This window comes from Patagioenas fasciata, chromosome 1, assembly GCF_037038585.1.
Source record: "Patagioenas fasciata isolate bPatFas1 chromosome 1, bPatFas1.hap1, whole genome shotgun sequence".
NCBI lineage: Eukaryota > Metazoa > Chordata > Aves > Columbiformes > Columbidae > Patagioenas > Patagioenas fasciata.
Window position 1 is genome coordinate 109,900,993 of NC_092520.1, and position 72,089 is coordinate 109,973,081.

The 72,089-nt window shown below is 41.6% G+C and overlaps 1 protein-coding gene across 1 annotated transcript; it reads right to left on the reverse strand.

Annotated features, from left to right (window-relative positions):
* Positions 1-12,810: 12,810 nt before the first annotated feature.
* Positions 12,811-44,731, reverse strand: GRPR (gastrin releasing peptide receptor). Its single transcript, XM_071812752.1, has 3 exons — positions 43,671-44,731; positions 25,434-25,785; positions 12,811-22,064 (listed from the first exon to the last, which is right to left on the reverse strand). The coding sequence occupies exons 1-3, from the start codon at positions 44,087-44,089 to the stop codon at positions 21,672-21,674; spliced, it is 1,164 nt and encodes a 387-aa protein (XP_071668853.1). The 5' UTR covers positions 44,090-44,731; the 3' UTR covers positions 12,811-21,671.
* Between the last annotated feature and the right edge of the window lie 27,358 nt (positions 44,732-72,089).

Consider the following 72,089-nt stretch of genomic DNA (forward strand, 5'->3'; position numbering starts at 1 on the left):
CTGGGAGAAGAGAGAGAGCTCTAGCTTTTTGTAGGACAAAATGTTGTTCCAGGGAAACATGTACAGTGAGGCTGCCCTTGTTGTGGTGGGCTTTTTCCTTCAGGGTCCAGGTGAGAAAAGGCTGGTTCCCCATGAAGTGTCTGTTTTCAGAAAGCTCAGAGAGGGTGATCTAGGAGAGGGGGCGAATCCATTCCATTAATATGCCAAGCAGCTTTCAAATAATGATGGGACATGGAGATGTTATTTTGAGGAACACCTATATACATCTGTTCCTTGACCACCCCTCTTGTAAGTGAGAAGATTTTTAACCTGAATGAGGTAGTTGTTCTGCCGTCTCCCTTGTATGACACTTGGGTCTTGTCTTCTTCTGTTGCCCAGGGAACATACTTGGCTCTAGTTTTGTCTTTGTCCCACAGAGAGACAAACAGACCCTGAGAGGTAGCTGGCACTCGCTCTTCTCAAGATGGCCTGAGCTTTGCATCTCTACTCCTTGGGATGCTTTAGAAGGTCTGGTCTAGGCCTCCAGGATCACACAAGAGAGGGGCACCCCAGGAACACAATGGAGAAAAGTCACAGGACTTGCTGGGAGGGTCTGGCCACAGTGTATTCAGCAAGAGTTCCAGCTAATCCTGTCTCTTTTCTCTGACTTGGGCTGGTAAAAGAGGTTTAGCAAAGCGGTTTGAAAATAGTGCATGTGTGAAGGGACACTTCCTGAGTCAGAGATAATACCAAGACTGCTTAGCAGCTTTGGATGGGCTTTCTCCTCACTAACTTATCTAATAATTTTATGAATCAATCTGAACTTCAGGCAAACACATGATTGTGTGATGATTAATCCATGGATTAATCATTCACTTTACAACCCCCACCACCATCTCCTTTAATGTTTATAATCTGCTACCTGAGAATTAATCGGTTTACCTTTACATATTTTGTTGTGAGAAATACGGAATGTGAATTTCTACTCACTCTTACATGCTATTCATGACTGTGTACACACGAATGTACAGAGGCTCCTCTCTGAGCCTTTTCTTTCAAACATGAGAATATTTTGATCTCTTTAACCTTTCCTCATATAAAAGTTATTCCATATCTTTGACTGCTCCTGCCTTTCTGTGTTTTCTACTTCTGTCCTCTTGGAGGAAGAAAGAATCAGTACAGCACATAACATTCACAATAAGATCATGTTTTACATATGTACAGTGGCAGAGGATTATTATTATGTTTGTTCTCTGTTCCTTTCTTCAATATTCTTAATGTTTTATTTACCTTTTTGATGGATCTTGAGCATGACATTGAGATTTTAATGGAATTATCAACAGTAACTCAAAGATCTTTTTTTTTTTTTTTTCCTGTGTGCTGATAGCTAATTTAGAGCCCATCAGTGTCATGCATGCTTCAAAACGATTTTATCCATGTGCGGTTCTTTGTATTTATCAGCATCTCATCTGCCATTTTTTGCCCAGTCACTTGATATTGTCAGCCATCTGCAACTCTTCACAGTTGAATTCCATTTTATTGCCTTAAATAATAGAGTATCATCAGAAAATTTCATTACCTCATTTTTCCAGATGACAAATGAACACGTGGGCTAATGAGTTCCAGCACTGATCTTTTCAAAGAGCCGCATAGCACAAAGGCTGCCTGTTAACTTCGTGATTTAAGGACATGCAATGGGAAAAAAGAAGATGAGCAGGAGATGGTCTCTCTGCCTTTCCCTGTGATATTTTTTTTTACCATTAGTTGTTCTCTGAGGACTCAGATTGAAAAACATCTACAGAGGACATCACTGAATGTTTCTAAAGATTCTACCTTTTACTTCTTTGACTATTCCATTGATGCTACTTATGCATAACAATCTGCTTTGTTTCAGGGTAAGATCTTGTTTACCACTCAATAGATGCTACTGCTCCTTCACGCCATATTGTACTTACGCTTCTCATCATCTCAGAGATACATTTTTCATTTTCATCCAATACTTTCTACCTGCAATATCACAGAATAATAAGTCTCTAAGTCATGCCTTCCCATAGTATTTTCAAACAAGTGTTGCAAAATCTGTTGTATTTTCACGTTGTGTCTTTTGTTTGCTCTATTAGCTCCATAGCACAGATGAGCATTTCTCCATCCCCATCTCTGCCCTTTCTCCCAAATACAGTAAAGGGCTGCATAACCAAGAACTTTTCAGAAAGGACCTGTTGATGGCCTCTTAAACAACTAGATAACAGTCAGCAGCTTTTCCCCTTTCTTGAAGCCTGTTACATTGTATACAGCAGCTTTGTATTTAATCAGGGAGACTGGTGTACTGTTAACCATATCTCAGTTTTAGTGTCTGCTTTGAGACATACACACATATGCAGTTCCTTTCTCTTCATCAGCATTTTAGACCAGGCGTCAGTAATTACATTTTTTCCCAGGTAAGTTGCATGGTAGTATACAGTCCCAGTTGCAGTATCAAGAAGTGACAGGCTTCATTAGGCCTCTGAGACCCACCCAGCACAGTGGGAGTACCTAGCCACAAGAGCATTAATTTCTCACCGTCCTTGGGGCAGCTGGAGGAAGATTATATTAATGTTATTATTCCTCCTCTCTCTTCTTCTTGGTCTGTGGTATTTACAGATCAGGAGTGACTGTACATTTATGAAGATGCTTGCCTGCAGGAACTTCACCCACCCCATTAGATGGTTCAGGAAAAAGAGGTCACATTGGAGCCAGGAATCAGGGTACCAGAAACCGCACAGTTCTGTACCCTGTCCCCATACTGCTCTCCAGCTATTGCTGGTGCCTGGGCACACACAAGGGCAACCAGGATGCAACAGTGGGTTGCTTCCTTGTGTCAGGTGTGCTCGTTTCCCCCCGCCACCCACAGCTAAACCAGCAGCAGTTTGGTCCAGGCTCCAGAGGAGGGAAAGGCCTGAGCTGCAGCCTGGCCAAGAACTCCTTTCAGGAGACCCACAGGGAAGCAGAATGACACACTGACCACCGGTGACTTGTGGGTGAATGGAGTCTCGTGAAGACTTTTCCTACTATATGCAATTTGACTATGAGTCAACCACTTTGTTCTATAAATGCAACAGCCTGGATGAGGCCACTTTGAGCTCTCCCTGCTAAATAAGTGAGCTGTATGGCAATGATTTTACTATTCACGGGTTAGTGGATGAGCCCAGTTCAAGTTCGATATTGATCATTTAGCTTAAGTAGATGCACGCCAAATGTAATGCATTGTTTAGAGATATAAGGTTGTATGATTTTTAGTGTACTTTTTGATTCATGTTACTTGGTAGACTAGATTTGCTAAAATTTTAAACTGTAAGGTTCTACTTGTATTTACCAAAAGTAACTGCAGACTACACTAAACAGCTGGAAGAGAAAGTCTAGACTGCATTTTGCTGGGAAAAATGGGACTGACTGGGAAAACAACAGTCCAAGGCTAACACAGAGACATCACAGACATCTGGAAAGTGGGTCCTATTTTTTCACTCCACACTGAGAAGAAAGGATTTATGCAGACAAAATAGCACCTTCAAGGATATGGACCAAAACCAGTGTCTACAACTGAGCAGAACAGGGGCCTACATGAAGTCAGGGAAAAGGGTTCCAATGGGGAGCAAGGGACATGGTGGCAAAATTTTGCTATTGGACATAAGCTTGGTGTGAATGGTCTGTAAAGATATAAAAGTTTGTAGTTTTCTATGCTCGGGCGGATCTCTGTGCAGGTACCCACCTTGAGCCAACCCTTCTGCTATTCTACTCCATAATTTTTTTTATTTTCTGAGAATCTTGTCTCCTGAAAGTCTGCTCTGCATGTAGTCATAAGGCCTTGCCTGAAAGTTTGCCTTTGGAGATCTAAGTATAGAGTCCAGAGCGAACAGTTATCAGAGAAAGAGGAATCCTGACAGTTTGCACTGCGATGGATATGGCCTCACCTGAAAGTTTGTCTGCAGAGCTCCAAGACACAGCCCCCTGGAGTGAATGGTTATCAGGGAGGGAAGAAGCCTGAAAGTTTGCTTTGTGAATAGGAACAGGCACCTGGAAAGAAGGAAAGCAGCCTTCGGCTTGGCATATTTCCCCCATGCAGTAAATAATAGAGTGAACCTGCCATCGAACTCTTTTAAGTAGCGCTTCTCTTTAAGAAATCTAAACATTGTTCTGCAGCAAGCAGAACCCTAAATTACTCCCCTGCGACATCCCTCCTGGGGATAAAAAGGGAATGGCAGCCACTAGAGACAATGAGGATCACTGGGTGATCTCCAAGGTCTGCCTGCTACTGATGGAGCGCTGCCACGGACACCGCTCTGTGTTGAGCCTGTGCTTCTTCTAACTCTCTCTGTGAAACTTTGAGAATTCACTTTATCTGTCAATTGCCCTTATTTAGTCACCAAAATCTTCATATTAATCATGCGCATCGCTCAGGGAAGATGGAATAGGCATCTCTTTCCACAGAGCAGATGTACTTGGGCTCTTGTCAGGAAGCAAGGTATTAAACTGAGTGTTAGCTTGGATGGAAAAGAAAGAGGGCAGCTAAGTTAATGTTTGGTATTTCCTCAGGATAAAAAAAATCTGCTGAAGACACTCATAGTGGATGGATCTCTCTTCCTTGACAAACCAGAGCCAACATGAGGCTGCCAAAGGGATTTAGGGAGCGGACTAGTGTTCCTCATGTTTGGTGCGATGAGATAAGCCCTGTTTCTCAGCACACAGACATCTGCCTCTTTTCCAGTAGAGGAGTGGAATGGTGTTGTAAAGTGGAGTGGGATGAAGTGTGGACCAAACACAAACCCTTCACTGGGTGAAGCTATCCAAGGAGTAAATCACAATGAGAGATTTACTGCTGGATACAGAAAGGAACAGTTCAGAAAGGGGTCTGGCAAAATTGCTGCATTTAGCCACCCAAGGCAGCACTGACATTCACTTTATATCTGTCATAATTTAATTGGTTCAGACATCATCTATAAACAGCTCGGGTAATCAGACAACCAAAGTGCTACATAGCAGCTTTATATGTCTTTTAAATGTACACAAGACAATTGAGTAATACGCATATTTACAGTAAACTATGTACAACTGTTGTATAAGTTGGATACAGATCACCAGATACCTAATACACACACAAAATAGTATTTCCTTGAAACCCTGACTGAAGAAGAAGAGAAAAAGAACAAATTACCAGGGCAGCAAGAAGGAACAGCAGATACATGCTGATGGTGCCTGTGGTCATGGTAGTCTGACACATTCTGCTCCATTCGAGGATTCGGCTCTGGGAGCTCTGCCCATGTTTCCCAGATGCAGCATTCATGCCCCTCCCCGGTAATGGAGATGTCAGAACAATTCAAGTCCCTTCTCAGCCAGCTCAGTGCAGTGGGAACTGTTACAGGGAAGAAGCCCTTTTCATTTACTGCCCATTCACCCCTCCTTCTGTCACAGCTCTCTAAGCATCTCGTTTCCTAAGTCTTTTGACCTGGTGAACCAGAGTAATGGAATTTTCGTGAAAGGTTCACTTAGCTCTGAGAACATTGCTTGCTGCACATCACTGTGTGAGGTAGCAAAATTTATTACTACACTTTCTAACAATCAGGGCATGAACTACAGGTCACCAACACACAGGAGTGTTTTTTCATTAGCTGCAAAAGCCTTTGGATTCAATTGTCACAACCAGTTCCCTTTGAAGGGGGGGGCAGCATGAATGCGGTGTATACAGCTACAGAAGCTGATGTCACACATTGCAACCTGGCTGTTTTTTGCTGGGAAACTTTTCCAAGAGAGAGGTAATGTTAGATGTTTGATAGGCTGTCCAAAAGGATATAATCCAAAATATATTATAAAAAGTAAACTAAAGAACATTTTTTATTCTTGCTTCTGGCTTCTACTGGAGGGGGGGGAAATTATACCTCTGGAGTTAAGAGAGCACTAGAGACCATTTTACATTATCTGTTCTATCTGACCCAGCTAAAAAAAATGATTTATTAAGCTCCACTTCAGCCCCTCTGATTCCACAAACACAAGCATCCACTAGGGGGACAAATGCGATATATATATTTTTGTCTTGGTAACAAGTCACAAGAGCGGGAAGTTGAATCTACTCTTCCATCTGTTGCAGGTCACTTTGACTGACAGGAAGATCTGGCAGACAAAACTATAGCACAACAGATTTTTCTCTCACTTCTTCCTAGCACCTCCAGAGATATCAATATGGCAAGTAATCAAGATAACAAGCAATAAACAACCCAAATATTTATCTTACAGTTCCACAAAGGATTCTAGCTCACTGCTGTTTTTCATGTCCTAGTTTCCTGCATATTATACTGGATAATACCCTAATTTCCTGGTGATAATAATAATTCACCATTGAAGTGCAGACTAAAAATTATATTAAAGAAGATTTCTACTATCTACAACACTAAAATAATCCCTCAGGAATGCAGAGAAGGTTGCATAATTACTGAAAAATCCAAAAGATTAGCAAGTTCCAAAAGGCAATTTAGAAGTAGTAATAGAATTTGTGCCTAGAGAGATTCAGGAAAAGAATCTACAAAGACAGGAAGGATAGGTGTAGAATATCTAATAAGCATTTTACTCAGGGCACATGAGTCATAAGATACCCTGAAAGACTGGGGCATTTTGGAAGATGGAACCAGAGCAGATGTCATGATGAAATTTATTTCTCATTTTGGACTCTCACAAAGTGTCTTAGAAGCATGCCTTCAAAGCATTAATTAATTAATCTAACGGGAATTTCAGGCTTGGTGATCTACTTCAAGAGGTATAATAAGGCATCTCCTAACAAGGTTTAAAGAAGATTACTTTATCATGGGAATCGAAATTTCCATGGCATAAGCAATAAATAATGATTTTATGCACGGTGCTATAAATCTTAAATACAAGCATGTCCCCACTGGAAAATGTCCTTGAATCCCTCAGCATGACTGGTGTTTAGTGTTTTCTGTACAAAAACTGCCATACAAGGAGGTTAGTAGAAGGAAACGTGGAGTGTGAGCTTGGAATGCTCTCATACAGTAGAGCATTCACCTACTGTGTCTCCACGGTTAAGTGTGATGTTGCTGATCCCAGGGTGAGCAGAACAGGTATTTTGGACAAAGGGCTTGCACAAGGGCTGGTGTCATGATGTCCACACTTGACTGCTGCTACTTTTGCAGCTCCCAATGCATCAGCTGTAGGAAGACTAGAGGTGTTGTAAGACAAAACAAATTAACACAGCTAAATGAAAGTGTTCTAAAAATCCCAGCTTTCTGCGAAATACAATATTGGCATGAGATACCAGAAAAGGCTAGGAACACAGAGCTGTAAGAAGTTGGTGACAACTGATAGACCTGTATCCGATCAAGTGTGAATGTTGTTCACCTTTCCTTTAATCACTATCAGAGAGATGTATTTGTTGAAAAGAACTTTGGATCTACGATCCAAGTCTTCAACCTTGATGACATCAACACCAAAGATTAAACTGGACTTCAGTGATACAAATGGGAGCTGCCAACATGATGCCTCAAGATGGTCTGTTACCAATATTTGTGTCTAGAATATATGCTTTAAGTTGAGAACTTACTGTTAACAAACACTCATCACAGGAATGACTCATAATATATGTACATGGCTCAAATAACAGTTAAAATTGCAGTCTGAGAACCGTTTGTTTGTTAGTTTGTTTTCACTTTTCTACATCCACACCACCATGACTAGCTTCCACTTCGGCCTTTTACCTTTTGTGGAAAAGTGTTCTGATAAGACCCTGTACAACCAACTTAAAAAGTAAAAGGATTTGAGAGTGTCAAACACCAACAGACCTGCTGATGTGGAGTACTGGATCTCTGCCCTCCAAACACTGCCAGAGAAACACAAGAGCAACGATCGGTAGACAAGGACCATTCAGGGACATCAAGGGAAGTCCCCCACTCACATGCCTCTGTTCAGTATTTAAGATAGATTCATGTTTCTTCACTTTGAAAGGTGTTGAGGGCTATATTCAATTCAAAACAACATCCAAGTCCCTGTGTCTGTGTGTAAGAAGAGTCTAATGGGTTCTTACAGTCCTTGAAGCTGACAGACCATCCATCCCCAAAACGAGTTAGGGATGGTGCTGTGCTCTGCCATGCATCCAGCTCATAATCATTGCAGCACCCAGGGAAAAGATGAACTGTGTTTGTCATTGGGACTATGGTTTAAATTGATTGACAAGACTAGTAAGTGCTTAATCAAAAGGAATACTTTACAAAGGGGTTGTCAAGGTTTTCTACAACTTATCATTTAGAAGAATGAAAATTAACATTAGCTTTTTAATTTTTTCCTTCATGTTGGTATAAAGCCAAACCCTTCCCTGATGTTTGTGGAGATGTAGCTCTTGTAATAATGGCAGTTTTGAAAGCACAGAGCCAGTATTTTTCTGGTATTTTAATTTTATTTATACTGCACCGGTTTTAATCACAAAATTCACTTCAGTGAGAAGCAAAACCTAAAAACAAAGAATAATATTTTTTGTTTAGCCATGTGCCTTTGCTTTTTTTCTGAAATTTTGCTTAGAACCACCTTAACGACCTCCATATGCTGCCAACAGCTATGTCCAGATGAGAAACTGATCCTGCACACACAGAAGAAGTCAGCATAACAATTATGCACATTCAAATAATGTAATGAAAAAGGTTCATTAAATGTTTAGCAGGAGTGGTTTGACTCCCTCTTTTCACTGAACAGGGCTCAGCCAAGGCTAGGTAAGGCACATCTCTAGCTTACTGCAGTGCCCATGATGGAGGTCATGGCAGGGGTTAGGATGTTCTCAGAAGTGTCTTGATATTTTGACTCTGAAAAGGAGACTAGGGTAACCCTGTTTTTCACACTAGAGGAAATGCTGGCCTGTGTGACCTGCCACTTCTGCAAACTTCAGCCTTTGTCTTGGATTTCTCCATCCATTTTTTTTTTTTTTTTTTTTTTCTTTTCCAGCTGTCTCCCTGCCCATTTCCCCAGGCAGAGCAACTTGATCTGCTTTTCCTTGGGAACTACAGACTTGTCAGTCTAACCTCAGTGCTGGGCAAGGTCATGGAGCAGATGATTTTGAGTGACATCACATGGCACTTACAAGAGAATCATATGATCAGGCCTAGTCAACATGGGTTTATGAAGTGCAGGTCCTCTTTGACCAACCTGATCTCCTTTTATGACAAGGTGACCTACCTAGTGGATGAGGGAAAGGCTGTGGACATTGTGTACTTGGACTTCAGTAAGGCCTTTGACACCATGTTCCCCAGCATTCTGTTAGAGAAACTGGCTGCTCATGGCGTGGATGGGTGTATTCTGCGATGGATAAAGAACTGGCTGGAGGGCTGGGACCAGATAGTTGTGATGAATGGAGTCAAATCTAGTTGGCAGCTGGTCATGAGTGGTGTTCCCCAGGGCTCAGTATTGGGGCCAGTTCTGTTTAATCTCTTTATCAATGATCTGGATGAGGGGATTGAGTGCACCCTTAGTAACTTAGGTGGGAGTGTTTATCTGCTGAACGATAGGAAGGCCATACAGAGGGATCTGGGCCAGCTGTATCGTTGGGCTAAGACCACTTATATGAGGTTTAACAAGGCCAAGTGCTGGTTGCTGCACTTGGGTCACAACAACCCCAGGCAGCGCTACAGGCTTGGGTAAGAGTGGCTGGAAAGCTGCCTGGCAGAGAGGGATCTGGGGCTGTTGATTGACAGCTGGCTGCCCAGGTGGCTAAAAAGGCCAACAGGATCCTGGCTTGTCATACCAGTAATACCATGGCCAGCAGGACTAGAGAAGTGATTGTGCCACTGTACTCAGCACTGGTGAGGCCCTACCTTGAATCCTGTGTTCAGTTTTGGGCCCCTCACTGCAGGAAATACATTGAGGTGCTGGAGAGAGTTCAGAGAAGGGCAACAAAGCTGGTGAGGGGTCTGGAGCACAAGTCTGATGAGGAACAGCTGAGGGAACTGGGGCTGTTCAGCCTGGAGAAAAGGAGGCTGAGGGAAGACCTTATTGCTCTCTACAACTACCTGAAAGGAGGTTGTAGCATGGAGGGGGTTGGTCTCTTCTCCCAAGTAGCAAGTGATAGGACAAGAGGAAATCGCCTAAAGTTGTTCCAGGGGAGGTTTAGATTGGATATTAGGAAAAATTTCTTCATGGAAAGGGTTGTCAGGCATTGGAACAGGCTGCCCAGGGAAGTGGTGGAGTCACCATCCCTGGAGGTGTTTAAAAGGCCTTTAGACAAGCTTCTTAGGGACATGGTTTAGTGCTAGGGTTATGTTAGGTTATAGTTGGACTCGATGATCTTGAGGGTCTCTTCCAACCAAAATGATTCTATTCTATTCTATTCTATTCTATTCTATTCTATTCTATTCTATTCTATTCTATTCTATTCTATTCTATGCTATGCTATGCTATGCTATGATATGATATGCTATGCTATTCCTAAAAACTACCTTGCATTGCTTGAGAAGACTCTACTCATCCTTCTCCACAGTTTTTTTTAAGCCTTGTTTCCACATGGCATCTAGAAGACATCTGCTTACATGTCAATGCTGCCAGAAAGAGATGACTGGGAGTGTTTTACAGGGACTTTCTGTCACCTTTGTGCTTGCACACCCCATGTGCTCTGGTCCTCTGATCTTTCTTCCCAGTCATCAATCGGTGGATGACCAGCTTTTATGCTCATGATCCATACCTGCTTGTACGCACAGACATACAAGCAGCAAGGTCCTGCTACAGAAAGCAAAGAGAAGATAACACAATTAATAAAGGCAGAGTATAGGGTCTACAATAGTAGTGAGAGTTGCTTCATGTCCTGTTGTTTGCAGTAAAGAAATCTTGCTGTGTGAGCAGCAGTGGCACAGGTTTATGCAGGTGGACACATGATTTTATAGACCTGCTCTTGTGCTCTCTAACGCGGAGCTGAAAAAGACTTAGGTGCATTGGAAGGATTTGGGATACTCCTTAAGACTGATCTACCTCTACAGCCTTGGACTCAGAGGCTTGTTAACCAGCTACTTTAAATGAGATTTTATTGAATGAATGGAAGGCTTTTCCTTTCCATAGGGAACATTTTATCTCCAGCATTGGAAATGTTTCAGCTCAAACTTCTCAATTGCTGACACAGCACAACTGTTTGTAGCAATGTTTCAGTTGGTCCTTCCTGCATAAATTAGTGTTCCTGGAAAAGTTTTGTGTGTCAGGCAGACTTTGGAGAACATCATTGTAGAAAGTTATCCAGGGCTGACAAGACAGCAGGATGAGCATATTTTTCTGTCAGCAAACATTTGCCTGTTACCACCAACACCATATGCTATATTTCCTTTTTAAGTGCAAGATAATTTGTTGCTTTAATTTGAATTTTATAGTACTTTCTAAGATCTGTTTGCATTTGTATGACTGCATAGTGACCTCTTATCAGATCTGTTCCCTTTTTACGTGAAAGCTGCAGTCCCAAGTTTACCGGAGTGTCTCATGTAGTTAAAAAAAATCAGAAACAGTTACTACTAACAAATTCAAACTGATAATAATGAAAATAATAATTTATCTATCTATCTCAAATGCCAATATTCTCTGCTCCAGCAGGGCTAACAGGCAATTGAGTTTATACAATACTTTGCAGGACTGTGCCTTTCATTACAAGGGGGTGGGGAAAGCATAAGAATCAGTTCTAAAACATTTAATTAAATGGAATTGATTAAGTGGCCTGAAGGACTCTAGAGTAACTCCCAGTGAAAATATACTTAGCCACATTCGACCAGATCTGAATGAGAGTGCAGCTAATCCTCCTAATACCGATATAATACGGGAAAAGAAGCTTCATTAGCTCGATTGCCTGATAAGGGTCTCCTTTAAACCTGTGTCAGAAAACTTAATAAAGCCCAATAATCTGAGGAGTTTCTAGGCAAAGATTTGAAGTATTTTCTTACTGAATATCTTAATAAACCCTTATTTCTGTGATAGGAAATGTTGCAGAAGTATATTTTCCCCGTAGAGACTCTGCAAGATCTCCCATGCAAATGGGAGAACCACTTCCATTTATTAGCACTTGTGAAGTGGTAATAAATGTTAACATCCAACACTGTGCAGCAGAAATTAAGATAAGCACAGAAAAGTGGGCAGAGACAGAAGTTCTACTCTGTAACATTTCTACTAGCTGCAAGTAATTTAAGGCAGTAGACGCAATTTCTGTGATGTATTTCATGACGAAGCTGTTCAAGAATTGCTAATGCATACTACCATACAAAGGTACAAAACCTTCCTAGATTTATTAATAGCTGCCTTAGTGTCTTTTTAGAGTATACAATCTAGCATTAATATCAAATTCCCATTTAAATTTTAAAGCTATTCAGATAATTTCTCATACTCCAGATTTTTTTTTTTTATTTCAGTAGGCATTCAGATTTAATTAAAAATTCCAGTTTTAAAAGCTATATAAACATACTCAATTATTTCTTTATTCTTTCATGTGCATAATTCATGAGATTGCTGATGTGCCAGCACAATTCGTACTAGCCTTGTTTGCCTGAGCACAAAGAAACAAGAATGCAGACGTAGAATTCTCAGTCTCCCGGCACTTCAACACATGCAGTGCTATAGGAAATCTTGCAATACTTTTCTCCATGCTTCAGGTTTTCCAAGGAGTAACAGAGACTTTCCAATTTGTGCACAATGTGCTACACTGAAAGCAACAAAAAAATTGAATGGGAGAGTATTGGACTCTATACCTTTTCACGTCAAATTCACAGTGAAAGGTCTGAGTTTTGATACCCCTACTGCCTGAAAATACCACTCAAATGCAGTATTCTGCTTATTTCATGGTGTTTATTATTGTAATACACTGATCACTTGCACAAAAAAGCAACATCAGAAACGGTGTTATGTAATAATTTATAGCAGAACTGTAACCAACAGGATGAAAAAAGAAATTCAAGCTTTAAATGATGGATAGAGCAAATGTGTTGAGAGAATTCCTTCAATAAACAGTCTTTTGTCAGTTACCTATACTGTTTATGCTTTAAATAACATTATTAATAGTAAGTCAAACATGAAGCAAACTGTGAGCAGCAATATAAATCTGAATTAAACAATACCAAGCAGAAGAAACCGAGGTATGAAAGACCCAAAAAACCCCCATTTGTTAGTTTGACTTTCTGTCCATGCAGCACTCTTACCCATGGTGTTGTTTGTAATGGGGATGTTTAAAAGCTTGGTGGAATGGAGTGATGACCTCAAGTGCAATAACGCTCAACAACAGCACTGTCCCCTTCAAGCTGCAATTGGTTCTTGGAGAGACAGAACTGTTATGTCACAGATGTTCGAAGTAATGTGGATGTTAAAGCAAAGGCCACTCACAGTTTCTTTCTGGTGAGCCAGATGCAAACCTCACTGATGCCAATGTAGCACAGGAGAGCTTCCATAACATGCCATTGTATTTTTCCTTTAATTAATGAAACTAATGCAGCTGAGTTTCACAGCCAATAATTGTTAGGCACATTCAATTATTCTAACACAATTGCTCTGAGACTTTTGTTTTTATAGGAGACACCGACTGCAGCTTTTCATGGCTGTTTATTGCTGTGGCCTCCTCTGTCCCCTGCTACATCTACAGCCCCCTCATGCTGCATCTGCATCTCTGTTGCTGCTGGTGGCAGAAATGGGAGTAACAAAAATTTATAAAAACCTCTGTCAAGTCCTTAGGGTCTGTACATCTGTTGTCAGTCCAGTGTTGATCACGGGAGCAAAATGAATCTGGGATGAGGATACTCACCAGGAAAAGATAAATCCTGTTTATTTGTGTGTTTTGTTTTATTTTGTGTGGTTTTTTGTTGTTGTTGGTTTTGGTTTTGGTCTAATGCTTGAAAATTGACAAAAAAAGCAAGTGAATAAAAATGCTTATGAAATGAGATTTTTTTTTTCTGACTGGAAAGCAACAAAAGCCTTCTTATTTTGTCTATCATGCTTTATTAGCTGTCAGCTTTGTGTATTTCAGTATTTAACTTTTGACAGAGTGCTCAGTTTGACTCCATATTTCTCTAGAGGCCATTTATGAGCATTTTTTAAATCATGGTATATAAAATCAGAAAATATATCCAAAGGCAAAGAAAAAACATCAAATTAAAATGCATTCTTTCACTTTTTGACTTTTTTTTTTCTTCTATATTTCATTCTAAATGTTATTTCAAGGAAGTGGAAACATTTAACATTTATGCAGATTTTCATTTGATGAGGGAATTAGTTTTCAGTGCTTTTCACACCAGACTACACAGCCTCTGGAAAAGAAAAAGAAATGCGTGTTTCAAGTAAAATAAACTGCCTTGCCTTTGTATACAACATTTGAAGGCATTTGCATTCTATACAGATGGCTGAATGCATACATACATTACTTTACAAAACAACAAATAATATTCATAGACGATACTAAATTTACACACACTATATGAAATATGTACAGCCTTGTAGTTCATAACAAAGCTTTTGCACACATGCACTTGGAAACTGATATGAAGCAGATTGTGTCTTCAGCTGTCTTCAGAGTGCACTGCTGGTAAAGCCAGTCTATGACATGTAACTAACTGCTTTTCTCTGTCATAATTTTTATAAAAAACAAACACTGTGTGGTCTTGTTAAGATATTTTTTAAGTGCATGTCAGAGTAATGGATTGCCAAGCTTCCTGAATCAAGTCCTGGCTTGTTCTAGACTGATATTTCTTCCAGGAGCAACCAATAGAACTGGAAATGCCCATCTGGACTTCAGTGTTCACCTGCCATTCATAGGGCTCTGCTTCTTGGAAACAGATCAGTTCCTCTTGAAGACTCCTAATCACTGAGTAAGGGAAGTGTTTTTAAAGTTTTTTTCAACCTAAACTCAATCCCTCAGATTGCAGAGCACAGTTTACCTATTCCCTGAAATGCAACACAACACTTACAGTAAGAAATGCACCTATCTTGCCCAAAGAGCACCACTTCTGGACATCAATCAGAGTAATCTCAAGGGATGACTGTGGTCATCAGGAGTGTATTCACAGCAAGTTCCCTCTATCATGCCAGTAGGGAGATATACAGCTCAGGGAGTCAGCCAAGGCCTGAACCACCATCTGAAGAGGTCTCCTATGTGCCTCATTAAGATGACTTGGGAATAAAAGCCCCTTTCTCCTTGTTAAACCACCTTAACACCCTGCCCAATGTGGCATCAGATGGTGGTGACAGGGCTGTAGGCAGCAGTTAGTAAGAAAAGGAGAATGGGGTATCGTGTTTGACCTTCTGCTGGCCAGCATGGAAGCATGGCAGGACAGCGAGGGGCCCTGGGATGAGACTTGTGAGAGGTGTGGTGGGACTTAGATGGACAGACATCAGCTATTTAAAAGTTAGGCATCTCACCTGCGCTTGTCATCTAGAATTGGTCTGAGTGCTGAGAGAAGGGATACTGTGTTTTGTGCGAAGGGAGGTGTCTGAAATAGGAGGTATGATGTGCACTGGATGTGCTTGTCCATCTCCAGTGGAGAAAAGATGGCAACTCGCTGAGGCTGGGTGCCTGATTTTTCAGGGCAACAGGTAGGAGAGAGGTACCTCACCTCTGGGGACTATGGTCAACTTTGTTGCTGACTTCTGGGGACAGTAGGCCATCCATTTCTATGTGCTTTGGCTTGGTACTAGGTGAGTCATAAAACATGGATGGAAACATCACTATTGTTTTGCAAAATTCGTTGAACTTTTTGGATGAGAAGACTTGTTTGAGAGGCAGGTGTTACAATCATTCTCTACCTCATGGTGCAGAGATTAGTGTCAAGACCAGCTCCCACTAAAAAATAACTGCAGGGGTATAGGGAGATGGTGGTGTGAACAGCTGTAATACACTGACTCCAGAGCTGGAAATGCTGACACAAACGCAAGGTCCGTCTACTTCAAGGCAACATACTGAATGGACCTGAGGGACTGACTTGCCTTGAAAACACACTTACAAAGAGATGTTCAGCATAAGTCAGGCTTTTTAACCATTCAGTATAATTAATTTTCATTAAGATAGATTAGATCCTTTATTTCAAAAGAATTCTATGTTTAATTCTCTTTAATCCATATCCACTTATGGTAAAATAATCAAACTAATCACAGAAATAATTTCAAGTAGCTATTTCGATAAACAGGCAATGAGGTACTTTAAAATGAGTTTTGGATGTGATTTTAGTATAAAATTAGATATACCCTTCTTTGATAATCTTAGCGTTAAGCAGAGTGCTATTCAGTCTCTGTTCTTAAAAGATTTTCCAATTGCAGTGATCAATTATTATGAAGTGCAAGGTAGTCACATAAATACTCATCCATTCACCTAGCAATGACAGATTTTCACATGGGGGATTCTTTCCAAAGGGGACTCTTTCATCCCTTTTGTGGCATGACCTGCATGGACACCTTATCTGGGTGAGGACTCATGGGTTAAGTGTGAATCCACATCCAACTCCATCAATTTCAAGGTATTGAGCCCTGCAAGGTGGCCTTTGCAGTTAAACTTTGAGCTCCCGAGGGAAACTGTTACAGACGACAAATAAGTTACAGGAGATCTGTAACATGGACCCAAGTTAACTGCACATGGGGTACTTGGAGTGTGATTTGGAGATGACTAGCACCTCTTCATCCAGCTGAAGTCAGGATGAGTAGGGACAAAACCCTGCCGGGTCTTTTGGGAAGAGAGAGGGGCTGGGGACAAGGTGGTCTTTTCAGAAGAGGTGTGTGGGCAGGCAGCTGGCGCAGGGCTGCTGGCTTTGGGGGAGCAGCCTGGCTGTGGCATGTGCGTGTTGGATAGGCCATGGGCAAAAGATATCATGTGCTAGGGAGGGCTGCAGCAAGAAAAGCTCATCCACCTCACCATCCACCACAGAGACCCAGTTGCAGGCTGGCTGGACTCTCTTGTGAGGGGTGTCTGTAGCTACCCAAGATGGAATTCATTTTATAGCCCAATGACAACTTTTCTGTTCCTAAAATTTCAGCTTACAGAATATCCAAATCAACTATCTCTTTACATGCACCTTTTTTTCAGGTTTAAAATATAGTATATCGTGTGTAAAGATGGTGTCATAAAAATAAAACAATAAAAAAGGAGTAAGAATAGCACAAATATTTCAGTAAAGGCAGAGAAAACTTTCTGTTTTAAATAATTCCATCTAAATATTTCCTCACCTCCTTGAACTGCTGCTCTATTCCTCTTGGAAAGGGCAATATAATAAATCTCTAATGATTTATTGTGAATGATACAGGTCTATCACCTGCCGTGATTTCCCAGGACGGAGAGGATGAACTTCTCTGTTATCATCATGGTGCCTAGCACTTAGGATGAGCCATGCAGCTAACATTCAGGGGATTGCTTACTGCTCAGATAAGCAGCACCAAGCTTCCCTTTAAAGAAGGTTGAAAGACAGGTTTTTCCCAACTGAATACACACAGATGGTTTTCTACTGTAAAAAAATTGTATTTTGTCAGAATAATGAGGAAGCAGGTATATTATTTCTGCCAAACCATGCATAAAACTCTGATCTTTCAGTTTTTTAACATTCATTCCATATAAATCAAGCTAATTGGGGGAATCAGGATTACGTGTATCAATAGCAAATATCCTGGTATTTTTTGTTAGGTAAACAGAAGCTCTTCAACTTTTTTTTTTTTTTTTTTGTTAAAACAAAAATTCATTACCTTATATATATTTTTTTTCCCAATAAAATAAATATTTGTGTTCAACAAATATTTCCATAAATAAATATTTGTGTTCAACAATACAACCCTTCCTGTCCACCAGGAGGCTTTTTTTTCTTGGCTACAACTATTGTTGCCATGCAGCAGAATCATGCATCTTTGATTTTTCATACTTAAACACTTCCTACAAGGCAATATTTGGAAACACTGCAACACAAATGTTCCTTGTAGGCAGTGCTGAGGAACTTCTAATCCTTTACCTGGTGTCAGTATTAGGAAATTTCTATACTTTTTGATGCTTTGTAGTAATTTTCCAAACTTATAAGAAATCATTTTAGACCCAAAATGTGCTGAATAATTCTAAACTAAAGCAAGAACAGCTGAAAGCTGTGGTTTACTCAGCATCGTCTCCCACTACATTCAGTGGGAGCAAAGGGAAATCAGGACTCTCAGGAAATTCAAATACATAATGAAGAACACTGTTTCATCTTATTCAGATTCTCCTGAGAAATCATGGACATAATTCAACATGTCCCTGTCAAATATCAGTTTCATATTTCACACCGATTCATATAATGACAGCTACATATTTTTAATAACCCTCTGACCTGTAGTACTTCTGACCAGGGGTGAGAGCATGACTGCGCTGCGGTAAATAGCAATACTCCCCTGGTGTGAAACGTACAGCATCCTGACCCAGAGACCATTTTTCCCCCACCCACACCCTGCAGCTGGTTGAACATGACACAACTGCCACGTGTCAGATGGAAGGACAGCGAAACCAAACCCAAAAGGCTATTTGGTTCCAGGAGAATTTCACATGTTTCCAGTTTTGGGGGTGTCTGGATCAGAACCAGAGAATTCCTCAGCCTCCCAGGAGCGAAGGATGTAGCGTGCAGCTCTGTAGCTGCCTGCCCAAGCAGAGGTTTTATCTTGGGCACTTTGAAAATATGTCAAACACATGAAATGCTTCAGACTATGCTCCAGGTTGAAAAAATCAGTGCGGCAGGTGTGCCAGCAAACACTGAGACAGATCTAGATAAGGGATTAGGCTGTTGCAGCAGTGTGAAGTACATCATGTTTTTGAAACCAAGGTAATGAGACAAGGAGTGGGAACAAAAAACAAAACAAAACAAAACAAAACCCCACAAATCGAAACCAACAAAACCAATTACAGCTACAAATATTTCAATTATGTGCTGGGAAATTTCAGAAAACTTTCTTGAATTGTCTTTTCATGACCTCGACTGCTGTATTGACATTTTTCATTGTTTTAATACAAGGATGAAACAGAAATCATTCCAACCTCAGATTTGCAATGTCTATGGTATTAAAAAAATACTGTAATTTTGTGAAATACATGCCAAAGTACTTTTTTTGCAAGGAACCCTTTTCAATTTTTTTTTTTTTTTTCACAGAACCACCTAATTTTCTTAGAGATATTAGAAGGGAGAACAGGAGTCTAAATAAAATTAAGAATGTTACTGAAAATTTACATCTCATCTGAAAAGACTTGGTTTAAATTGCTAAAAATTGAAATAAGTTGTAAGTATCTTAGATTCTGATGAAAGGATTACATTTTGCATGGAACTTTCCTGAATTTTTGCCTGTCACCTCTGAAGAGAAAACAATACTAAGAAAATTAAGCAATGGTGAAGCTGTGACACATGTGGACACCTGCAGCTGCAGCTCTGGAAAGCACTTTCCAGATCAGAGCCAAAACCATCTTTTCTTTCCTCCAAGGAGTCACTAACTCCGTTAGGAAGAAAACGATAAAATCAATAGCAGTTATTTAATCCCATGGTGCTGAATTTTCATAACTTTCCTGTGTTCAAAATAACATGTTTATCAGCGAGGTGGGGTGCGTATTCAGCTTAACCCTGAGGAAGCTATAGCAATGCTCTTTTCCTCATAGTTGTGATCTTCCCACATCACAGCTGTGCTCTCTCCTTCAGAAACAAAAATTCAGAAACTACCGGAGTCTCTTGTTCGTTATCAAACAGGAGGACACATCATGTAGCACAGATGGTGTGGCTGCTGCTGAAGTATGTAATTCCTGCTTGCCTTTGATTAAATTCTTTCAAGGCTGAAGAAAATATTCAACAAAAATTACTCAGGCCAGATAAAATTTTTTCATTTTGCAATTAGAAAGTAGCTCAAAACTTGACAAAACTTTATGAAATAGCTGCAGACTGGGCTTCTGGTACTGTATGTAGCTTCATGTTAAAGCTCAGGGGAAGGGCCATCCTGCTGAAACTTTCAGGAAATGAGGACCTCACATAGCCCAGTAAATTTAAATTTACATCATAGCTACCCAGTCGGCTAAGCAAGGGAATTGCCTCAGCTGTAAAATAACCCCATCACAACAGCGTTCAGGCTGATTGGGGCATGGGGGCACTCATGCCTGCAGGAGGGGGTGACACGGGTGGTGGTGCCCACAGATGGGGGGGAATAGGGCAAGACAGCCCTTATCAGCCCATCAGCATGGTGGTGTGGTCACAAGCTGAGCTCGTGTACCTGTGTGTTGAACCTCATACAGAGATGCCTCTTCCAAAGGCAAAATCAGTTAGAGTTTTCAGAGCTCTGCCTTTGGCATCACAGCCCTTTTGTGGTCCCTGGAGACAATAGCTCCCACCAGCATCCCTGGACAGCTGCAGATGCAGGGCTGAGTGTTTTTACACTGCACATAAGACTTCATCTACGTTCACAGAGCAAGTGCAACACAGAGTCTTACTAGTTTTCATTTTTCTTTTGCTGTGGTAAGGAAAAGGATTATCATCAGAGAGGATGAGGGCCATTAAAAACTCAATATTCTGCTACATTGATTGCTTTATGGCCTCATTTTGCAGCAGCTTCCTTTATCAGGTGTGCAGCTGCATTGCCTGTCCTATAGCCCACGCACTTCAAGAGTTTTTATCTGTGGGACACTGTGCTCCTGTTTCTGAAGAGCTGATACCTGGCACAGGAACTGCTCTGGAGTGAACATTACAGAAGACCTGCTTCTCCAGTCTGTTGTCCCATTTTAGCACTCTGTCTCCACAGATTTCTGTGAAGACAGAAGGGAAAAACCTGTGGCTTGTAAATCTAGGGTGTTTTACAAAGCACTACTGCATAAAGACAGATGTGCTTAATTTTCTGTTAATTACCTGCTCTTAACCAAAACTATCTAAAGTTTTGTGCTGCACTGTAGGTGTTAAACTTTTGCTATATCACACCTTGAAGACAGGAAGGGCAAATCAGTGAGGAAAATGCTTTGCTGTTTCCTCTACAACATGGCAAAAGCTCACACATTTGAAAACTGTAAACATATTCCAACTCACATTTATTCAGGTTACTGCTTTCACATTGATGTGGTGCAAGATACTGCTCATTTCAGATGAGTCTACTGATTTAGCCCAGTAAACTCTTGATATCTTTTATACCATGAATTAATACTGTACTCAGAACAATAATAAATACTTTTGAAGTCCATAAATGACCTACACTGAACTCATTTGTAAAAGTATTTACCTTATTTAAATGTATTTATTTTGGTGTCAAAATATATTACACCACAAACTACTGGATGCAACTGTTCTGACAAATTTTGTGCACCCAGTATGGAATTTGTCACTGCTGTAAGTCTGCCCAAGTTCAGAATTGAGCAGAAAGTAACAAAAAATCTGCAGAGCCAAACTAGATTTGATCTTAAGATGCTCACTTTGCTCTCAATAAAAGCAGCAGGTTTTGAAGCAACACAGCGCTTCCTGAGGAGTTCCTGTGGGCTGGTGCTTAATGATCTGCTGCTTTGGCAATGTCTCGGTCCAGGATGAGATGATGGATGCTTCAGCTTCAGCCCAGGATGAAATGTTGGATCCTTTAAGCTCCTCTGAGTTCTCTGAGCACATCAGACTTCCTTGCACACACGTGTGCATGTGTCTGTGTGTGTGCTACTCACCATCCCCATGGACCAAAACCAAGCAGCCACACCAGGTACGTGATGTGGTTGCCCCTGACTGTGCCCTTTAGACGTAGCCTTCGTGGCATACATGGTTGCCATTGATAAGGCTGAAGGTGGCCAGGGAATGGTTGGTGCTCTTGAGGGAGGTCATTCGTGTGGTGCTCCTGGCCATGCTCTGGGACCGGATGAGGAGTCGAGCTCTGCAGCAGAACAGCTGGTTGTTGAACTGTTTCCGAAAGCTCTTGCTGAGCAAGTAGAGAGCAAATGGGTTGACACACGAGTTAGTGAATGCCAGGATCCGAGCGCAGATGCTGGCAATGAAATGCAGCACTGAGGTGTCCACCTCTGAATAGTGGTAGGATCGGTATAAATAGATGATGTGAGTGGGGAGCCAGCAGAAGGCAAAGAGGCACACAAAGACCAGTACTGTCCTGGCCAGACGCTTACGTGATTCGATCTGTAAGAAGAAAGAGAAATGCAGATTAGCAGCTATTCCTAGTTCACATCAGTAGCTGTTTTTCCCAGTGCTGCAGCTTTGGGGCAAGTGCGTGTCAGGTGTAAAGACAGAGCAGGGCAACCTGGACCACAGGTTAACATAAACAGGGTCAAGAACCCTCCTTGTTTCTCCTCAGTCCCCTTCCCCTAAAAACAAGTAATTCTGAAAATTTATTACACAAGGAAGTAGTCGTTCCTTTCCTGTTTAGGTATAAAGCTCCAATGGTTTGTCATTTTGTAAAATCCAAGCTTAGGCAAAAAAAGTGCAGACACCTACATTAGTTATCCCCATATAATACACACGTTCTTACGTAATTTATATATATCAACTTATTACTATTGCTGTTGTTATTATTATTAATTATGGGGTAGGGGTCTGGCATATTTCACAGAACCTAGAGGCAGGACTTTCTGCCTTGGGGCCATATGGTATATGTACACAAAAGTGTTGCAAACAGCTCACGGTCCTTAGAGACCAGCTTCACTCAGAGGCCAAAAGAGCTGAAGAAACCAAGAGAGGAAAATCTGTACTTGGAGAAAGACGAAGGCAGAGGCAAGCTGGACCCTTCAGCTGAAAGAAGTGGGGACACAAGGAGAAGGCAGATGTAGGTGCTGAACAGGTGGATGACCACCCCTCAGCATAATTTGAGTTTTGTCAGGGAAAGGTGTTTTTACAGTGTCAGCTAGCACACAGCATAACCCTTATGCAAACTAGCCACACTTTTGTTTTACTTAAGTATACAGGCTTGGAGTCAACCCAAAAGTATTGCTCAACTGAGGGGAGCTGAGGTAAACTGTACCTTGTCTTTTGTCCACCAGCGCTGCACGCTAAGATATCCATGACACTGAAAAACACATCTTTCTTCCTAATGAAGACAAGATCCTGACAAAGGTCACCCGAAAGGAGAGGACAGACAGAGTTGCCCAGAAAGATGTGCTGAAATACACTGTTCCCTGGAAGAGGTTTTGCAGATAGATGTTTGTAGGCACAGAAAGTGTAACCACTAAATTTTCAGGGTTTCATAAATATTCTCTTCTCTGGTAATCCCTGCACATTTTTGCAGTCACTCCTAGGGAATTTGTTGCAGTTTGCTCCCTGTATTTGAGGAAAACCTGAATGGCCTGAAACTGCCCTTAGCCCCAGCCCTCTGCCCTTGTTCCTGCCCTGGTGCAGCTGTGGTGCCCCTCCTGGGACACTTCCCCATCCTCACTCCCCTTCCAAGCTGCACAGGCACATCAGAAACTCAACAGCTCACACAGGCTGATCTTTCCTCAGGGCAGCTGCAAGCAGGAAGAAGGCAGGAGAGACCTCACAAGACCGTTTTGACTTTATTTTGTGCCCCGTTAATGGTATCGACCAAAAATCAGCCATTGAGCTTGGGAAGGATTGACATGTACCAGATGATAATGTCTCCAGAGAGCAGGCTAAAAATTAAATCCTTAGAGGAAGGGTTCTCCTTGGCTAAACCATATATTCTTTTTAAATGTATCTTTAATTCGATATAGGGCTGTTGAGGCCACATCTGCACTATGAAGAAAGGAAGCAACGCAATAAAGAAATCGATATCAGTTATCTCAGATGGAGACCTATAGCTCCTGAATGCACTGCAGGATGGGAATGATGGACCAACGGTGCTAGACTGCAGCCTGGCCTATTGCTTTCTTTAGAGTTCTCTCCCCAAAACCAAAGGGGGGAAATGGCTTCTTTTACTACTTGTTTTATTGTTACTAATCTGAACAGTCACCAAATCAGCAGAAAAACAGCCTGCAGGGAAGAAAGATTTACACACATTCAGAAGTGGAAAAGGATAAGGATTTCATGGATCACACATCATTTAATGGGCAGAAAACACAGCTTTCCAGGCCTGCTGTTTCACTTTAGCAGCTGAAGGCCACATGAGATGATTGCATTAGGTCAGCCCAAGGTGGAGATGTCAGTTGGGTGCAATTATGTGGACCTTTGTTCAGCTGTAGAGTGGCTTGTGTCAGTTCAGTTTAGGTTGAAGCACAGCTCAGTTGAAAGGAAGAGGTAAGGTAAATAAGGTAAATAAGTCAAGGTAAATAAGTTTTCTTTTTAGAAATCAGTTACTTTGCTGTTACTTTCTTACTTGGACAACCTAAGTCTCAGTTGTACTCAAATTTGAGCACTCACCTGAAACACCCAGTTGCTCATGCAGGATTTGGATTTCCCCCCTGAAGAGGACTCTTTCTTTCTTTTCTGCAAAGATCACACCAACCACAAGGCACACAGCTTCAGTGCATCTGTGAGGACCCCACACTGTCTTGCTCCTTCCTCCCTCTTGGGCACTCTGCACCTGCTACTGTTCTCTTCTGGTCTTCAGTCCTCAGGTCTCCCTCTAGACTGTACTGGTTTCTGAACATGGCACAGCACCAGCAGATGAAAGCTGGAGTCGTGGCGAGCACAGGAGGCATTGCCACTCTCCAGGGGTAGCTGTGTACCTCCCTGACTGACTAGTTCTCCTGGCCCTGCGGTTCCCTTGCAGAAGGAACTTTCTCCACCTCCACTCTTCCGCTGCTGGGTCCCATTTAGAATCATTTTGGTTGGAATCAGGATCATTGAGTCCAACCATCAACCCATCACTGTCACTAAAACATATCTCTAAGAACATCATCTACGTGCCTTTTAAACACCTCCAGGGATGGTGACTCAATCTCTTTTCCGGGCAGCCTGTTCCAGTGCCTGACAACCCTTTATGTGAAGAAATGTTTCCTAATATCCAATCTGAGACCCCTTGGCACAACATGAGACCATTTCCTCTTGTCCAATCACTTGTTATTTGAGAGAAGAGACTAACCCTCTCCTAGAGAGTGATAAGGTCTCCCCTTGACCTCCTTTTCTTTGTTTTTCAGTCCAGAGGACTGAATTACAGAGCCAGAATTTCCCACTCTGTGAAGAGGGGCTGCTTCATGGAGCAAGACTTCATCCAAGGTCCTCTCTCTGACAAAGTAACTTTGATGAATTTTGCTTTCCTACTGTGTCAGCCCTCAGCTCCAGTCTCCAGACACCATTCCCAGCTCTGCCTCTTTCCCTGCATACCAGTCAATACCTTCCCAGGCTTTGGCATGGGTCTCCTGCTGTGTTTGCCATGGTAAACACCCTGCCAAACCCTTTGAACTTAGAAACTGGATAAGATGCTTTGCCCGTTAAGAGCTGTGACATGGCTTGTGCCAACCATTCTTTTAGCCCACCTAATCTGTTAACATTAGCACAACAGATGCAGTCTATCCCAGTGCAAATTTCCCTGTATGCACATTCTTTACTCCCAGATTCATGGGGAATGTAGATTTTTGAAGAAAGTTAAATCTCTACCTGTTTCCTCACATGCACGTTTCCTTCCACAGGGATGTTGTATGCACTCCGGATCAAATTCTTAGCAATGAAATAATAATATACTGAAATGACAGATAGAGGAATGATATAAAAGATCAAAAATGATGCCATTGAGTGAATTTTAGGATGCAGCCCATCAGAATGTGGGTAAGGAGCACAGCTGACAAAGGTTCTGTTAGTCCCTTTTTCATGGAAAGGGTGCAGATCTGAAAACACTGCTTCAGGTATAGCAAGCAACATGGATACAATCCATATTATAGCAGCTCTCACACAAATCTTCATCAGTGCATGGGATGCTTGGATCTCCATTGGCCTTACTATAGCTTTATACCTAAAAAAAAAAAAAAAAAAACAAAAAAAAAGAAAAAATTATTTATTGACCTCAAATCTCAGGCATTACATTCTTACATTCTTCCTTGTCCCTTCCATTTATAAAACAAAGAAACAAACAAACAAAATCCTTCTTTATTCAAGAACCTGATTTTTTTTCTGGTATTTAAAGTTTCAATGTTTTCAACAGATTTCTCATTTTAAGCCAGAGACACCTGTCATGGGTCAATTCAGTTTCATGTGTATCAATTCTGAGTTCGTTAAATTTGTAATCAACCCAACAAGGCACGGTGTTGCTTGACATTAATATGTATGTGTACAAATAACATTAAAAGGAAGTGCAATCATAAACTTCTCTTCAAAAACATACAGCAGTTCACACCCATTCCAAGAACAGTGTTGAAAGAAACTGGAAAGAGGTTTTGCCACGCATTTTCTTTTGAACTGCGAGTACGCTGGCATCCTGCAAACTGACTGTTATATTTTCTTAAGCTGCAAAGAGTATGTTGCCCATTTTAGTTGCTGTTTGGTGGTGTAGCTGGCAATTAAGAGTTGTTCATACCTCAATGGACCCAGGCTAAGTAGCCAGAGCTGCTAAGTGACCTTCCTGAAGAAAATAATATTCTTACTTACTATGCTAGATATGTAGATGATGGTTTTGTTTTTTTATTTGAAATTTCGTTTTTCACTATTTCAGCCTTTCAGAAAATCAAACTTTAGAATCCAAGAATATGAAAGAAGCAAACTTATTTGAACCTGATGTGTGTCATGAAAGGACCAGAAAACAGAAGAGCTTCTTGTTTGCTGGAGCCCTGCTCTGGCAGGAATATACACTCCAACTAAATCATGATTAGCCTACATATTAAAGGAACATGGCAGAAGAAAAAAAAAATACAATTAGAAAGAAATATCTACAGGTTTCACAAGTTATTATTTAGGGTCATTATTATAACAATTTTGATCTGTTGGTTGTTTTTTCCAGGATCTACCTCACACTGCCCACAGTCCATTTGGTACCTGTCAGCTCTCTGGGAATTGATGGGTGCCTCAATCCCAGGCTGTCCCAGCCCACTTTTCGCATGGCAGGGTACATCCCCCATTCCCATGGGACTGCTCCAGAGTCCCTTTCTAATCTCCTATCAGGATCCTGGCGCCTTCAGCCAGACAAATTGGGCACTGGGGTGGGAGCAGAGGTAACAAGAATACCAAACTGCCAGAAACCAAGGGGTGTGAAGCGGGGTCTATCTGCCTGGCAGCCCAAACCAGAGACACTTCATGTACCTGATTGATTCCCTACATACTGTAGACCACAGCATTCTAAAGCTCGGCATTTCAGAGAATACTCTGTCAGTCCTGCACTGTTTTAACCCGGTAATTGCCTTATTTGCAGGATAAGCACATATTAGAATTCTAGTTGTAAGCAATACCCTGTTCACCATACTACCCCTTCTTTCCATGTGCATACATATCTATATACACAACTGTATACACATGTGTATATGTGTACACATATACACATGTGTATGTGTGTATATCTGTGTGTGTCTTTTATATACATACACATTTATGTCCATATGTTTTATACAGATGCATGTATATACAGGTATAAATAAATACATACATACTTACATTTGCATTTATTTATATTTATCTGGACACCTCATTCATGTATTTATGTATCTGGACATCTCATAATTTGCAGGTGTTTCTTTTTACAATCCCACAGGTGTTTTGTCTGGGTGATCTTTCCTTTAATGAACTGCAAACCCTAACCAGTTATTCTCCAAGCTCTCCAACTCCCTTTTATTCCAGCTATACAGCTGCAGCAGCCAGGCACAGGATTTTTCTGGCTTGCCTAACACCTCCTTAACTTGCACTCTGAAGCTGGGGATTAAGTGGTGTCACACTGCAATGCACAGTCTTCCAGTGCAAGATCATCATCTCAGGTGAAGAAAATAGTAGTATGTAAACAAAGATCATGTTATGACTATTGCAGTAATAAAAGTGAAGAGCTAAGCAGATTACTAAAACAATGTAGCTGAAATAGCTCAATGCATAGTCTGATTAACCAGTTATAGATTATTGACAGAGATACTAGCTAACTGAGCATCTTCAGTAAACCCTAATGAAGATAAATGCAAAAGAAAAATAATTGCATATCACTTAGTTAATTCAAATGTATTTCTGCAGGGGTTTATTGTATGCTTATCAACATGATATGTTAGCATAATATTTTCTGATATAATATAGCCATCTGAGAGAATATTTTCCAATATTAATTTCCAGTAATATGAATGATTTGAAGAATACAGAGAGAGATTCTGTTTTGTTTTTATTAACAGAGTAGGGAGAGTCAGAAAATGAATCCATTTCAAATTATTAGTACATTTTAATTAGAGAGGGCATTTCCAAACAATATAATTTTGATACAACATAATTAGAAATTGCTAGGAATGCTGGCATTGATTAATAGGCATTTAGTTTATTTTTAAAGCCTCCTACAGCAGACATAAAAGAAGATCTGAGACTTGTTTTGCTTGTAAGAGGCTCAGTGTAGACTCAAAACATCAGGCTGAAAGCACAAAAAGAGAAAACAGAAAAAAACCCCCAAAGCGAGAAAATAGGTTTTGAAAATATAAATTCTCATGCTCTGCATGCCAGATCAGTTGCAATCAGCTTCACAGCAGCTTCACAGTCTTGAACACTTCCAGTTTTCTAAGGTAGACCACCCCTTTGGGATATGAGTGACATTCAGTCCATGTCATTTGCTTCTCCAGTAAACATCTTTAAACTCTTTCAACGTCTGCTTATGTTATAGCACCTCATTTTGTATCCTGTGAAAAGCACAGTCTGAGGGTAAATAGCTGAGGTGGGAAAAGCCACCTGAAAGCCAGCTGAAGCTGGATGAATTGAATCCAATTCTCTGTGTCTGCATTAGGCCATGGAGGTGCCACGCACCTCATCTACTACAGCCTCCCAAGCACAGGACACCTGCCTAGGTAGCTGCTGACAGGCAACACTGGGGATGATTTCTCCGGGCCAGAAATAGGTGCCTGAGAGGAGTGAGGAGGTAAGTCCTCTGGAGCTGCTCCTCTGTCTGTTTTCTGTAGACAGACCCTGGGCAATGAGGCGACTTGTTTCATAGCTAATTTTAGATGGCTAAACTTAGGCATGAGCCCGAGGTACATAACTTTCCCATACTTAATATCTAGAACTTGAAAAATCTGTTCCACTTTGAAGAGGACATTGATGGATATGTCTATATAGCTCAGTGAAGGCATGGACCTAGGGGGCCAGCCAAGTGAGCCCTCATGTAAAAGTCTTACAACACTGTTATTTCCCACTCATGCAGTACCATGGGCTCTGAGAGTATATGTCACATCGCACCCACAGCATGTCTGCAGTAGATCCAGACATGGCCCTAGACCTCTGCTTGCTCTCACATTCAGTCTTTCTAATTATTGTTTTCTGTTGCATTTTTTTCTTTTTTCCAGTTAAATTCCTTTCCAAACCTGTTTTTAGAGAGTTTTGAAAAAGATTAAAACCCAAAGGTATGAATCATGCCCTACAACAAAAGCCAAATCTTAGAAAGAAAACTCTGTCTTTTGAAGATTCTGTTGAATGAAAAATGATACAGTTGAGAACTACCTTCAGCTCTAGTCTCTCTCATGTTGTCAAACAGCAGAGATGAAAATGACTGGGTTGCTGATCTGATAGGAAACATGAAAGAGACGCTGACCTTTACTACTGCTCAGTCTTTGAACTTCTCTGTTCCCACTGTGCTTGTAAAGCACCAACCTGCCTTGTGCATAGCAGTTGCCAATGACCTTCTGGCCAGGATGGATGCCACTGATCTGTGTCCCACAGTCTTGTTCAAAGAAGCACACACAAAGAAATTACACATGGGCCTGTATCTTAAGTGCAATTAATATAATCATAGTTCATGAGTCACTGTGAAGATTCACCCCATAGGACAATTCTGCTCTCCACCGGCAACAGTGACTCCAGTGTTGTCCTTCTTCTCCAGCCCAGTCTCCAGGCCTCCAAGAGGGCTCTGGTGAGGGGGTGGCTTCAACTCAGAATGCCAGAATTCAATAACATAGAATGCATGATCACTTCTTAACCTAATCCCCAAAATTAGTTTGGGATGGGTAGGAGCCCACAGAATGCACGTCTCCATTTAATCCTGTAATATGTCTAACGAATGTCTCTTAAGGTCTCCATTGTGCTCATGCAATAGTTGTTTTTCACAACTGAAACTACTGAAATGATCATAAACTGCTAAAATGTGACATGCACATGGTAAATGCTGTGGTAAATGCTTTTCCCACTGAGTTTAATATGCCAGGGAAACTGGAAAATTGTGTCATTATCCTTCTGTTAAGAACAAAGTAACTAACGACAACAGCACCTAATGTACTCTAAAACTTTGACTATACAAACACTAGTTAATACTGTACACATAGCCCCAAAGCCACAACTTCGACTATAAACACAGAAGTAGCTTTATCATGAAAAAGACAGTTACAGATCTACTCTCCAAAGACACAGATCAAAATAAAGCCCCACATAGATGCCAAAGTTTCCTAGATGCAGTTTCTCTCCTGGTGCAAAGTATTTTAGCTATCTTTGTGCTCCCCAGCTGAGCCAAGAACATACACACCAGCTGAAGTATAAACAGGCTTTGCCTTCAAAGCCATATTGCCTATACGTTCCTAAGCATAGAGATATGAAGGATTGCAATTTTGCTCTCATATTGGGGGAGAAAGGACCTTATCCCTAAGACAGCAACCTCAGTGCATCTCTCATGTGTTTTTCCTGTCACCTTCATCTACTTACTTGTGTCTGCTACAACAGTCACAAAAATTAAATTTAAACAAACAGAGCATGGGAGGAAAACAAAATGTTTCGCTTGGATTTTAAATTAATTTATGTCCATATATCTCACTGTTTGGTTTTTTTGTTTTGGTTTGGTTGGTTGGTTGTGGTGGTGGTGGTTGTTGTTTTAGGAAGGTAACTTTACGCAGTGTGGGGAAGTTGATGTTGTAAACAGTCTGAGCTTGCTTTCCTTTTTAATGTTTCCTTTGTAAAACGCCTTTCCCCCATCCCTCATATCAGCAATTAAAGCTAGCACAGATTGCCAATACAGCAGCCATCATTGTATATATTGTAGGTTTGGGCTGCAGAAAAAGAGACAGGCTTTTTTCAGCTTGGAGATACCACCTTCTGCAGTATCTTTACAAGAGGTACGACAATAGATCTTAATTTCAGCCAAAATTATTAGTGTCCTCTGTAAGAGTAGCAACTTGTGGCCAGGAGCTGAGGGTCTTATAGTACAATGTACCAGTGTGTGGTTGCAGGTGCTGCCAGTTGCAATGGGACAGAAACATCCCTCCCCCACAGCAGTGAAGGTGACAGATCACAGAGGTAGGTGGCTGTCCGAGATGATCCTGGTGACTGAATATGACATCTAGGATTGTACAGCAGCTGTGTTCCAGCCACTACATCCCTCTCATCTATCGAATCTGACTTAAAAAGAGGCACTAAGTTGCTTTCATAGCGCTTACTTCCTTACTTTTTCAGCAGTAGGTGTGTAGCAAGAGAAAATGGCTGAAGGAGGCTCTGCCACAGAGTGCCGCCCTGTTTTATCACAGTCCTTCCAAGCATGCCTATCTTTCTGCAGCTGAATCTCATGCTTGCAAGAAATATAAGAAGAGAAAATAATCCTCCCCATCCCTCCTACAGGGAAATGGGACACTGCCCCTCCAAAATGAATTTACAGAAGTACTTAAGTTTCAAGGAAAGTTTCCTCCAAATAGTATCACCCATTAACATGTTGCACACTGTTTACATAAAAAGACCCCAGGTCTCAATCCTGAATTTCTATAATAGTTTAAAAAAACATGTACTAAAACCTGTTCAAACAAAATTTCAGAAGGCTTGTCTGCCTGTTCTTCATTACCAGCTCCACTGTTTAGATTGCATCAGGCTGGTGGAAAGATTTATCATATTACCTCTTTCTGCTTTTTTATCTGAAGTTAGAAATCCATTTACAAACTTTCAAAACTGTTTAAACTGAGCTCTATTTTGAGATGTTGAACTAATGTGAACCTGAAATTTCAATAAAAATCAGGGATTAGTTGTAATGGACTGATGTTTTACAAAAACAGTAATGTAAATTGCTGTGAAGTGAAGAAGCTGACTTCTTTCCAGCTCTAGAAAATGAACTCCTGAAATTGCCACCCCTTCCTATTGTCATGGTGAAAGAACTGCTTCTCAGTCAGCACGTCCCCATATTTCTTCTGTTCCCACCTGCAACCGAAAGATGGAGAAAAGATGTGCAATTCACAGCTCCTCTGATCCCCATTTGTCTGTTCCAGTTTGTAAGCTTGATGCACGCACATTGATCTGGACTTGGCCCATGAACAGACTGAACAAAAAAATCTTCTCATTAAGATTTTGTAATTATGTTCTACTGGTATCACATTTTTGTTTTGCTCACATAACATGAAGGATGTGCTCAATTACCATGCAAAAAAGCCTCAAGCAAGAGAGAAAAAGTTGATGTGACACAAAGACTGCATAAACGAAGTATGTGGAGACTTGTTGAGTGTGCAGCTCTGCTTGGAAAGCAAAGAAAAATTCTTACTAAATATCTGAGGAAATATAATGCCTCAAACTTTCTTTGTTGTTTCCACTACACACGTTATGAATATTTATAGCTCTCAAGACAAAAAATTCAATAAATCCCCAAAATTGCTAGACTGTCTAACACATCAACACACTCCAACAATCTATTCTGGGTCTATCTGCTTTCTGTATACTTAGTTAAGATTATCATTATTATGCATGATTCTTGGATGAACATCTGTTATTAAAATCTTTAATAAATTGCATATAGGCACAAAGACTTCTCTAATGGGCTAGTTTTAAACATATTGGCAGGTATTGCCTATTTTCTTTTTTTAATTAATTAACATTTAAATGGAAAGAAAAAGCATGCATTGATGGAAGTGACACAGTTCTCATTTTTTGAAGTGTGTGTTCAAATTTCAGTCTGTATGTCTGCATACTACTACATCATCCTGTAATCTGGATAAACAGGAATTTCAGCCCAGGAGTGACTAAGGTCAAAAGTGAGACAAAATATTTTAGAGACTGTTGAACTGCACTGCACATTGGGGAAGGAGAGCTTAAAGAGTAACCATTTGATAGTGACTATGCTGCTCCCAATCATGACGAGCCAGAGTATAAACTATTTCAGAAATTAACTATGCATATGGAAAACTCTACTGCAGGAAATAGTGTGCTTCCCATGGACAATGCTTTCCTTATTAGAAAGACCCACTTTGCACCCAGGGTATTTACTTCCTGTAGAGGAACTTCAGCCAAGTCTCTGAATGAAATAAGAAAGATGGGGACAGACTCTTTAGTAGGGTCTGTTGTGATAGGACAAGGGGCAATGGTCTGAAACTAAAAAAGGGGAGATTCAGGCCAGGCATGAGGAAGAAATTTTTTACAATGAGTGTGGTGAAACACTGACACAGGTTGCCCAGAGAGGTGGTAGATGCCCCATCCCTGGAGACATTCCAGGCCAGGCTGGACAGGATTCTATGATTTCAATGGGGCCAGCCTCACAGCTTGCCACAGTCCTTGCAATTGGATGTGACACCTGCTGTCTGCAGGAGGGGTGGGACCCATTCATTTAAAAATATCCTTCGACTTCAAAGCCAACGAGTTCCCCCCCAGCCAATGTCCCAGTTCCTCAGCACCAACTAACCTCTGTGCATGTTTCTACATCCTTAGTGCCCAGAACAGGCAGAGGCAGATGTCCCTGCTCACACTCAGATCTTGGCGGAGTAGCTTGCTGCTGCCAGGTTTGCAACGCAGTGTACATCCAGAGCTGAGTTGGGAGGGATGGTGTTGGCACCTGCACTGCCAGGCATGGGAAGGAGCAAGCCCTGGTGATGCTTTCCATCCAAGGCTTTGCTGTCTCGGCTCAGATCCCCAGGACTGTCAACTGGCATGGGACTGTGGGCTCGGTGTGCCTGCAGATTGAATTCTTACTACGCCAACTAAAGCTGGGGCCTCAGACATGGACCCTTCATCTCACTAGAGAATCAGCCTTATTTCTCCTGAAAGCACCACCTTCAGTGCATAAAACCAGCATCGGTGGGTAACCTAAATCCATGGTGTGATTGTTCGATATCTCACAGAACCTGCTATGGAAATTTATTGGAGTTTCTGAAAATGGTTGTTTCTCAATCCAAAAAGTCCTGCCTGTGATATGCAAGAAATCAACATTGTACCACGTTCTGACGGGGAAAAAAAAAGTTCATCACTGACCTAAAAATTAGCAGTTCCTTAAGCAATAGCAGCTGTGGTGTGTTTATCTTAATTTTGTGGAAAGCGAATTAAAAGATATATATATATAGATATATACACACATATGTGTATCTATATATATATGTATCTATGGAACTTTAGAGAAACGTTTTATAAACACAGCTATCAGATAACTGACCGGGAACAGAAATCTAAAGGGGACAATGCTAACAAAACATTAGGAGCTGACCCCTGGCCTCCTCCCTTGTGTCCCTCACATTGACCTGAAACAACTATGCAGGGCAAAAAGCTGCCCTGAATAAAAAAAACCAAGGAGTCATGCTAAAATCTCAAAGAAGTAATTACAAAAAAAAAATCAATGTACGACAGATGGGAAAAAAAGCAAAAGTAAATGGCAGCAAATATCGGAGTCTAAAAATGTCGGTGACTGATAAGGAAAGGTGGAGGAGCCAACAAAATATCAAAGGTCACTGTGTAACAGACAAACATGAATTTTTAAACACAGCAGGAACAAAAAAAATCAGTACGCCAGGCATACACGTAAATGGTGGAGACATGAACAATGATGAGACAAGGCAAAAAGCAATGATTAGATATTTGCCTTTAAGACCAAATATGGAGGAAGCATCCATACCATGTGTGCAGTGCTCTAGCTGTAGGAGAAAACTCGTCAGCCGTATTAGAGAAGCTGTGAGCTAATGTCTGCTAACACAAAACACTTTCACAGCAGCAGACCTGAGTAATTTACACCTAAGAATGTTAAAGGAACCAGCTGGGGAACGATGGTGTTTTTTTACAAATCTCAAAAAACTGGAGAAGCCCCTAAGTGGCTCCAAAGTTGTGAAGTTCAGAAAGGTGGAAGCTGTGACTGAGAAAACTGCAATTACTTGGGTTGCCCAGGGTCAGCTGTAGATAGAACAACTGAGAGGTTTATCCTACTCACAAATGATAATTAGTATAAGTCTGTCCTGTTTAATGCACGGCAGATTTAGGGGGTTTTTTTGTGTGTTTTTTTGTTTGTTTGCTTGGGTTTGTTTGGGTTTTTTTGTTTGTTTGGGGTTGTGTTTTGTTGTTTTGGGTTTTTTTGTCACAACAGTGTAGGTGAAGTAAAAACGGTGTGGGCCATGCTGGTGTGCAAGGGAGGTGCAACCTGCATGGGCACATTGGCATGGGTGACCATGCATGTAGATGTGCGTGTGACAGGGCACACATGGTGCTTCCTCTCCTATCCATGCTCATGCAATCCCAGCTTCTCTCCGATGGGACAAGTGTTAAAATCAGCAGTCCTGACTGGGCAGGTGGAGTTGTGCCAGATGGGGACCTCAAGCCCCATAGCCTCCCCAGCAGGTTCTCAAACATGCTGGTAAAAAGGTAGCAGTGTGTGAAGCCATTTCCAGCCTAGGTTCTGGGAACACGTTCTAACTGCAAAGTTATTTATTGTGTATATCAGCTGCCTTGAGCAGGCTATAAAACCTTTGCTGGGAAAGTTTGCAGGTGACACAGGGGCTGACCAGACTGTAAAAATGTTGTAGAGTCATTGAGATAAATGACCACAGTCTAACAGAAGCCATTTTAACTCAGTCAGGTGTAAAATAGTTTATTTAGCACTCAAGTGAGCAGATTATGCCAAAAAATTGTGGATCTTTCAAGGAAAGAGGAGACGAAGAAAAGGCATTGGAGCATCTCTTCGGCATCTGACAACATGAAATATCCTGTGCCATTCTCAACATGCCATGGTCTTAGTGTAATCAGTACCTGAGCTAGATTGTATAAAACTAAATCAGTTATACGATGCTTAAGTCCCTTTTGTGGTTTCAAAAAACATAGGAGACCATCACCTCCATTTGAACTTGCATCTGCACGTTGAGGCTGAACGATCTAATGTTATCCCTGACTGCTCTATCATAGAATCACAGAGTGGCTTGGTATGGACAGAATCTTTAAAGATCAACTAGTCCAACCTCCCTGCTGTGGACAGGGACATCTTTCACTAGATCAGGCTGCTCAGAGCCCTGTCCAGCCTTGCCATGAACATTCCAAGAATGGAGCATCCACAGCATCTCTGGGTAACCTCTTCCAGTGTCTCACTACCCTCATCATAAAAGGTTTAGGTCCAGCCTAAAGCTACCTTCTTTCAGCTTAAAACTGTTGCGCTTTGTCGTGTCGTTACAGGCCTTCATAAAAAGTCTCTTTCTTAAAAGCACACTTTATATACTGAAAGGCTGCAATAAGGTCTCCCTGCAGCCTTCTCTTCTCCAGGCTGAAAAACTTCAATTCTCTCAGACTTTCAGTTGTGCTATTAGTTAGATAATTATGCAGTGGTTAGAGGTCATAAAATTTTCAGTTTGAAATATGACATAATTTCTAAGCAGTGAGGATAACAGGATGCCAGAGACACATCAGGGGAACAGAGTAATATGTGCACCCTTGGTCTGAATACTCAGAAAATTGCCTAGTGTCACTGAAAAGATCTGTTTTAATCCAAATTATGAGATATTCATCCATCTTTGTAGACAAATGTGGGCAAGAAATGCTGCTGGAATAGATGGCTAGTGCAGTTTGTGCTAGTCCAGTATCTGCATCTTTGTTTCTCCCAGGTAATTCAACCATCCATGTCTAAATCTCATGTTTCAGGGCTGTCTGCAGGTGTGAAGAATCATTTTTTCCTCTCAGGCTCTTGTGGTAGTTTTCTCTCCCACCTTCCCATGGAGCTGCAGAGACCAGCCGTCTCTGCTGGAAGGTAGACAAGGGCAGGATGGCCAGAGCTCTGACAACATCTCTCTCCTTCATGTTTCACAGTCTTCTGCACTCTGGTTAAACTAATCACTAGCCTGGCATCAGGAGGGGAGTTTCCTGCAAGGAACTCCAGCTTTCTGCCTTTCCCTACAGTTTAGCAATTGGCTTGCTACCTTTTGGTGCCTCAGCAACATGAGGTGCCCAGGCATCCTCCTGAGTTTCTGCCCGAGGGTACAGGGTGGTCTTCTGGATGCTGAAATCCTCTGCTCCACCTGAGGTCATATGCAGTAAGTGTGTGTGTGTGTGGGGGACACAAATCAAAGAGCCCCCCGCAAGCAGGATCTCAGACAGGGTTTCACAGCCCCTGGTGTCTTACCTGGTATGGGGTGAGGTGGGCACATGGGTGCAGAACTGGTGAGAAACAAGGCAAGGGGACTTGGCAGGGCTAGCACTGAAGTATTTTTTCAAAATAAAAGGAAAACAGATTATTGCAAGGGCTATCCGTGAGCAAAGCAACTACTGGATGTTTCACTGTGTATACAAGGCAGACTAGGTCTGCTTCTGCTTTTTCAGCTCAAGCCCCATCTACTCTTTTTGGCTAGGCTGTTGTCTGTATCTGGGCATCAAGTACTAACACCTGAGGCAATGTGACCACTGTAGGCTTGCTGCAGCGATGCTGATGTCCCAACCCACCGCATTCAGCCTGACACACAGCTGGCAAATTCTTCGTGGCCAGTTGTTCTCCTTATTAACGGTGCATACACCTCCTTGTACCATGAGACCATGACAACTGATTGGGGTTTTTAGGTTTTACTGAAATGTAAACAATAGGTAATCCGACTTCTCTTCCTTTTGATTGCTTAAATATTGACAGTTTCCAGCACATTAGCACTAACTCTAACCTTGGATTTGCGCAGCACTCCCACTGATATAGATGGGAGCTCTAATGTTCCTGGTTATAGAAATGCATCTATTGTGTTTTGGCCATCTGCTCTGGCTAATCAAGATACTCAGAAAGTTTGCGCTGTTTGATCTGTTTCTCTTGGTGCAGACGGATGCAGAGCTGAGGAAATGGGAGCAAAAACCAAGGGTGTTAAGAGTGTTGACATTGTATTGACACGGTGGCCAGCAACACAGGATCCGAGACTGTACATCAACTGAGATACATGTATCTCTCGCTGTACCTATCCCATGCCGTCAGCACAGGAACAGCAGGAGCACAAACACCCTGCCAGCATCAAGGGTCAAGGAGAGGCTGCCTGGTGCTTCAGCAGGAAGGATGGCTTTGAGCTGGGATCAGAAGCCCCTCTGTTTTTCCTCCCTGGACTGATGTTCTGGCTGAGATGGCATTTGCGGATCCAAAATGTACTTGTGGGAGTCATCATTCTGTTGACTTGCATCATTCAGATCAGGGAATGTTATGCTCGTTCAGAGTGGCTTTCTCTGCCATGCTCTCAAAATCCTCCCTGGGGCTGCACAATGAACTACAGGACAAGTAAATTACCCCAAAATAGTGCATTAGTGGCCTAAAAGGATTTAATGAATGAAGACATTATACTACCCTGAATAAATTCATAACTGTGGACCTGCCACTTTACAACTGATGGTATTAAAAAAAAAAAAGGTATCACTCTGTAAATCACCTCAGTGGAAACCTAGTTTGACTCTCCATAGCTTTATTTTAGGGGAGTACACTTACTTTAATCCTCTAGTGAAGACATAATCCAGTGACTGTAAAATAAATGAACTGATACGCAAATATTACTCCTCCTTTGGTATTTTGCATAATGATATCAGAGGCCAGAGATATCCAAATCACAGAAAAGATGAGTCTACCAAAATAAGATTTTTGCATCGCCCCTTGTCCTATCACAACAGACCCTGCTAAAAAGTCTGTCCCCATCTTTCTTGTAGGCCCCTTTTAAGTATTGAAAGCTCCCTGCCACCAGTGGAGTAGTCCTACAGAAAATCCATTTCTAATAGTGTTAATGCTTTTTAGCCCTTTCTCACACACTCTCTCAAATAATTTAACTTTACCCTGATGCTATCTCAAGATTGTACACAGAGGGACCCTTTGGTGATACCTTGCCTAACCAAACCTGTACAGCCATGCTTGTCTGCGTCTCTATGCATGCAAAGCACTTTGCATATTTAAAAACTTCTTTCTAAAAATTCTAGATTTGTTTCTTTCCACTACTGTTCCTTTGAGAGAGAGAGTTGTCTGCAGTTTTTTATTGCTTAGATAAATAAACTGTCATATGAGTTCAGAGGAACATCAAAAGTTGGGGCTGTGAGCTGCTCCAAGGGACCAAATGCAGCTGGAAGCACTGCAGCATCCCTGCATCCAGTCACTGAGGTCAATGTTTCCAATGCTCTCATTTCAGGTCTCAGATCTGCCACACAACTGCAGCTCCTGCTGTATGCAGCTGGTCTTACCAAGGTAAGCCACCTAACCTCACCTGTAATGTCACCCCATGTGTCTCACTATGCCATCACTCCCACCACAGGCAGGCAGGCAGCTCTGGCTGGCAGCAATTGCTACAGTTTTCCAGCACTAAAATCCAGATAATCCAAGGTGTTTAAAGTAAAGATGCTGCCTGCAAACTCGAACCACACTTTACACTTGTTCTGCTGTGTGCTTGTAAAAACAGCATTGTTTCAGGAAGGTTTCACTTAATGAGCACCAGGACATTTCAATTTTTTCCTCTCTCAGCAAAATAGTGGGGAAGTATGATCAGTGCTTGACAGTTTGGGTAATTAGGATGCAAATGTATAAACCTTGTCACTCATGGCAGAAACAGCCAATTAAATAAAGACATCTCCCATGACAAGGGCAATTAAATGGGTTGCTTTTTGTCTTACTGTGCAAAGATTTTGCTTAATTTCCTGGAACTTGCTGAGCCAGCCTTGGCTTTTCTGCCTGGGCTGGCGGCCCAGGTGTGACCGCTCTCACAGACGCCTCTATACCCTGTCCCCTTGCACTGAGGAGGAGGGCAAGCAGACAAACTCTGGTTTTGTGGGGACAAAAGGGGTAGTTGAAGATATCTGCTGCCTCAGCAGAGCAGCAGGGCAGACAGATGTCCTTCCCCTGCCAACCTCATTTACAGCCCTTCTAAAACACACAAACATGCATGCACACGCATCGGCTGCATGTTTTCTTGCTCGTGTATACTCAGCCCTGGCACCTTATCGCTCATGGAGGGTGGCGAGGGTGGCTGTAAGCACACCATAGGCCTTAACCCTCTCCTGGTTGCTCTGCAAATTTGCCAGGCTCACGGGAAAAAAGGTCTCGCTGACAGCTCCCACTGCTCCTGCGAATGCAGCAAGATAGATCATAGAATCATAGAACAGTTTGGGTTGGAAAGGACCTTCAAAGGCCATCTAGTCCAGCCCCCTGCAATGAGCAGGGACATCTTCAACTAGATCAGGTTGCTTAGAGCCCCATCCAGCCTGGCCTGGAATGTCTCCAGGGATGGGGCATCTACCACCTCTCTGGGCAACCTGGGCCAGTGATTCACCACCCTCCTTGTAAAAATTTTAATCCTTCTGTCTAGCCTAAATCTCCCCTGCTTTAGTTTAAAACTATTGCCCCTTGTCCTATCACAACAGGCCCTGCTAAAAAGTCTGTCCCCATCTTTCTTGTAGGCCCCTTTTAAGTATTGAAAGCTCCCTGCCACCAGTGGAGTAGTCCTACAGAAAATCCATTTCTAATAGTGTTAATGCTTTTTAGCCCTTTCTCACACACTCTCTCAAATAATTTAACTTTACCCTGATGCTATCTCAAGATTGTACACAGAGGGACCCTTTGGCGATACCTTGCCTAACCAAACCTGTACAGTCATGGCTTGTCTGGGTCTCTATGCATGCAAAGCACTTTGCAGGCTGGGAGGCTCCCACTGCAGGAAAAGCTTAAATCAGCAGTTTGTCCCAAAGTTTCTACTTGAGAAAAGTTTACACGTGAGCAGTCAGTCCTCTGGATGCCCACCATTTTCTTGGTGGGTCAAATCACCAAGCAGCTTTGGGTTTTCTGTGGTGGAGTTTTGTGCCTAGTTGAGCATTCCATTCACCAGCAGATGATAGATCCAGTATTATCAACCCTGCCGAACACATGGGAAAGTGGAAATGAAAGGTATAAAAATGTACCCTAGTAAGGTACACTCTTAAGCTCATGATGTGGGCTGTGCAAAAATCCATTAAAACTATGCCCCTCATTTTCAGAAACTGATCCAAAGCAACTGAGACTATTTGTACAATTATTGTAACATGTAGCATATGTATCTCACTGCTCTCTCACTTACTATATCTACCTATCACACCTACCCACTGCATTTCACCTTGTGTTTTGATGGTCACCTCTTTGGAAATGAGCCTGTAGCATCACACTTCAATGCTTTTCTTTACACAGCAGATTTCTGATCCCAGAGATGCCAGGTACCTCTAAGCATCACCACAATATCTTCAGTAATCCTGTCAGTCATTCACACTTGCTTTTGTTAATGCAAGAAAACTGGAACTGAGGTTTTTGTACTATTGTTTTTTGTAGAAGATGAAGTGTAGACAAAAGATCTGTGGTACCCTGACAAGTTTCCCTTTCCTTGGAGACAGCGGCATACGATGTAATTCACAGCACATGGTTTATAGTTTTCCTCTCCCATGGTCCATGGCTTTGATTCATGAGAACAGGGACATTTACATTCCTCATGTGAGCATCTCAGGTAAGGTTCATGCTGCTGAACATTAGCTATCTCAAATACAGGTGTCTAATCCATGCTAAACAGCAAATCTTCCTCTATAGCCCAGGAGGGAGATAGGTATCCTGACAAGATTTATGCTGTCTCCTCCAGAGGCATCTCTTTCCATGGACTAGGTGACCCCTTGCTGACTGTCCTGGAATGGCTCCTCACCTCAGAGAGCAAAAGCCAAGTGAGATGAGCCATGCCTGAGCAGTCTTACCTGCTAGATTCATGAGTCCTTGTGTTACCCTGCTCCCACCACCGTGCCCCTGTCTTCTGCAGGTGTTTCCCTGTAGGGTTGAGCTGCTGCTCATCCTTCATGAAATACTACATTTGACCTCAGAAATGCTTGTCTGTGAAACCACTCCTGTTTCCAGGCTCAGTGTCTTCTGTCTTGTCCACTCACTTCAGGCAAAATCACTATTGATGCACTGCTCAGAAAAAGCATTTGTAATATTTGCTTTATGTGGCACATGATTAGACAGCATCAAATCTCTCTAACAGGATCTTCTTTATGATGCATTTTTCTTTTCCTGATACTCCTTAAAACAACTTACATTATAGCTTTGGAAAGATGGGGTTCCTGGACAAATAGTTATTATTTTCCCAACGTTTTCCTCAGATCATGCAGGAATGGCCCAGTCATCACATGAAACTCAGCAGTGAAAGTATAGGTGGTCCTCTACTAGAGGATTTGTGCGCTTTTCCTATTTTCCCAAGTCCTTTAGAGCAAATTGCTTGAAGAATTTTGTCTGCATGTAGGCCTATTTGTCATCTGCTATTGGGGCAGACAGGGCTATTTCTATACATACACCAACATGGAGGAGTTAATAAACATTAACCATTCTGTCTCCGAAACACTGCTGGAGTTACCTGCTTTCATTGTGTATGTATATGTATATGAACTACCTTGAAAACTGAATAAAAATAGTCTGATGTTTTAAAATAGCAGGTTAGGAGAGATACAGTGGTATGCAAGGGACTACATAGAGCAAACCTGGTTTCACTTCTTTGAGATCAAGATATAAAATCCCCATGTCTTTTCTGAGCAAAGCAAAACTGAAATTATTTTTCTCATTGGAGATCTTGGTATTTATGAGATTTTACAGCTATACGGTGGTGACAACGTATTCCTTAATCTCTTTCTGAAGCATCCAAATTAGAAACAAAATGTCCTGGCTTCCCTGATGTACATAGGAATTTCTATAAAAGCCAATCTAATAAACACTTAAAACTTTTCTGGAAAGGTAGGCTTCACCCTTCCAAATGACATTAAAATTAAAATGCCTTTTGAATTTAGATCTGAATGCTCTGAGACAGGTTTCCAAAGCCTCCCAGGAATCCAAAATAGAGCTGGCTTATTAGAAGCATATAATTTGTTAAAGTCAAACTTGTTTTCATGTATTCTAAAATATCATAGCTTTTACTTCTTTTTTTTTTTTTTTTTTTTTTTAACCTAACGTTATTGGAAGACAAAGTTTCTGAACCAACAGCAGAGATTAGTTTTGACTGGATAAAGGGCAAATGGTTTAATCAAGGGAAATATACTGGCTATACCAAACTGAGATGCCTGGCTTCAAACATCCTCATTTGAATATTTGGAACATATTTAATGAATTATTGCCTCACACGTAATTAGCCTTTAGGAAGCAAGCCACTAGAAAGAATCTACTCTAACTGCACTTTAAAGTGCTACTCTGGTGCCTTCAAACTTCATGAAATATGGATCAATTGTCTTTTGGCAAATATGAGCATGCTATCTTTTAACAGTCTCATTAATAGTATTTTCTATCTCTGGTCTTTAGCACGATCTGCTCTTGTTTTTCTATTAATTAAACTAGACTGTTAGCTAAACTGCACAAACATTTAGTTTAGCCTAGAAAAAGTATCCTGTCTTCAGTCTGCATCCTCCTCGTGTGCTCATAACCACTAGAAATCAGCTGAAGTTGTTCTTTTTCCCTCATTAGGTTAAAAACATACTTGTTACCTAAAAATATGCATTCATGATCATGCATTTTTATGGAGTTGTAATTATGCAGACTTCTTTTCAAGGCTACAGCAGTCAGCTTACCTGTCAGCTGAGAGAGCAGTGAGAGTAAAGACTGATACCCCTACAGAAGTGAGCTGTATGAAGGGGATAAGTTTGCATCCAGTTCTGCCGAACAGCCACTCGTCAGCAAGGTACCTACTGGCATCCACGGGCACACAAGTCACTAGAAGCAGCAGGTCTCCCAGAGCCAAACTGGAGATGAACAAATTAGGGACATTTCTCATGGATTTCACAGTACAGAAGATCTTAATCAAAGTGATGTTGCCAATAAGGCCGATCAAAATGATGATCCCGTAGATGGTGGGGATGGCGTAGAGGAACGCTGGGTAGAACCACTCGTCACCAAGGAGGGAGAAGTTTGCACTTCGGTTGACAGAGAAGTTGTAGAGAATGAAGTTATCTGTTTCTAGGTCTAGCAGAAAGCACTCTCCAGATGCCATTGTCCTATTTTGCTCTTCTCAGAAGACAACTTTCTGCTTTGAAAATCCTCAAATAAGATTTCTCGCTTTAATTTTGCTGCTACTTTCTGGCTTTAAACAGTCAGAAGAGTTTAAAAGTCATATCACTTTATGACACATCTTGACAATAAACAAACCAAAAAGCAACTGCAGCTTGTTTAACAGTACTGTTTCCATAAGGTGAAAGATGAACATATTTTAGCATAGTTTGAATACTAAAACTCGCCTTTTCCTCATTGACTTGTCTTGCTGTTAGGCATTCCTGAGGTCTGGAAGGCCATTTATCAATTTCAATGATGAGTAAGTGGGAAGCATTTTCAAAATCGAGGCTTGTTAAATTCCCAGCTTCAGGTTTGCTGAGCAGAACCAAGTCCGAAACAAAGGTATTACAAAAAGCAAGAACTTTTGGTAGTTGCTGTCAGGCTGCATTGCCAATCTCTCCCGGCTTTCAGCACCTGCACTCGTCAGCTGGATTTAAAGTGAGGAAAAACCAGGACTCCGCTGACGGCTTAGATCCTATAGGCAGGCTCTCCTGGACGTCAATTCTTCCCCTGCTTCCCATGATGAGAGCAGCCTCGCTGAAATGACGGCGGTAATTCCGGCGGAGCCGCCAGCGAACGCCGGCGAACGCCAGCCACCTGCTGGCCGCTCTCATCACTGCCGGGGTGAAAGCGGGAAAACCTAGCAAAATCAACGTTAACTCTTTAGATTTTAAATAAATAAAAAATAATTTTGAAAATCTGCTTATTTATAGCTCGTGAGATCAGGTTCACCACCTCGGAAAAAAAAAAAAAAAAGAAAAAATAAAAAAAGAAAAAAGTAGTTTATTTCACACTGCAAATAATGTGAGTAGAAAAGCAATCACACCTTCTTAAATAAGGGCACGCATGCTTTGTTTGCACTCCAGTATTCAGTTGTCCCAATGAAAGAGAATAATGATGTGAAGCTAAATCCATCTCCCAGGGCAAATGAACTGGATAAAGCCAATTAAGATAAAATCAACATTATAGTTAGGGTAGGCAAATGAGTATTAACACTATGCACCTGCAGTTAATCAGGGAAGCCTGAACTCTGTTAATTTTTTTGTAATGCTTTAATTTGGAGATAACAATAACAGGGGACAAAGTTTACCATTCAATTTCTGTTTATGCGTTACACATCATACTGGCATCTACAAGTAATGCATGTCTAGATACAACAGAGAGAATCTTGTTTGGCTTATAACAGTCTGAAAATGGTCTTTCTTAGACCGTAATTATGATATAACTAGTACTGATGCCTTGCTTTTTATAACAGATTTGCTATATATGATTATATATAAGGACTTTCTGGATTGTGGATAAATATAGTTAATTTGGAAACCAGCCTGCAGAATTAAATGCAGCTGTAATTTTTATTTCCCCTTGCAACTGCTCATTTTTGCAGGAAAAACAATGTTTTACTGACTGTTAGAATTACTTAGAAGTGAGGAGGGTGGCAATTCAAACCAGACATTGAAGCGTGATCACTTGTCTCTAGATAGAGGAAACATTTCAGGACATGATCTGGAAAATCCCCAGGCACTTAGGTATTGTGTACCAGGGTGGGAGTCTGAGCGGCAGACTTCAGTAACTTTTTCTGCCTCATCCTTGCGACCTGGGTCAGTGTTTTCAGCTGCTTTGCTGCTGTTCACTCTAAGTCAACAAAGGACTTATGTGTATCCTTAAGTAGGGCTCTTTATTTTTTTTTTTCCTTTTTTTTCAAGTCAAACACACGAGAGAGTGTTGTGCTGAGAGCTCGAGGGAACAGAGGAAAAGCAAAATTTTCTGGTATGCTTTTCAGACAAAAGCCTACTTTTGAGAATAGACCTGTGGTTGACACTGTTAAAAGCAGAGGAAGCAGAGAGCTCCTGCACACACCCTGGTCGGGACTCACAGGCAAAAGCACTTTGGTGGGTCAGGGCCAACTCTGGGCAAGGCTGCCAGGTTGGGTAGGGGCCAGCTGGAGGCAGTGCTGTGTTCAGCACAGGAGGACATGCCAAAGGCATGGAGAGGCACCGTGGAGCTACTGCAGCAACCCAGCTGCACTTCGTGGTGGGAGACCTCTCCCAGAACTTCCCCTAGGATGTTTGCAGGTCCGGTCATAGGGGCTGCATGACAAAGGGACACACACTTCCCCCTCTTTGCTTTCCAAGCTTTGCGGTAAAGCAGAAAGGACATTGCTGGAAGTGAAAGGAAGAATTGGGAGCAGCCACTTAGTATAACCCTGATGGACCCCTGTGCCCAGCAGCCTGGTCCGCAAGCTAGAGTGAACCACTCTGAGCAGGTGGGACCTGAAACCTCCCATAGTTCCTTCCCATTCAAATTACTTAGTGACTCTGTAATATGTAAACCCACCAGTCAGAGACAGAACAGCTCTAGCTCTCATCATCTCATCATTCTTCTAGATGGACAACAAAATGGTCTTTTTGCCAAAACCCTTCTATTAGAACCACTAAATCATTATTTGTCGTGGTATAAACTGTTCTACACTGAAATCTCTCATACTGTTACATAGTAAACTATGTGAGATGAGCAAAGAGAAGCAAGGGAAATAATGATGGAACCACTTACGTTCCAGCTGACAGTGGTATTGATCACTCTTCTCATCTTTTGAAGGGAATGTAAGCAGATCACCATGTCCCAGGTGTCTCCATCAGTGACAGAAGGGGCTTTCATGAGCTCTGGGATGATTCACTTCACCTTCACCTTTGCAATACTCATATTTTGTTCCAGGAAGCACTTCAAGTCTACAGCTATAGCTTTCTAATTGTTGGTTTTGACAAACCCAGGCTTCAGGTTTTTTGGACAACCTCTTTTGACCACAGGAAAGGAGAAACTGAAAAGGCAAATGAAAGAAAGGGAAACCAAACCAAACCAAAAACAAAGAAAAAACCACAACCAACCAAATAAAAAACCCACAAAACCAAACAGAACCTGTGAAGCTTGAAATTTCGTTTAAATTTTAAAAACAGCAATTTTTTTGATGTCAGATGTAGTAGACTGTTTCAGGGCACATGACTACTACCAACATGAAGGACACATGTTTTGTTCACAATTGCCAAGTCTGCAGATGTTCCCCTGAAATAACTTAGAAATGTTGAGGATGTTTCCCAGAGATGTTTTTGTCTCATCATAAATTACATATAAGAAGTTTTGTTTGTTAGATATGGTGCACCTTTTTCATCATGTCACTTATCTTCCTGGATCAGGCAAAAAGTCTGGGCATTTGTATGAGCATAGACACCTCTGCTGTAATGTTCATTTCAAGCTCTCAAACCTCTCTCCAAAGGAAGGTAAGCATCAATACCCATATTTTACCAGTGGAGTAACTTTCATGCACACACACACACACAAAAAAAAGAAGTGATTGGCACAGTTACTCAACAGGCTGTTGGCAGAGTCGTGAATAGAATAATGCAGGTCTCTTGAGCCTGGTCTTGCATTATAATGATTTTGTGTTGGACAGCGAGAGATTCCACAAATACTTTCAATAGATGCTTTTTTTTCAGCCTTCAACCTTTATCCAGCCTCTAAATGACAGCTGCAAAGGGACAATCTTCTTACTCCCTCATTGTGCTCAATGAAGGAGATTTGTAAAAGAGCTTGATGGGTAAAATTTTCAAAAGCAGTTAAACCTATTTGAAAGGTAATGAAATTTAGGCTTCTACATTGCTCATGAGCTCACCACCCAGAAATGGAGCCAGACTACTGAACAAATGCAATCTGCATTGAGGAAAGTACATGAAGACCTGTTTTTCAAAGGCACTTGGAGAGCTGCAGCTGCCAGGGTGACAGCTACGGGCAGATTTTCAAAGAGCCCAGACACCCAGTGTACTGAGAGCTTTTGAAAGACACTGATCATTTATTCTTCATGCCTAAATGGACTTCTTTTAAAAAATCTAGTGTAACGGGGTTTTTCTGAGACCCTGTGAGGTGCCACAAGAGATGATCTGGTGATGGTAGCCAGAGGATGCTGCTGTGGCCACCTGAAGACCCTGAGGCTGGCCAAGGCTGGCACAGCTATTGCCTCAGAGGGTAGGAGCATGCTGGATGCCCCAAGGTGGGCAGCCCATGCACTGCCCTCCACAGCGAGCACCTCTGGCACCCAGGGGACAGAGGGGCAATGGAGATCATACCCTGGAGAACATGGCTCTTTGCCAAAGGTATCACATTTGTTATCTTGCCACAATATGACTTTTCTTTTTAGTGGCCTCTCACACATCTCCTCGGAGAGGAGATGGATGAACTCCCATCCTCAGTCACGTGTCAGGAAAGAAGTCCCTGTGCTCAGGGCTCTGCTGTTTCCTAATAACTGGTATAACAGGGCTAGGAGCCAGTGAACCAGGGATTACTCGCTGCCGAGCCTGTGGAGTGCAACATCCACTGATTTACCAAATATTCTCCTTCTGCAAACTGTTCATACCCCAGAGGGAACAAAATAGTGGAAAGCATCCTGCCTATGACCTCTTCAAGCAAATTTTTCAATTTTATTGCTGTCACCCCTACATAATTACATCATTCTCTTTGTCTCAGTTCACTACTCTGTTTCAGTCACCAAAATTAACAATAACTATTCACAAAAGAGTAATTCTCTAACTCAGTCCATTCCAGGGACCTGATTTACAGCAGAACTTTACAGACAGTTAATTACATTAATTTTTTTTTTTTTTTTTTGAACAGTGATCTGGGCACATACCTGCATGACTGGAGGTCAGAGAGGCTGTGGAGGGAACTGAATATAATTCATAGTCTGAAAGTCCCCTGAGTGGATGCTATGTCTTGGTTTCTTTGATGTGTAAAACTGGAAATGAAGCATTGTCAAGTTTTGCCCTTCATCGCGCAGCCTTGCTGATGCACAGCCTGTACTGCAAATGAAGATGCAGGCCACACAATGTGAAGCACTCCCACTGTGCCTTTGAAAATAGCTTATTCATCCAAAATTGGACAACTCCTTCGGTTTGTTATTGAACTTCACAAATCCTCTACTCACTCCCAGCATCTCATCATGACATACAGTCATCAAAAACTGACACAGCTGGAAGGGATGTCTGAACTACATAACACCTAGGATGTGTGCTCACAGAGAAGGAATTATTTGAAGGAGAGACCATGCAGATATTTTTTACAGGAATTTCCTGCCAGGCTTGAGGACTAACACAGCCAAAAGCAAAACGGCATCTGAAAGCACAGCAAGAGACTGAAGTTGCATGATGGGTCAGTAGGAGTAGGGAACCAGCCTGTGCCTGGTAAACGAGGGATGAGAAGGAACTTGAGAATGAAAAAAGCTTCCTGTATGAGATGCTCTTAAGAAGGGGGCAGCTGGAAAAAGTGCATAGAGTGCTGGTGTGAGCCAATTGCAAGGAAAAGGACCTTGGCAGCAGCCCTCTGCACAGATTGGAGGAATAACACTGCGTTGTTTTGAGAGCAGAGAATGCTATAGCAGGCAAGACATGAGATAATGGGCATTTGGGCAAGAAATCTTAGCTATAAAAGGGATGGGAAAGGCTACATCCCACATACTTTATACAGAACTCCTTCCCTTTCAAGACAGACAGACCTGAGGATGTGGAAAGAACAAGTAGAAAGTGGGCTTGAGTGATAAGCAAACAAGAAAAGTGCTGCCACCTTGGTGCAGGGAAAACATTAACATCTCTTTTAACCATGCTGAGCTCCTGCTGGTAACTGATAATTCCCAAGGAAACATTGCAGGACAAGATTCCCATCCTGATAGATGGAGGCAGAGTCACAGAGATTTGAAAGTCATCTGCATGAACAGAAGACACAAGTTAATGGATGGAGACAGCTCAGAGGGGCAAAGAACAATACAAAGGAAAGAGCATTCCGATATCCCACAGACAGCTGAGAGGAGATGAAAAGAAGCCACCAAAAATCTCCAGAAGGCAAAAAAGTGGGCAGAGGAACAGAGGTCAGATGAGGAAAGCAGGTGAAGCCAAGATTTTTTGGGTTGAATTTCTAATCAAATACATCATCCTAATTAACTACATTGCCAAGGAAGGTGAGGCTAATGGCACAGTTTAGGCTAGGTTAGGCTAAAAAGAAAGAATTATAGACCTTTGTGCAAGAAATTTCAGTGCAGTGGAAGGGGAGAAAAACAGATTAAATGTCTGAGCTGGAGCTGAAAACAAAGATACTCTTCTTCCGTGCAAGTCTGTTTTCCAGGGTGAGAGAAAAACAACAACAACAATAAACCAACAAAAAACAACAATCCAAACAAAAAAACAACAAAACCAATCCACCAAAAAAAAAACAAAAAAAAAAAAACAACTCAACCAAACAAACACTCCCCCCCCAAAAAAAAAAAAAAAAAAAAAGAAACCAAAACATCTTGGTGCAAGGAGGTTGGGGACAGCAGCATTAGAAAGGGTGATGAAAGTGCACATATCCCATACTTATCCTCAGTACCACAGTTCTTCACAGAGGATGCTTCACAGCCAGGTACTTTGGTCCAAAGTTCCTGAAAAGAATACCTCTGGTCTTGGCTCTCAGCAGAGCTGGCACTTCTCTGCAGCTGCTACTCCCTAGCAGGGATGTGGAAGTATTTCCCTGGAGAGACAGCTGAAGAGAACACAGCGTGGGACAGCATATGTGCTGCAAAATACCATGCCGTCTGTAACAGCAACGTCGACACTACAGACTCATCCTACTAACACATTTTTTTCAGGACCTACTGCCAGAAAGCTGTGAACTCTGCTGGGACCATTAGGGATTTCCTCAGTATAAATTTAAAAGACTTGGTAGGTGAAATCCTGGCAGAATCAGCTTGAGTGTTTAATCAGATATTAACTCTGGCAGGGCTGGACAGGAATGCTAAAGGCAATAACATCATGTTAAGACCTCAAATTGTGAGCCCCAGCCCCTAGCTGTATGACTTCACAGGCATCTGTAGGTGCTGATATCAGAAGACTAAATTTTCCTTCCTGGAGCCTGGCATGCAGAAGCAGCACTCAGGACCTGCCAGCCCTTGTAGCTCGTTCTCTGGACTGAGCCATACTGATGGTTTCACCACTGGTTTTGCTCCCTTCCCTGCTACACCCCAGTGCCCTCCTGTGGGCTCCTGGGGTTGGAACATTGTCTTTTTTCTTCCAGTGCTGTCACTGGCAAGCAGCTGGCGCAATAAATTATTGCTGAATATATGCTATTCTTTCCCTTTTATAAGGAAAGATGTACTGAAGATGAAATTCTTTTTTCTTCATCTTAGTTGTCATGGGAGAAGACAATTCCTCATCTAACAGGAAAATAGACAAAACAGCAATATTGTTATTATTAATAATAATAGAAACTGTACTCTGGGAGACAGGAACAAATGAAACAACACAGCATTGAAGGCATATTTAAAAAAAAAAAAAAAAACAAACAGTAAAACTTGTTATCAACAAGGTTGTTTAAACTTTTATTCTAAACAAGTAATTTCAAAGATACCTGGCAAAATGACCAAGAAATTTACTGGAAAAACATACCAATATAATATTATCATTTGCTACCTTTGTATTGTACTTGAGGGATATTTCAGAAAGAAAATCAGGTACTATAGAGGCATTCAATAATGATAACTGTGAACAAATTGTTCTTCTCTACATCTAGTATTTGATTTGCTTTCTGTCATCTTCTGGCACATAAGAAATAGAGCAGTTCTCAGATAAAAGCAATTATTTGCCTTCTTAGTTAAAACTGAGGACAGCTGCAGTTGTGACAATAGGGAGCAGACACGGCTGAGCCCCTGATGATGCTCTGGATTAAGCCCCTGGTGAATCCCATCACCAGCCTTGCACCTCTCAGCCTAGATCTGCATCCTTTCAGTGTGTCACAGCAGTTTTCCACGGGGGAAAATACCCCGCCCAAACCTTTACAGAAACATTGAGAGCAGGGATTTTGTTTGAGAAAGTCCTTTGTGATTTATTCAGGTTGATGAGATGAGAGCCCATGCAGAAGCTACTCAGTGGGGCTGGACGAAGTTCATCTCTCCCTGGGACTGGCAGGTGGGAGGTTGCCTTTCCTTGGGGGAGGCTGAAATACCCTGGCCATCCTTCCTTCCTCTCCCTGGATGATGCTGAGTGTGGTTGCTAGAGAACAAGGCTGAGGTAGGCTCCTGGTTGAGTCCAGCTCCATGGAGCAGGGCCAGGGCCAGCTGAGACTGCTGGGGTCCCTCTCAGTACATCTGTGTGTAGGCTAGCGTATACCCTTGCTAGAAGTGCAGGATGTGGAGGTGGCTCCCCCTGCTCCCTGACTTGGCTCCTTGCAGGGTATGAATTTTCTCATCAAGGAAAAGGCCCTAGAGAACAGGGCCAGGTTTTAATCATGGGGAGTTCTCCCAGTCACGAGAGCAACCCTAATATCATCTGATCACAGGTAGCAAGAGCTGGGGGAGACTGCAAGAGTGGGTAACTAGACACTGCCCCTGTTTTGCAGCAGTGTGTCATCAGGAGAGATAAGACAGCAAGGTACAGGTAGCAAACCATAAAAAACAAAACCAAAGCAAAACCAAAACAAAAACCAACCACAAAACAAAAGTAAAACCTTTAGTAATGTCACAAAGCCAGGTAAAGAGGATGGAGAGCTAGCTGTGAAGGTGATTGGAAAGCACCCTGTATGAGCACTTAAAAACAAGTCCATCCTCTACCAATGGGACAAAGAATGGCTAAGAGGATGTCACTATGCCCTTGGGAGGATGAAATGGAAAAATGAGTTGCAAACACAACAAACCACTCCACCACACTTAGTTGTGTTGATGCGTGATGGATGTGGAGGATCCTCCTACAACAGTTAGTAGAAGAGATAGAAGTTTGACAGAGCTTCCTCTTTTGTCTCAGTTTAATTTAATGTCAGTTTAATTTACTGGGCTGTGGTCCCTTATCCCCACCATACATTTGCAGGATTCATTTTAGTGGCTTTGTGTGTCAATGGAATGTATCTGTTTGACTGGCTCCATCCTTATTCCTTATCTCCAGCTGAATTTAAGATATGAGCACGTCTGAGGAGCAAGAGAAGAATGGAGTTTTCTGGAAAGCAAAACCACCTACCAGTGTAGTCTATATGAATTTGGCAGTGCTGGGTTTTGTGCCAAGAAATGGGTTTGCTCTGTCGAAGCACAGCAGAAGGAAAGATGTTGCAAATGTCACATAGACATCCAAAAAGTGCGGAGAGAGATCTAGGGTGCTGCAGGACAAACATCTTGCTTCTGGTGTCTGAATAAGAAAATATATATTAAAAATAAAATCAGTAGCTATGTGGAAAAATATACTTTGTTGGGGGAAAATGAACGCAGAATTCATAGAAGGAAGTCACAGTTCATAAACGTAACACTGTTTAAGTTAGGTGTGAGTGAGGTTGTAAATAAGGGTAATCAGACAATACATGAGTGCTTGGGCTCTCTGAAAACTTTCAGAAACTTATGATTTAATAACAGCTAATAAATAAGAAACAAAGAGTGGGAATGAGTCACTCTTTGCCAAGGAGAAAGGCAACCAGGGGCACTCTGTGCAGCCCAAAGTATTTGGAAGTGATCTGAAAAAGGAAGTGAGCTATGAGGCGCCAAAGTCTGTTGGTGGTCCTGAGTTTCTCAAGGCAGTAATGAGGGAAGCTGTTTGTTAAGACTGGCAGAAAATTTTTTGTTTAAGTTGAGGAGATGGACAATAAATGACAAGAAACATAACACGATACCCATGGAAATAAATGACTAACAAATCATGCCCATATTTGATAAGATCTAAACACCCTGTTTCCATTTTCTCTGAAAATGTCAGCTCAGTGCACATAGACCTAAAGGTAAACAAAGAGGAAGGATCAATGAAGGAATAAGGAGGGAATGAGTAATTCATTTTAATGCCTGGGCTTCCTCTCCCTTACAAGCTGTACTAATAATTGCATGAAAGAATGGGAACTGCTCTCTGTGGCATGAAATGCCTTAATCTGCATTTGCCAGCAGCTATCACATAGTAGCGTCTGAGGCTCCTGGGACATACTTATTCGTGAAACAGCAGAAAACTGGGCAATGTTGAAGCATTGGCTGGCGATCTTCAGTTTTTAGTGTTTTCAAGTGTAAGTACTTAGATTGTTTTATGATGAGAAACTAGTTATGATGTGCTACCAAAAACATGGACATTACCGTCCATACCTTCAGAAGTCATTCGCAGGCTGAGCAGAAAGGTGTATAACCACCATTGGCCCAGATCCACAGAAACATTTGGGAGTTTAAGTCAAAATGTGATCATTGGGAGTTAAATACCTAAGTGCTTTGTGAATCCAGTAATCTGCAGCTGACTTCTTATTCGTTGTCTATAGATCGACAGAACTGATACAACACGGATTAAATTTTAAATAATGATCTTTGGATGTTCTTGACTTTCTTGTACTAGTTAACATATTGACATATCCAGGGTTTACGTGCTCTGATGGACACTCATGTTTCACCTATAAAGACAAGATACGAGCCCTGGGCTTTGCCAATCTGCTAACCAATACATCACTGTCAAGAATATCCCAATATCATCAGAATCCAAGCTGAGATGAAGTTGATGACCTACCAGTACTCATTCTTGGGCTCAGAGCAGAGAGTTGATGTTTGATGTAATCACCATCTCAGTGACATCTGAAAGCACTCCACAGTTCTACTCATCAGTGAAGTTCACGTCTAGTGCTAAAGATGCCATAAACTTTAGTCAGAATATTAGAAAAAAAAATTACAAGTCAGTTTCTGCCATCACCATTATTAGATTATCTAATTAGCTAGACAGAAAGGCAATGAAAGGGAACTACAGTTTCAGACACATATGGATTTCTGTGATAGCAACCATGCTTTTAGTTTCATATTCAGTTTCCCTGAAGGAAATCCCAGATTCCCATCATAAACTGGGATAGCTCAGTCTTTTTTCCAACCCAAATGAACACAATTGACAAAGCACTCAAAACATTTTGTTTCAGTGTTCTCCAGTAAATTTAAATTAATTGGTTTCAATGCAGCTGAATAAGCCATTGCATTTCCCATTTTGTGTCATTACTGTGTGACAGTTTTATTTAGGGAGCCAACTTTCATAACCCTCTCTTTTAAGCCAAATCTTACTGCACTCCCTGGAATATGCCACATCACTGATTTCACAAGAAAAAACACATTTGCACCCTGGAAAATACAGCTGGATCCATAAAAGGGAATAGGGCCAGAAATTACAGCCTTATGCAGGAGTGTACTGATATGGTATGTAATTTAATGTTTTTTTAAAAAATTGATTCTGAATGAGACCTTTCTAATCTGTTCAGGAAAATGGAGGATTCCAATTTGAGCCAACCTGAATCTAAAGACATAATTTGGAGTTTCCTGATGAGAAAATTGATTTTTTATTTTCAGTCAGAAAATCATTTTTAGAAATGTAGTGTGCCATGTATATCATGCTGTCCTTGGCTCTATTGTAGACTGCAGAGTCATTGTTCTGATCTCGAAGGGGAAGAAGATTCAGACTCAAATAAATAAAGCTAAGACATTATCCCTAAAAAAAAAAAAAAAAACCAAACAAAAAAGCTAAACTGACTAAAGCAAAAGGAATTAATAGACTGCTGGATTGCTTTGTTCTTATTTAAATGTAGTTTGCAGCAAACTACTGTTTTATCAGTTTATGAAGAATTGAAGGAAATGTATGATGACTGTCACAAATCAAAATTATATAGGTGAGTGTATCTGACAGAAAAGCTGTCAAAGAATTTTGCAGCTAAAGATCTGCTGGTTTCAGGGGGCTCCATTAATGAATGAAGATCTCAAGGTCACAGGAAATTCCAGAGACTTGGGACTTTCTTCAATTTAAAACTCTGAGAAGTGGAGGGGTTGAAAAATGCAACAAAGCAAAAACTTGGGGGTTACAACCACATCAACAATAATTCGAAGACTTAGATACCTCTACTGAACCAGGCTCTCAATCTAAGAGAGTGTTCAGCAGTCACAACATGACCATGAGCTGCTGGCAGGCTGGTGGATGAAATGATCTTATCTCAGCCATCTGTGCATGCTCTCTCTGATGTAAAACCCAATTCAGTAGCTCCCTGAGAGAGGGTTTTGAGGACAGCAGAGGCTCAAATAACTCCCCTCTCCTCTCCATCAGCAAGAACGTTTCCTCCATGGAAAGGGTTGTCAGGCATTGGAACAGGCTGCCCACAGAAGTGGTTGAATCACCATCCCTGGACATGTTTAACCGGTACGTAGATGAGATTCTTAGGAACATGGTTTAGTGCTAGAGTTAAATTATGGTTGGATTCAATGATCTGGAGGTTCTGTTCCAATCAAAATGATTCTATGATTCCATCATCACACTGAGAAGGAAGAGAAAGGACAAGGAAAAACACAGCAGGGCCATGAGGCATCACACACTGGTGTGGGGCTGGGAGCAAGCACTTGAGGACTGGGACTGAGTGGGACCTCCTCACACCACGACCCCTGCTAGAGCCGTCCCCATGTGAAACTGCATCCTTGCTTTGGCTCAGTGGTTTTAACTGAAAGACAGATTGTTGGAGGGCAAGGTGAACCAAGCAAGGAGATGTATTCAGAGGAGCGCTTCATATAAACAACTTCTGAAAATATGCAAGCTGGCAGATATTCAGAATGGTCTTGTGATATCTCTGAGCACATAGTGTATGATGAGCTAATGAAAGAAAAAAGGGGAAAATCAATCATTTGCAACAAGCAGTTAGAGTAGCTACAATGAAGACAGAAGTAAAGTGAAGGCTTTGAAATAGAATTACAGGTCTGAAATAACTGAGCTTTTATTCTCAGAATAGATATTGCGTCAGGAGCAAACCTGAAAGTGTGAAATTGGCCATGTTTTGTCTTATTTGGAGCACAGCTTTGCTTGCAATGAGACACAGAGACAATTCTGATATCACACTGGTTTTCTAATGGCATAAATTCCCAGAACTCAGTGGTTTACTGTACTGATTTAACACAAAAATGCCCATAGCAATGTTTAGCAAATCAATTTTGCATTTTTAGCAACTACAGACAGAGGCGAGATTGAGATGCAGAACTATCCACACGCTTGGAAAAGTCAGCCCCGAATCAGGACAAGAAAGCTCACCACCTTTATGAAGAAGAAAGGCACAGTGTTCAACTCTCACTCTGTTTACAGAGAATTCAGTCACAAACATGTTCCTATACTTCACTGGGAAATCAGACTGCAAAAGATTTGTACAGAATGTGCCAATGGATATGATTTACTAAGACCTCCATTCAGTTATGTCATTCCACTAAAATATAGCTCTTCTTCGGCCACAGCTTCCTGTACTGAATCTTATCCATATGAAATAAGTGAGATGGGAGATGCCTGGAGTTTACAGCCCTAACAGTGGCTGTAATGCCTCACTGTGAGTGATATTGGAAAAAAATATTCCTGAAAGATGTATATATCCCCAGCCAAAATGAAACCAAAGTCAGTGTAAGACACTATCTGTATTCATGTACGTATTGAGAGGTCTCAAGACTCCTTTCTGAGTTTTGTTGAAGCAGTGTCGCATCTTATTTAACTGAATAAACAAATTATTAGTTTTCTGGGCAGACAGACAAATGAGTGAGAAATAAATGACTTTGAATCATTTCCTCAGCTTAGCACTGTGCTTCAGCTAACATCCTATTCATAGAAATCACAAATGAGTGGCTTCTAATAAAATACAAGAAGTGTAAGCATTGTTTTTCTGCATTTTATGGAAGTAAACCTATTATGTGTCAGACTGCAATACTAGAAGATACAGGAATTAAAGTACAAAGTGAGTATATCACCCTGGAAGTTCAGTGAAATTTTGAATAAAGGAAAAGACAAAAGCATCTAATGAATGCTTTGAGGATCCATTACCAAAAAGTTATTTTATGCAATCGTTCAACTGGAGTTGTAGTTGTGACACCTTTATCCCTTTGCTTTGATCCTTTTTCTTGGGACACATGCACATAGGGTATTTTTTAATTTTGGAGTGATTTTTGTCCACCATGCAATCTACTTATTAGCCGACTTCTAGTTTGCCAGGGTTTTTAGTTTGGATATGATATGCTGTGCTAGAAAATGCAAAAGAACTGTTAATAGCTGTCAGTAAATTTAGTCTCACAGAGATTACTTCCAGCTGAATTAAACAGAATTGATCAGTATATGCTCCTTTATGCTCAGTAGGTGTGTGTCACCTCTAGAAGAGCTTCACCTTTCAGCAGCCATAGGGTAGGAGCTACAACATTAATAATCACACAACACAGGGCTCCCAGGTGGTACGGAATACACACATTTTCACTTAAATTTCAAATATAAGGTAAACCTCTTAAGTAATTTATGATCATTGGTAGTTTCCCTGGTAGCTGAATTCCCTCTCAAACTATCCCTGGTTGAAAGCTGGGGTGGAAGAAAGGGCAAGAAAGTTCCCCATCATGAGCAGGTGTTGTACCATCACGTACACGGTATTGTCCAAAAAGTCACAGGTGAGTAGATTGAACAATAAAGATATCAAGTATGTTTATACAACCAAAAGGCAGCTTTCCAGTTCATTCCTATATCCTGGGGTCACTGATTGTCCATACTGCATGAAACATAACCCCAAGGCTGAACCAATTATTTTCCTCCCAAACCACACCAAGAGTTAAAAAACCCTCAGAAGTCACTGAGTGAGTAGGCTTCAACCAGTTTGCCTCCTTTAACCCAACACAGTCCTCCAACACTATTTTTGTGGACCTGATACCCTTATGTATTCTATAAATGTTCTTATGCCACCACACCATTCTGGTGGACTGCAAACAGACCTTCACGTGTTTCAGACACCACGAACTGAAAAAACGCATGACAAAGTGTGTCACTGTTGGACTGTGACATGGGATCCAGAAGAAGCCTATATCAAATGCTGGTACACTGTGGGTGCACCAGCCGAGCTGTGCAGGGCAGGCTTGAACAGCAAGGGTGAGACCCTGTGAACCCTGGCAAACAGAAACCACTTGCCATAGGAGTGTTTAGCAGTACAGATAAGCCTAGAAAAGCAGAAAAAAAAAAGATCTTGCACACTCATGAGCAGCACATTATCAACTGTAAATACTCGTCCCAAAATGGCTGCATGTGTCTTTCATTCAGATTAAATCAGCAGAAGTTCTTGACTGACACATACTCAAGTACCAGTATTGGGTCTAGCTGATATCCAGCTGGAGCTAAGTTATTCCCTTTTTTTTTTTTTTCATACAAAGAAATTAAAATCTTACACAATATGAGCATTTTGTGGACTATGTGAAGAACATCTGGGTCCTCAGCTTCCACCTTGCAAATCTGACAGGAAAGACAAGAACTTCAGTAGGTATTGATTTTGCAAAGGTATTGTCAAGAAAAGTAAAGAATAGCCACCCTCAGAAAACTGGCTGTTCTGGTGTGGTATTTGGCACACAGAAGGAAGCCATCAGAGGAGCTTGGATTATCAACACCTGTAACACATCACCTATGCTGCCACACTGCAAATCTTTTCTAGGAACCTGAGCAATGACTGAGAACAAAAGCATCCTTCACTCACCTTCTGTGAGGTTAAACTTTCAGTCTAATCCAGTAAGATATTCTGGTCATGTGAAAAAATATAGATATCATACTAATGTAAAAAATGATAGAGGAATCATAGAATCATATCAGTTGGAACAGACCCTCAGGATCATCGAGTCCAACCATAACCTAACTCTAACACTAAACCATGTCTCCCTAAGAACCTCATCTAAACACCTTTCAAACCCCTCCAGGGATGGTGATTCCACCACTTCCCTGGGCAGCCTGTTCCAATGCCTGACAATCTGTCCCGGTGCAACTTGATGCCATTTTCTCTTGTCCTGTCATTTGCTACTTGGGAGAAGAGACCAACACCCTCCATGCTACAACCTCCTTTCAGGTAGTTGCAAAGAGCGACAAGGTCTCCCCTCAGCCTCCTTTTCTCCAGGCTAAACAGCCTCAGTTCCCTCAGCTGCTCCTCATTAGGCTTGTGCTCCAGATCCCTCACCAGCTTCGTCCCCCTTCTCTGAACTCTCTCCAGCACCTCAATATCTTTCCTGTAGTGAGGGGCCCAAAACTAAATACACGATTCAAGGTGCGGCCACAGCAGGGCTGAGTACAGGCGGGTAATCAGTTCTCTAGTCCTGCTGGCCACACTATTCCTGATACAAGCCAGGATGCTGTTGGCCTTTTTGGCTACCTGGGCACACTGCTGGTTCATGTTCAGATGGCTGTCAATCAACACTCCCAGGTCCTTTTCCTCCAGTGTCCTTCCAGACACTCTTCCTCAAGCATGTAGCGCTGCCTGGGGTTGTTGTGACCCAACTGCAGGACCTGGCACTTGGCCTTGTTAAACCTCATATGACTGGCCTCAGCCCAACAATCCAGCTGGTCCAGATCCTTCTGTATGGCCTTCCTACTCTCCAGCAGATAAACACTTCCACCTAATTTGTTGTCATCTGCAAATTTACTAAGGGTGCACTCAATCCCTTCATACAGATCATTGATAAAGAGATTAAACAGAACTGGCCGCAATACTGAGCCCTGGGGAACACCGCTCGTGACCGGCCACCAACCGGATTTGTCTCCGCTCACCACAACTCCTTGGGCCCAGCCCCCCAGCCTGTTCTTTATCCATCGAAATAGTAGAAATAATTAAATGCTTTGCCCTTCAAATCTAAAAATCATTCAGTCCCTTAGATGAAAAAAAAAAAAATAGTACTGAGAAGACATTATAGCAGTAATAGTTCAGGCTGCTGTCTCTAATGTATAATGCAAGTGGACCATTTCAAGTGTGTTAAATGTGATGCAGATAAAATGAGACCATTTCCACAGCAGTATCTAAAACAATTTTCTGACAGATCCAACACAACCCAGTTGTAAAGCTTCAGCCACATCTGAAAACTCAGTACAGACTTCATGGTTCTTTTTCAAACTCTCAGTAGTCAAATGCAAGGTTTTCCATTAATGCTAGTAGGCAGAACTGCGAACACTCTCTGCCATGAAAACCTTGCCTAAACTGGAGATTAAAAAGTATCAAGTTACTTGTACACAGAAAGGCACCCTACATTTCCCACCTGAATAGCTCTAATTTGAGACTAAAGAACCAGAAAAGCTAGAAAATGTTGTTGTGAAATCTCTGTAAGGGAGCTGATCGATGAAAATACCTTTTTTTTTTTTTTGACAGCGATCTCTGTGTAAAGGTAATTTGAAATGCTCTTTTTATCTGGGCTAACACAGCAAGTGAAGGCACTTCGCCTCACTGCCCAGGCTGTTCTTTCACTCAGAGTGGTTATTAACAGTGCTCATTCAGTGTTTCATGAGGATAAAGTAACCCACAATAAAAAGCTATGAGCGAAAGTCTTCCACTCGGAGAAATCACGTGTCAACTTGCCTGTGGAGTTCAAAGACTTAGAATTGCAGGAAATGTACTTGGAGTTTCAGTATACATCTGTCAGTGTCTTCCAACCTGTAAACTTTAGTCTTGAACATGTAATTTCAGCATGTTAGGTTAATAAAACTGCAGGATTCCTCATGGATGTGGTCCACCTGACCAACCCCTGAGAATAGATATGGGTCCCAGGGATAGCTGTGGGACCCCTAAATGACACCAAGCTATGCAGTGATGGAGGCACAGGACTTCCAGAGAGACTTTCTCACCTGTAACCTCTTCACCTTGGAAAAATCCAGCTCTCCACCTTCTTCTCCAGGAAATGATTAGCAGCTGTCGCTAAATTTTGGAAATAAGCATGGCTGGTGAGAACCTGGACCTACAGAAACCAACACTAAAATGCACACTGACTTCCGCACAGTCACGATTTCACTCCAATGGCCTTGAGTGAAAAGCTCTGTGCAATGACAGAAAATAAAGATGCTTCTGTAACTTGTTTTGTTCATGTGCAGCTCACTGATGAGTGAACCAGCAGGACGATGGGGAAGGTAAGCACATGTCAGTATGGCAGGGCTCCCACTTCACTCACCAGACCAGGGCACAGAGCACCCACACAGTGCCATGGGTGGCCATCCTTACGTTTCTCACCCTGGATTTTCATCTTCTTCTCATTCTTGAACCTTGTACGCTTTTTGGCTCTGCACCTTCCCCAAATGCAGTGGCCATTGCTCCAACCAGCCCATCAATAATAATGTCTATCAATAATAATTCTTAGCCTTACTGTAGCTGGTTCAATTGAGTCATTAACGTTTTCACTGGACTTGGCCCAAATGGCCCTAATCAAGAGGAACTGGCATGACGGCAAACTCTCTCCAGATACCTGTCAAGGATGAAATACTACCACCTTTTCTGTAATATATATCAGGATTTGAAAAAATATCCATCTCCTCTTCTTCCTCAAGTTTATTATTTATTAGAAACAGAGGAAAGGATTTCAGATTATTAGACTGATGCCACAGGCCCTGCTCCTGCAGCATGGGGACAGATGCAGGATATGATGTGTGTAATTTTTTTTATTGTTTTTTATCTAAAATGGGTTGATGCTTCCTTTTAGGTTCAGGCATTCACGGCCTATAAATAAAGAGGTAAACATCTGTTTGCTAATGGGTTATGCCCTGAAAGTTAAGTAACTTATCTTACAAATGCAATGCTTATCAGACAAAAGGAGAAGAAATGTTTAATTCTGGAATGGCTGATTTTTACTGATATTTTATAGAAATACCAGCCTCAGCCAGATAAGCAACATCTTATCAGTATAATCCTCAAGCAATTTAATGGCCATTGGAATAAAGCCCTGTGAAGTGTTTGGTGACTTCTCTTTCACCAAAGAAAGAAATATCCAGTGAAGATGGACTGAGACACAGCTGACAGCTAATCCATCTCCCTGCAAGACAATTATCAAGCTTAGGTGTGTTAGCTTTGGCAGAAACGCTTACTCAGAGTAGTGATGTGTACTGTTTGAGGAATGCAAATAAAGAAATAGGAGTGCAGTGCTGTTATACAGTGAATAAGATGAAGTAATAAATAAAGCTCTTAACCACTCTGGAAATAAAGATTCTTCTCCTGAAAAAAAAAAGAAAAAAAAAGTGCAACTACATTAACACAATCCGTGCTCTGTCAAGGCTCTTATGTTGTTGTGCTGCATCACAAGCCTTTTGCCAGGTTTTGTGCCTTGTGACATCCTCTCTCTCTGTGTTTTAGTGACTCTATCTCAGCTCGTTGGGCACTTCTCCCATTTACAAGCGCAGTCATAGTCTCTTTAGACAGGTTTTAAAGTGTATAGGTCTGAATGATGTGAGACAGTATTTGGGTTGACATGTGAAACGAGAACTGTGCCTCTTAATAGCTATTTATTTCTCCTTGGAAATGCTAAATTGCCTTGTGCCCATGCTGACAATGATTTGTGTTTATGAAGATTTATAACTGAGTCACAGATACCAAGAAATAATCTCACGATCCCACAGCAAGTGTGTGACAGGAAAGTGTTCAGGAGTAAAGAGAATTGGACTGGGAACAATAAGACCTTTCATGCTGACATTATAATACCTTGATATTTTATTGCTCTTTCTGCTATGGCTGCCATTGCACCTGGGACCCTGCTACACCATCTGTACTGATGTTCGTCAACACTGTATTCCACAGGTGAGATCAGTGAGTCAACTTGTGATGTAGGATGCTGCTCCCTGTAAGTGGTGGTATTGTGATCACAAATGCATTTAAATTATTTAAATAGCACTGTCCTGGTTTTGTTAAAAAACAAGTTTCTCTTTTAGTGAATTTTGCCTGTCAGCTAAAGCCTTCATATTAGCTGCATTTTCCTGGAGAACCAGATACATGTTTTGGTAAACCTAGCAATGGAATGCAAACTTATTGTTAAGCACGGATGGACATCTCGCGAGAGGGACAATGAGAAATCGGTGACCAAGAGACTGACCAACGGTGTATAACATTCCATTCACGTGAATACTTCATATAAAAGTGGGAGATCACGAGGATCTCGTCCCTTCTTCCCTTTTTCCTTCCCTTCTGCTTATGGCTGACATTAGGAGAGGCCCTTGCTGGTCGTCCCTGCAAACTGAGACCTAGTGAGAGACTGAATCCAGCTCCGGTTGGCTACAGAGTCTAATTCAGGACTTTGGGTGCTGGCTCTGCAGTTGCTGAGAATTTCAAGATTGGTTTTGTATATTTTGTATTATTTTCTCTATTCTTATTAGTAGCATTAGTAAAACATCTTTAATTTTTCCAACTCTCTTCTCTCTGTCCTTCTTTCCCTCCCGATCGCCTGTCCTGAGTGGGAAGGGGGGAGAGGGAGGGGCAAACGGGGGAAGTGGGGGGGAGAGGAGGTTAACAATACATCTGCCAGGGCTTGATTGTCACCCCGCAATCTTAACCCTCGACAAGCACTTAAGTGACAAGTGTGGAGACTATAGCACCATACAAGGACGATGAGTGAAATTGTGTGTGTGAAGGTAAATATTTTTCTGTGTTTATAAAGGTAAAATATTTATCAAGGGATCTCGAATCATGAACTGTGCAACTTGCATTTGTATCGGATGTGTAATTTGTCTTTCCTCGTCTTTACAGAGCAGCATTTTTCACAGGACAACCTATAAAATGAACAGGCTGGGTGTTTTGGGGAGGAATCTTTCCTTCTTCATTAACCAAACATGCTAAGCATCACAGCCAGCTCTATAGTACATTAGAAACGTGTGAATTGAGATTAGTCAAAAATTATCTGGTATTGATTTTACATGTACTGTTAACTGACTAACTCTCATTTAACAGAAACTCTTGACACTGTGAAAGGTAGAGTCTTCAGCTTAATGTTGTTTTTTTACAAAGGTAAACAGTAAAACATTATCTGTGTTAATTTTCACAAAAATATTCTCATTCATTTTTTACCACTCTCAAATAAATACATTAGTAGCTTTCTTCCATAGGTAGTTTGGCAGGAATTAGTCTGCATTCATCTGAGGAAACTTATTCCCCACATTTTCAGGCAAGTAAATAGTACATTAAGTTTGAAAATAGGAATGCTTAGATCTAGCTTTCACTTATTTCTTGGTGGCTGTTACCAGAACATGGTCAAGGCGATTCCCTTGTCATGTGGGAGATTATGATTTCTCATTTAGATCAGTGAGATTTGGGAGCACTCAGCATCTTGCAGAGCAAAGCAAAAAGCCTCCCCTTTAAAAGCCTGTACTAAATAGTATCCATGGGCAAATCAAAAGACGATCATCTTTTTTGATTGCCCCCCCCAAAAAAAAAGCAGGCAACCAACTCCACCTCAGCTGTAAGGTGAGCAGTCATGCAGACTGGCTCTGGTCAGAGGGAAGGACATCTTGCAGGCCGTGCAGGACCCACGGGGACATCCACATGGAAGTCACGAAGAGTTAATAACATCTTGTTCTTGGAGCTGCAGTACCGTAACATGACAGAGGAGTCAGCACCAGGAGCAGTAGCAAGACAGGTGTTGGGGTAACAACTTTCAGAGAAAAGCAACCACTTTGCAAGAGCAAAGCACAGGCAAGAGGATCAGGTTGCCCAGAGAGGTGGTAGATGCCCCATCCCTGGAGACATTCCAGGCCAGGCTGGATGGGGCTCTGAGCAACCTGATCTGGTTGAAAATGTCCCTACTCATTGCAGGGGGTTGGACTAGATGACCTTTGAAGGTCCCTTCCAACCCAAACTGTTCTATGATTTTAGAAAACTTTGGAACAGAAGTGCCTTTGCTCCCAGAAGCAAAGCCGTGTTACAGCTTTAGCTTCATCAGCCTAAAGACACCCAGCAGCAAGCGCTCATTCCCGAGGGTCTGCTCTGAGTGTGCAGGGGGGTACTGAGCAGCCCATCCCACCCAGAGCTGGAAACTCGTCTGCAGGGAACTCTTTCTCAAAACTCTGCCAGATCTTCTGTACCAGGTTTCCTCTGCTATGAACTCTGGGTAGCTGTGTTACACTGGTGTAACGAAGACTCTTCTGAGTTATCTACACTTTATATTCACTTCACTTGAGTGTAATTTGATTTGGGTCACAAAGTTGTGTTATGGTTGGAGCCTGATACAATCTCAAGCCTTGTACCTCTCTTACTGATTTAACTCTCCTCCCCACTGAGGCCTCTGTGGCATTGTACTACAACTCCTTTAAGCTGCAAAAAGTGAGGGACAGCTGTCAAAAGGGAGGTCCTGCCTACCCCTTCACTGGGCCATGCATTTTCCACATCCACTTTTGTGGTCCCATGAGCACTCACGCACCTAGGCAGCCTCAAGAAGCTGGTCCAGCTGACAAGAGGAGCAGCGAGAAATGAAGCAGCAGTTTTTAAATCCAGATTAGCTCCCAGCTCTGGCCAGAGAAAGCCAACAGAGCAGAAGAGACTTCAGCAGGTAAGCCGCATGCCGTGGGGGGATGGGTCAGACCTTCCTCACCCACCAGCTACTGCAGTGAGGTGAAGGTTCTGGCCCAGAGAGGTATAGCATACACTGCATTTGAACTGCCTCACGCTGTGAAACAGAGGGCAGGATCTTTCAGCAACTCACGCCACTTTTCAGTGTCTGTTTGAGCTGTCAGGTACTCTGTAAGAGACAACTTGTAAGCCAGGACACAGCTGCCTCTGGTGATGTGCTTTATGAGGGTTCACTGGGATGCCATGTGGAGGGTACCATGAGCTCTGAGGTTGGCAGTGCAACTGGGCTCTGCCTCCTGCTGCCTGTAACAGAGGAGGAGTGCCAGAAAGGTTAGAGAAGGAAAATTTGTTCCCTCTTTCTGAGTTATAGGAAATCCTCCAACACATAACCAGATGCATGATGGTGTCTTCTCTCACTGCAGTATTGCCTTGTCTTCCCCATCCCATGACGCTCAGACTGGGAGTGGAGGTTACCAAGTGAGATACTACACATGAGCTAAAGCATGAGCAGGCAACACGGCAGGAGGCAGCAGGGCAGCCAGCTGCTACTTTATGCTAAGGATGGAGGGTGTGCCCCCACCGCTACACCACACAGCACAGCACCAGGAGAAGGTATAATATCTTCAGTGCCTCATGTGCTCTGACCCTGGCTACAAGGCACTTTCCTCCTGATGCCCATGACAGTATTAGGGAAAAGCTGTTGTTGCCAAACCCTGTCTAACAATTCACAGCCACCTGCAGCTTCTTCCCAGTCTCTGAGCTCCCAATGATTCTTGAAGTCCCTTGTTCATCCTCTGATAAAAAGCACTTTTTTTTTTTAATGACAGCTTTTTTCACTCTGCTGTCTTTGAAGCAGGACCATAAATCATACTAAATGCCTCCGTATTATGTAAATGGGATCTTTTACAGAACATTTTTCATTCAGTATAAACAGAGCAATTACACCCTTTGACATTTGCCCAAAATTGCTATTTCTTTTGCCCTTTCCAAAGGGGGACTTTTCATCTGTATCATCCTTTCTCTTGTGTTATGTATTAAGTGAGAATGTCTTGCAAATATTTCATGCCAAACCTCCTCTTTTAAAAGAGCAACTGTGTTTTACCTGTTATTGTTCTAGCTGTCCTTCTGATGTGTGTCCTTTCCACTGGTCCATTCTACCTCCCTCACTGTTTATTCGTTCGCTTTGTGTATTAAGTAATACTTTCCCTTCAATTTTATTTCTCTTTTCAGAGCTTATTTTATGCTTTGATACAGGGCATTTAAAAAGTGTTCTCTTTCACCATGTCACAGCCAAACTTCTTAAGCAGCCTATTTTATGTCGGTTCATTCATCATTTTGCAAAAGTTTCTCTAGGTTTCTGTGCCATTCACTCTAGGGACATCCTTGACACAGAGAGTTGGATACTAGAGCACTTCTTCCCCTCTGTGGCACTGGTGTTGCATTAGGTGCTGGCTTTGTATTTTGCATCAGAGTTACCTGTAACAATGAGGTTTTCAGTCTAAAGATCCAAGAGAGCCTGAACAAAATAAGGACAATAAGAGGAGCAATTCTATAACATGGTTTTTGGAGAAAGGCATGGGAGCTTCAAAAACACAGCAGAGCTCAAATATTTCTAAGTTATCTAGGGGATGACAGAAATAAATTGAGGCAGATATTCTCATTGAAGACTTTCCTTTATCTAGTTAATGGCTTAATTAATTAATGAGAATTAAGATCACCTTTGTGTGCCATTTTTATCAACTGAAGATATAAGTTGAGAATGCCTGTCTTTGAACATCCAAGATGATTGCTGAGTTGCTCGAAGTCTAAGCGACAGCACACTTAAGAAACTCCAACAATCTCTTCTGTTAAAAGATGAGTTTTGGTGCAGTTAAAATCAGATAAGCCTTCTTTATTGCTGTAACTATTTCAGATAGAAAAATCCATGATGACAGTTTGCTTCTCTATATCATTTATTTTCTTAATTGTTTTCCCGCAGTGCTTCTTTAGTAACAGAGACATATGGAGTCAGTCACCCTGATAAAGCGCTTTCGCAGTTAGCAGCATTTTTCAGACTGATGTCCCTATAGGTACTGCTAGAAAATCACTGTTGGTTTCATCCCTACAAAACTCATCTTTTCTTGTCCTTCTGTCAGTGTTTTTGAACAAAAAAGTCAAGTAATTCTTCTGCACCCATAGTTTTTCAGTCAGATTTATCTGCAAAGCTGTAAATTCTTCAGTACTTCTGAAGCTAAAGCAATGAAGTGTGTCAGTTATTCCCTTGGCTGGCACCTACAGAGCATCTTTAATTGATACAGACTTCACTTGTGTTTTTTAAAGAATGCTCTTTATAGTCTTTGTAGGAAGCTTGCTGCTGCACAATTATTTGAATGTTCTCAGTCTCAGATGAATTGACCACACTGTCTGCAGAATTTACCACAGAGTGCATTTTTACTGCTACAAGATCATTCTATTTTTTTTTTGTTTACTTTTCCAGATAATGAATGTTCCAATGGTTGGAGCATACATTCACTTCGTCCATCAGCATCACAGTTCTTGATAAAAATGTTTCTACCTCTCCAAAATCAGGGCTGTACTGAAGGAAATTTTGTCCGCTTCAGTATTACTGGCTGTCAAAATCTTAGCTGACTTCCAAACCAACTGAACATTTCTAACAAAAACTATTTTTTCTTTCACTTCGCTAGCTCCTCCCCCTACCAGCTGTACTATCTTTTTTTGAGGTAATGAGCTGCTTCTGAATCTTCTGCCAGCTAATTCTTTAACCATTCCATCAAACATCCTGTGACCTTGTTCTTGGAAACAGCTGATGTTCATTCAGTAAAGCACTGCCATGACCAATTGTCTACAAACAGCCCATGAAGGATACTGCATGCTTTTCATGTAGGGGGAAGGCAGATTCATGGCATGCTTAGAGCACTTAGGAACAAGATCTTGTTTTCTTGTAGATTGTTCCATTTGTATATTGTTTCCTTTCTGTGACCTGGGACAATTTTCTTTGAAGCTGTCTTCCCACTTGAGCTCTCCACTTCCACACACAGTCCAGTCCCATAAGAAGTGGAGATGAAAGGCAAGATTTTCCTTCAAGCGTCTGGCAGCTGCAGTCAAAGAGTCTGGCTGGAAATATTCTCAAAATCTTCAATTGCTCTCCTTCAAAATGAAAAATTACTTACCTCCTTACTGTAAAGTTGGAGATACTTACAGCCACTGACCATTTCCATGTGTGTGACCCTCTCCATGCTTTACCGTTGTACGTAGGAGTTTTTCATGAGGTGTCTTCCCCAGCCTCAGAAGAAAAGTGAGAAGGGAAGAATCTGTGGATTTTAAACCTATTAAGAGCCTCAAATTACAAACTAAGAAATCATCATCTGTGAGAGTCACTGTTTACTGTCTCCAGTCACAGAAAATTCCTCACAACCAAAATCTTAAATAGTGTTTATTTAAATGTTTAAACTAGTGACAGTTCTTTCATTTCCTGCTAGAGAAGTTTTAGTGTACCCTTTATTTTATTTGAATGCCCTGCAGGCAAATCATCCTTGTTTTCCTCCATGGCAACCACTTCTCGCTCTCTTTTAAAGTCCTCAGAGGGGGAAAACTTCCTTTCCTTTGGGCCTCCCAAGAGCTCCCTGCCAGCCCTGGATGCCTCTTCCACACAGTTCCTGATTCATTACAGCCCCAGGCAAGAGCTGTTACACACTGTTCCCACTGACCATGGCCTTTGGATGCAGAAGAAGGTAGAAGTCCTGACTTGTTTACAGTAAACCATTACCTGCCTTTGCCACACAGGGTCCCTCAGCAATGCCGCAGGACATTGGAAATGTGATCTGTCTTGCTAAAAGCAGCAATGTTAATTTTACAGTACTCTGTTTATGCAGCAAAAAAAGGGACAAATTTCTGGTCGCATAAGTTTACTCTGTAAGACGTCCTCCAACACAAATGCTGAGGACAGTCGGGAAATCTTCAGTCCAAGTTGGGTTTGACTGTGCTTTTGGCTGGATGATTTGAGAGGAAAGGTCAGATCATCCTTGTGGAGCAGGTGGAAACACAGAAAATTAAGTAATGAAAAGATTTCCTCTGGGCCTTACTCTATGTGGATGCTGGGCAGGAAATCTGTGGCATGTCACAGGGCCAGCATCCTTGCTGGGACTAGGACTTTAGAGGCCAGCAGAGATGCCGACTTTGTTCCCCATGCTTGCCTTATAAACCATACCTATTTTTAAAGTTTTGGCCACCAGCAATGATTCCTAGTGTCAATGCAAGCCAGATCTGCAAGGAGTAAACTTTTTTCAGAAGAAGAATACATCAAGTTTTCTTGAATGGAAATGACACCATTTTAGTCCAAGCTTCTGGTGAACACTACAGTACTGGGCAAGGACAATTTAGTGAGAACTGAAATCCCACCCTAAACAAAGCTACTGGGAAGCATGAGTATTTCATGCCTAAAATTTAGACACTCTGGATCCACTAGACTGTAGAAATATTTAATCTTGACTCATTACTGTGAGTGATCTGTGAATATTTTCAGGAACAAAAGAAATAAAAGAGGTGACTTAATTTTAATTGATTTTCATAACAGTATTTATCACTTCCTGAAAATTCTGAAAACATTAATGAATTCTTACCTAATTTAATGAATCACCATGGAGCACATATTGCGTTTCAAACACTTAGAGCATGCTAGTCATTATTCACCTGCCTCCAACTTTCAATCAACATCTCTGGGAGGCAAAAAAATGAAAAAAACATCTGTTGAAATATACTAATAGAAAATGTTTGCTACTGCCTACAGAAATTAAATGTATTTGTAGAAAATGGAATTATTCCATAAATGCTTCACAGCAAGAGTGTTCTTACTACCAGTTTTATTTGTAATAATTCATCAGGAAATAATAGAAGTAAGCACTTGATGACAAAAAATTACTGTTATTTAGAAATATGATTTTATTGATGCAAAGATAGTCTTGAGAGAATGGCTTGACTACTTTGCATTTTAAGTGGGAAAAGATAATTGGAGACCAAGGTCTTGTGGATATATGACTTAGTGTTTGCATCACATGGTGAGAATGTGGAGCTTACTACACTGGTTTGTGAAAAGGACCTTGCAAGCTGAAATTGCAGATCAAAGCCAGCAAACACACATTCTTCATAGGATAATATTACCTCAAAATCCCACATAAAGTTAATTATATCCTTCCAAAGTGCTCAAGACTACAAAGTCCCATTGATGCTACGTATAACAAGCATGTGTGTATTAACTAAATGCAATCTATTTTCTTCCTTTGTTTCTCCTTCACAGATGCAGGACAGTAAATATGGAAATAAAATCTCAGCACAAATAAGAGGAAGGCACAGTTTCTTGTTTAATGTTCTAAATATTTAAATTTCTTTTTCTGAAGTGCTTCTTTCCAAGGTCTTTCTATAAAACTTGAATGAACTCTATGAATTGAATGTGGAAAAAGGTGCAAGTAAAGTTTGGTGATGAATATATTGTGACAGTCTGTAAGAATATTGGACAGTTCAAAAAGTCATTAGTCTCCTCTGGGAAATCTTTTCAGTGCAGAGTGAGACTGACTGTACTTACCTTTGTGGAAACTCCTGTCACATTAACTTCTGGCAGGAGAATACATAGCTGG

Excerpts from the sequence above, each read along its gene's own strand:
- GRPR (XM_071812752.1), bottom strand. The coding sequence starts at position 44,089 with ATGGCATCTGGAGAGTGCTTTCTGCTAGACCTAGAAACAGATAACTTC. Across the intron at positions 25,786-43,670 it reads ACTGCTCTCTCAGCTGACAG|GTATAAAGCTATAGTAAGGC; the intron begins GTAAGCTGACTG and ends TTTTTTTTTTAG. Across the intron at positions 22,065-25,433 it reads ACGTGCATGTGAGGAAACAG|ATCGAATCACGTAAGCGTCT; the intron begins GTAGAGATTTAA and ends TTCTTCTTACAG.